We start from the raw sequence: 72089 nt of genomic DNA, 5'->3' as shown, positions 1-72089 counted from the left end.
AGTACCTGGAGAGAACCCACAAACACAATCATGAAAACTCCATGCTGAAAGGCCCCGGCCAGTTGGTGGATTCAAATTCAGGACTTTCTTGCTGCAAGGACAACAGCGCTAACCACTGCACCACTAAGCCGTCACGCCACACTCTGAAAAAGTAGGAAATCTATGACTACAATGCTTGATACAGATTTTTTTTTTTTTAACTTTTTTGTCCTTGACAGGTTAAACCATAATGAAGCGTGATCATGTGAGCACTTGTTGGCAAAGTTGGGACAACATCTGAGGAGGTAGAGAAATTATTTTGAGAAGACTGACCTGGAGCAGTTTTGTGTCTGAGGTCAAATATCATTTTACTATTTCTATATCATTATATTTTCACTGTTTATTGAAAAAAAATCTGAAAGATTTTGCATGATCTGAAAAAATACACACAAATTTGTTTTCTAGGCCAGTTTGAACTACCGCTTTAAGAATTAGTGAGTACAAAAAAATTTGTTTTTTTTATGTGCTAAATATTTTACGCATCTGGTGTGGAAAGGCCTTAAAACCCAAGAAACCTATACAGGCAAGCACAGTGAGCTACCCAAGCAACCTTTGCACTCCTTCTCTATAGTAACTCAACGTTTGTTTTCTCTATATATTTGAATTTAGGGCAGGGCAATATGGCCAAAAATATTTATCACGATATACATTTGAAAATTTGCGATAACGATATAACTGATGCGAAACAAAATACTTTACAACTCCACAACATTATCAGTGCAAAAAAAATCTCCATCAATTTATTTTCACTTAAACAAGCAGCTGTTTTTTATGTGCATTAAAACTATATAAAAAATTAACAGTGCAAATGCAAATTCCTTGCTGACAGTTTAACCAAAAGGCATTTCCAGTGGAAACTGGCCGACATATCCTCAGCATAACCGTGTATAATATCCACAAAACCTGAAGAGGTTATACACACACAATACGGTAATATTATGTTAAAGCACAGTATGTATTAATCCGCGAGGCTCCAGACTACGGTAGCCGTAATGCTCCGATGATCCATCAAGCGGTGCGGCTTCGTAGCTTAGCAAAGTCGTACTAGAACATTTTGTGACAGATTTTCGAGCGCCGTGTACGACATAAAATTGTTTCAAGGTCAGTAAGCACAACCAGTATTCATACATAAGGCACACGGGATTTTTGTCACTATCCAAACTCCATTGGCATTCGGAGGTTGGAACTGACCTTTGCTGTGACTTAGAATCAAAATGCTAAAATTTCTTTGGGACCAGGTGAAAGTCCTTTTCTTTTTGACAACCACCATGTGTGCCAATACCTGTCTCCTCCTTCGCTGGCATCTGCGAATAGGTTCGTGAGTTGTGCCTACAACAGGTGCCAGTAAATTTTTAACCATGGCTAAGATAAGATGCTTTATTTCAGGAGGGTTTTGGATAGTTTGTCATAGATTTCATGTTTCTAACAGTGATATGTGAGACCTGAGTGCTTGGCCTTAACTAACACTTTGTTTCCTCTCTGGTTTTCTGTCTTTTTGCAAAACGCACCTTCACTAATTCATGTGAAGTGTTAGCAGTGGTAAAGGTAAATAATAAGTAAAGTGCATGAAGTAAACAACACACCTGCAGCAAGAAATCTGTCACAGTCACTTCTGAATTATCACTGATCAGACTGCCAAGTTTATAAGAGCAAACTTTGCACACACCTGCTTTCATAAATATGGCAGAACACTAAGTGGAGAAATTGCTAATGAGTCTTCAGGTGATAATATAACATCCAAAACGATAGCGTAGAATACATTTTTAAATGTATTCTACGCCCCCCCCCTACCCCCCCAGCGTTGCCATGCTTACTCAAAGAGAGAATAGCCCATGGTTTTCTGCCTTACCGTGTAACATGTCCTGAGATTAATATTGCTGTGAATTGGTGTTTGAGTTGAACTGAACTCATTTTAATTGAACTGAACTGTTTTTTAGTTACCAGCATAAGCAATTTGCTCTATATCTGACAAAACATAGGGGATATAGTGGGTTTTCTCAATTTTTGAATAATGTCATGACACACAGTCATATGTGGGCTTGCTAAGGCACAGGTAAGGTTTTGCATCAATGTTTGCAGGCTACAGTGATATAGAAAAATACACTTTTTTGCCCCCTTCCTGATTTATTATTTTCTGCATATTTGTCACACAAGCGTTTGCTGTAACTGGCAATGAGTCTTTCACACTGCTCTGGAGAAATTTTGGCCAACTCTTTTTTGCCACATTGCGGGTTTTTGAGCATGAATGGCCTGTTTACGTTCATGCCAAAGCATCTAAATCAGATTTAAGTCCAGATTTTGACTAGGGCCCTCCAAAGCCTTCTTTTTTGAGCAATTCAGAGGTGTACTTTGAGGGTATACCTGAGGGTACACGGGTGTGTTTTGAAACATTGTCCACGTGTGTGCTTGAGCTTCGGAGCACAAACTGATGGCTGGACGCTGTCCCTATAGATTTTCTCATAGAGAGCAGAATTCATGTTTCCGGAAAGTCATCCAGGTCCTGATGGAGCAAAGCAGAATATGATACATCCCTAAAAGTCTTGAGGATCATCAAGATGTTTTTTGGATTACTTACAGGTACAGGCTTGTGGGGATAGGTTAATTGATTAATCCAAATTGTCACTAGGTGTGAATGTGCGAGTGAATGTGAGTGTGAATGGTTGTCTGTCCCTATGTGTTGGCCCTGCGACAGACTGGCGACCTGTCCAGGGTGTACCCCGCCTTTCGCCCTATGACAGCTGGGATAGGCTCCAGCACCCCCCGCGACCCTGAAAAGGATAAGCGGAAGCGAATGGATGGATGGACTTACAGGTATGTTTTGATATCCCTTTTTCCTTAATAAATGAAATCATCATTTAAAAATGTATACATTGAGTTTTGTATCTGCTTGCTTATATCTGTCCCAATTAAAATTGGTTGATGAGCTGAAACATGTAATTATGCCAAATATCCCCAAAAAATAAGGGATAAAGAAAGGGGGCAAATACTTCATAGCACTGCAGCTCAGAAAAACATGTGCTACTTCTACATCCAACATAACTCTTGAAAATGGGTTTAAAGGCTTTAGCTAACAGTGGTTACACTATAGCAGTTGAGGTGATGATGGTGGGTGTGTGTGTGTGTGTGTGTGGGAGGGGGGGGGGGGGGGGGGGTTGGGGGGTTGGGGGCTGGAGCAAACCAAGGCAGGAAAATCTCAGGATAGAAGGGTGGACATCGATGACGGTCAGTTGTTTCCCCACTGGTCCACAGCTAGCTGACCCAAAACCAGAAACTCCCTGCTGTCTGCCTCCCAAGTCCTCCATTGCACTGACCTGATTTAGACTGATTCATCATTTTCCAAGTGATCAAATGTGACCCCTTAGCCACGTTTCTCTACTATAGAGTTATATATTTGGAAACTCTTTTTTATGTTGATGTTTTTAATTGGTGACTTTAACTGTTTACACATCTATCAGACTACTGTCTATTCGTTGCAATATTGCTTTTCCACTGAGAACTTTTATGACAGTGAGAAAGTAGTTTAATATTGAAAGACGAGGACAAAAAGGAGAACAGCGGTGTTTAGAAAACTCTCTGTAAGATTGGGTAGCGTTACTGTTTAACAAGGTTAATATTCTCAAAAGAGGGACTTTGTGTCTGGAATTGCTGTTATAGCTTGAATTCGTGCCATAACATGGACAGAATTTGCCTGGTAGTTTCACTTCAAGGTTTGATGAAAAAACTCAAAGTCCGAAATTAACTTATTATATTTTCTCTCTTCTTGCACAGGCTCTAGTTAAATAATGATATCTGAGTACAGTATTACATTATCCTTGCACAAGTATTTGGAGTTCCCTCTTCCTCAGGTACATATACGGTTCATCAGGTGCAAATGCCTGTCAAAAAAGATTTGTTGCTAATTGCACACTGATAAATGAGTACTGCAGGTGCAGAAGAAGCAACACTTAGCAGTAAAAATAAAATGTTTTACTGCTTATATATAAATTGTATATCTTTTTTTCACTACTTAACATCACTGTCATTAGTATTATCATCATCAATCCCATCATTGTTCTCATTTTAAGCAGGAGCTGCCACAGCTGCATCGTCATTATCATCAGAGTCACTAATGGCATCATAGTTCTCGTGATCAGGTCAGTAAACAGCTCTGATTGCTTGCCATCGCCCAGTGTAAATTCTGTGTCTAGATCAGAAACATAGAAGACAACTCCATCCATCCAACCAGCCTGTAGAAAAGAAAAGGCAAAGAAAAGAGAGCAGAGGGAAGGACTCACTGGAGGCCTCAGAGCAGCCTATGTGCTCCCACATTATCCTCTCCTGTCCAAGCAGCAGCAGCTCACTGAGTTAGACTGAGTGGCCCTGCTCCAGCTTGTTGAATAATGAATTAGAGGCTGATATCCTGTGACGGAGACTGGGAGAGAGCACTTCCTCTCTGGGCCAGAGTGGGGCTTGAATACCCGTGAATAATACATGGCCAAAAAGTGGGTCTGTTGAAATGACTCAATACTGGGAGTCAAGTGCAAGATTATCTTTCCACGGTTATGAAAATATTGCAGCCTTCGTAAAACAATACGAGAGGTGGGAAGATGATCGTATGAAGCAGGACAACTGTTACTTTCCATGTGAAAATTTTGATAACACGTTGTACTGGATAACTGAGCCGTATCAGAATTGAAAGGCTTGCACAAAGGCATCTGTGTTTGGATACTATTTCAAAATACGAGTTAAAGAGACAATAATAAAAAGGCTATGTGTGTTGCATACCTACAAAGAAAGAAGAACTGTATCAATATTTCTACTATTTTACTCTTGCTTTTTATTGGCTATTGCCCCCCCCCCCCCCCCCCCCCTCCCCCCAAACGTCCCCTCTTTTCTTTTTTTAATTAAACCTGAAGAAAGAAATTGTGGCACATTCTCATCCTCATACAGTTGTTAATTTAGACATTTAGAAAAGGATTTTGGCTTCCCATAAGACTAACCAGGGCTCCCGTTTTTTCACTAGGCCAAGGCAGACCCTCCAAAGAAGCTGGAAACCTCAGGCTCTCTCAGCCCCAGTTCCCCCAGCTAACCACTAATCCATGTGTTTGATATATTAGACTCTCGGCTTGGCTTTGTTCTGCAGGGATGGGTTGTCCCTCCTCCTGCCAAGTCTCCCTCTTTCCCTCAACTATCTCTTTTGCTCGTGCTCCCTCTTGCTCCCACTACAGACCAGAGGATTAGACCAGACTCCATGGGATTTATCTAATTGTGTTTAATTAGGGCTAGGTCAGGCCAGAGTCACAAAGCTCAGTCCTGTGGATTCATGGAAGAATGTATTGTGAAGTGACCCCTCCAGATCTGAGACGTGCAGGTGGGCTTTAGTGAAGTGAGACAAAAAAGAAAGTGTGTATAAATAAATAGATTGAGAGTGAGGACAAAGAGAGAGCGATAGAGGGCAGAGAGAGGTGGAAGACAGGAATCATAAGGTGGCGACAGTGTCTGTGTTTGATTCCCCCAAGGAGAAATCAATTGCCACGTGCCTCGCTGTTCCCCAGACCTCTCCTACCCCATGCTTTTCTCTGTGACACCATGCTTTGGGGAGCCGTAACTCACTGTGCCCTTGGTCTGGGCTAAAGCGGATTGTGGGTCAGGAAGTCTTCCCTTTGGCATGATGTACTGTATCCTAGCTAAAATAAATTCTCCATTGAAGAGCATTAACAGTCAGTGGTGTCTTGCTCTTGTCTGATGAGGACTACCAAGGGCTTGGAGGAAGAGAAAGACACAGGGGGGTGCAAAAGGAAAGAGCAGTTTTCTTTGATTTCACATCTACTAAGTACATCCAAGTCTGTTGAGACCATTTAACACTGACTATATCCGGCCTACTTGTGTTCAGTTTTTCACATTAGTTGTATCATTTTATGCATACTGTGTGCAGTATATACTGTGTCCACTATGGAAATAGATGTCACCTTTTAATGGAGCCACTACATCACCTGATGTCAGACTAGTCCAAATTTTAGCCATAGTAAATGAACCGAAGTGCTTACAAACTATCATTTCTCATCATAGGTGAGGCATATAATTTAAGTGAATTTTTCCATTCAGTAGTTAAATGAAACAGAACTAGCAGAAGTTACAAATAAAATAAAAAATCAGCAATGCGCCAGAGTAAAATGTTTATTCTTGTAAAGGAGCTGTCATGTTAAATCTCTCAAGAATTTTCTCCTGTTACAGTCAAAATGAATCTGGTCGCCTGGTAATGAGCACTTATTATGGCATCGTGTTTATGTTTGGTGAAACAAATTGTTATTCCTGTGGGGAGGGCTGGAAAAAAATACATATGTAATGTGTGCACCACAGTATTGTCATCAGGAGTTACTGTAAAAGCGGACAGCCTCTGAAATGTGAGCTGTTGGCACACACACATGAACAAAAGTATGCAATAGTAAAGCCACAAAAAAGGAGTTATGGGGCCCATAAAGGCACGTTGATGGAGCAGCAGTTGCAAATGAAATGTAATGAAATGCTACTGCTTGGTGTTGTCTTAAAGCACTTCATCACTTTGTGATATAAGGCACACTCCTCGACTGGGAGAGATATAAAGTGGAGGCGGGGAGGGGGTCTCCTTTCACTGAGTATGTATACAGGACTGAGAGGGAGTGAGTTTTCCAGTGTTTCAGTTGAGTTTCTTCCTTTAGTATTCTTTAGTGTCCTACACTAGAAGTATTTACTTGTACAGTGAGAGAAGTTCAATAGTATAAGTCCATTTGGAATACAGTAGCAACAATTGAATTAAAATGTTTCACTGGCTGCTACTTTCGATAACCATTTTCAGCTTCACCACTTAGTGAATCCCACAGTGAGGGGAGGACAAATTAACATAGGTAAATGCCAAAATACACAACATCATGCTTAAACCCTCATAAAATAAATCTGCTGTAGTTATCTAGCTAGCGCTGTCATCATCATCTGCATCAATGTACATGTCTCCTCCTGGCTATAAATATGGTTCCTCCCTTTCCCAAGATAGCAACCATTCAGGATGCACAATGTTTAGTGGTTCACTCTCAGGTTTTTGACCCATTATGAGCGGAGTCGGTTTAGGCTGTGATTTCCCTTCCTCTGATCTACATGTCCCTGCTTGTTCATTTTAGTGCTGCATCTTCAACACCAGTCAATACACAAGTATTCAATTCAGGAATGGACTTTCAGCTCTCATGATCCGACAACAATAAAGATGACAATAAGAGGGAGGTAAAACGGTGGACTGCCCAATCAGAAGCTACGCTACAGGACGCACTCAACGACATAGACTGGGACATGTTCAGAGCATGCGCAGTCGACATCAACGAGTTTACGGAAGTAGCAGTATGCTTCGTCAATATGCTAGCGGAGGAGATTATCCCCACTGCGAGAGTCACCACATTCCCAAACCAGAAACCGTGGATGGACAGATCGATCCGCACTGCAGTAAACGCCAGGACCGCCTCCTACAACGCGGGTCTCGCCACTGGCGATATGAGCGCCTACAAAGCGGCCTCATACGGCGTGCGGCGCGCGGTGAGAGATGCCAAACGCCGGTACCGGGAACGTGTGGAGTCCCGCTTCCACCAGGGCGACACACGGAGTATGTGGCACGGACTACGCACCATTACGGACTACAAAGCCAGGGACACTGCGCCGATCAACGCCGACTCTGCATTCACCAACGAGCTGAATTGGTTCTACGCCCGTTTCGAGGTTAGCCAGGCGGCTAATGCTATCTACCGCCTGACTACCGAGGACAGTGACGTCATCAGCGAGAGACCGGTGACCAGCATCGCGGAGCATGACGTCCGAGCGGCACTGAGGAGAGTGAACACAAGGAAAGCGGCGGGGCCAGACGGCATCACCGGCCGTCTGCTGCGCTGCTGTGCTGACCAGCTAGCAGGTGTGTTCACTTACATCTTCAACGAGTCCCTGGCGAAGTCTGTGGTCCCCACATGCTTCAAAAGATCCACCATCATCCCTGTGCCCAAGAACAGCAAACCCTCATCCCTGAACGATTACCGGCCAGTTGCACTGACCTCGGTAGTAATGAAGGTGTTTGAGAGGCTGCTGAAGAACATCATCTCCTCCTCCATCCCAGACACCACAGATCCGCTGCAGTTCGCCTACAGATCCAACAGATCCACAGAGGATGCCATCGCCCACGTCCTACACACCACTCTCAGCCACGTGGACAAGAAACAGGGTAACTATGTGCGAATGCTGTTTGTTGATTACAGTTCAGCGTTTAACACAATAGTGCCCTGCAGACTGTTCACAAAGCTGAGGGATCTGGGACTTAACAGCCGTCTGTGTGCATGGGTGTTGGACTTCCTCACTGGTGCTTCTCCAACAGCATCACCATCAACACAGGAGCACCTCAGGGATGTGTCCTCTCGCCACTGCTCTACTCCCTCTACACTTCAGACTGTGTGGCCACCCATGGCTCCAACACCATTGTGAAGTTTGCTGACGACACAGTGGTGTTGGGTGCCATCTCCAACAACGATGAGGCGGCCTACATGGATGAAGTGAAGAATCTGGCATCGTGGTGCCAGGACAACCACCTCCAGCTGAACGTCAGCAAGACCAAGGAGCTGGTGGTGGACTTCAGAAGGGGTCAGCACAGAGACTACAAGCCCATCATCATCAATGGAGCTCCAGTGGAGAGGGTGCAGTCCTTCAAGTATCTTGGTGTCCACATCTCCTCAGACCTGACATGGGCTGCCCACATTCAGGTCCAGACCAAAAAGGCTAGGCAGCGCCTGTATCACCTACGACAACTGAGGAAGTTCAGGGTCTCTCCAAAGATCCTCAGGATTTTCTATACAGGCGCTGTGGAGAGCATCCTCACACAGAACATGACATCGTGGTTTGGGAACAGCTGTGTGAAGGACCAAAAAGCTCTCCAGAGAGTGATCCGTACAGCGGAACGCTGCTGCAGGATTGCTCTCCCCCCGCTTCAGGACACCTACACCAGGAGATGCCGGACTAGAGCAGCGCAAATACTGAAGGACCCGTCCCATCCAGGCAACAAACTGTTCCAACTTCTGCAATCTGGTAGAAGGTTCCGCATCTTCCGGGCAAGGACAGAGAGACTCAAGAGGAGCTTCTATCCCCAAGCCATCCGTGCCCTAAACACACACACCCGCCCTCTCACATCATCTATAATTGACTGAGACAGGACTCTCTTCCAGACACTCTAAACCAAGGCACAATGTACATTTCAAATTCCATCCATCCATCCATCCATTCGCTTCCGCTTATCCTTTTCAGGGTCGCGGGGGGCGCTGGAGCCTATCCCAGCTGTCATAGGGCGAAAGGCGGGGTACACCCTGGACAGGTCGCCAGTCTGTCGCAGGGCTAACACATAGGGACAGACAACCATTCACACTCACTCGCACATTCACACCTAGTGGCAATTTGGATTATCCAATTAACCTATCCCCACAAGCTGCATGTCTTTGGACGGTGGGAGGAAGCCGGAGTACCCGGAGAGAACCCACGCAAACACGGGGAGAACATGCAAACTCCACACAGAAAGACCCCGGCCTGATGGTGGAATTGAACTCAGGACCTTCTTGCTGTGAGGCAACAGTGCTAACCACCGTGCCACCGTGCTGCCTCCATTTCAAATTCCTTTAATTTTAAATATGTTTATATTGTCTATCCTGTAAAATAGTCAGATGTCTATTCATATTAATGTACAGAATTCACCTGCTTGCTGCTACTACTGCACATTCACCCAGTGTATATACTATATGTATGTATATATATATATATAATGTTCTTCCTCTACACCCCCCCCAATTTTTGCACATGTCGAGGAGCGTGTCAGGCTACATTTCACTGTGTGTTATACTTGTATAACTATGCATGTGACAAATAAAGAACCTTGAACCTTGAACCTTGACACTATTCAGGGAGTAAGATATAATCCTCTTCCTTTCCAACTTTTCTTTAAGCTATCAGTCACCCAAGTTTCAGTGTCAAAACTACTGCTATCTAAATAAAAGAGAAATGAAAAGCATTAAGAGGGTCAAATTTTACTGGAGACTCAAAAAAAAAAATCCCAGAAATATTCCTAATGAATTCCAAACACACTCAATACGCCTGATCATCTACATCAGAATTTCCTACAAAAGCCAAAAGTTGTGGAACTTCTTATTTCAACTTGTTGAAATGCATCTATTCACTGGGGATGCTGTCTCACATCCCACAGTTAGAAACCCACGCTATCAAGGCTCTCTCAAGAAATATTAAGCACACATTTTGTTAGCTTTGCAGCTGATGGTGAAGCTGTTGTGATGGCTCAGAGGGGGGCAACCACACTCCTGTTTGAAATGCTCGGCCATAGCTAAGCTAGAACAAGACAGAACTTGCAGTCCAGGATGCTGTAAAACACATTACAGAGTAGATTCTTTTCACACATTTATTGACACAGCTGGACAAATAGCACCAAGTGGAAGGGGTATTTGTATTTTTTGATAGGTTAACTGGATAACCTGCAACTGAAAGGGAAAATATAAAACTTACAATACTGCGCATATTGATTTAATTGAAAAATACGTCTATACAGCTATGGCTATATTTTAAGTTTTGAAGCTGTTTAGATTATTATTATCATTCTATAAATGTATACATATTAATAATATAGCATGTTTTTCATTTGCTTTGCACTCAATAATAAATAATCATCCATTTTCAGGTTTAGAGTTTTAAAGGCTGTTTGTGGATTTATTAGAAAAGTATACAAGTGTAAGAGTAGCCATGAAATATAAACCAGTAATTCTATCATACATTTCATAACCAATGTGTTGATTCAGCAATATACACAGATATCCAATGACAGCCATTGCTATCAACCCCAATTGACTCCAAAAGCTCCCACAATTACTCACTACCTCATAATCACAATGACCCCTAACAATATCCAAAGCACTCCACTGAGTCCAGAAATGGTTCATTGTACAATTATTCAAATCACAGCTGAACAAGAGCAATGGTTGGAAGTGCTGGAATTGAGTAATTATAGAGGTAGCCAGCAGTGACTCCAAATGCCACAAGCTGAGCAATTAAGTAATGGCTTTGAATCCACAGTAACCTTTTAAAGGAAATAATATCCATATTATGACCCCATCTGATCAGAAGCATACAGAGAAGATTCCACCATTGTTGTGACCAGTAACACATTACAAGGTTATTTTTGTACCACTTAGGTCAATATTTATTTTTAATACAGTCAAGCTGTTAATTTGTGTTTAGAATAATGATGCACTGTTTCCAGGGAGCCTGTATGTCTGTTCAGTCAGTTTTAATTTGGTTTTTGACTTGAGCCTCTAACCTTGCCTTATGGAAGGCCTTCATAATGGTAAATGGTAAATGGCCTGTATTTATATAGCGCTTTACTAGTCCCTAAGGACCCCAAAGCACTTTACATATCCAGTCATCCACCCATTCACACACACATTCACACACTGGTGATGGCAAGCTACATTGTAGCCACAGCCACCCTGGGGCGCACTGACAGAAAAGATGATTTAAATGCAGGCTGTCCTTACAGCAATGTTGTTGATATCCAGGAAATAGCTATCACCACTGCTTTGAACAGTCCCCATATTTTGGACTTCTCTGACACCTGCACGTATACTATCATAAAGAAGAAATGAAGGGAAGTCAGTCTGAGGTTTCATTGCATGGAACGAGAGATGGAGAAAATGAATAAAACTTTATTATTCATCACATGGTGGGCACGGCAAACTACTGAACACAATATATCCATTTGCATCACCCTAACAACTCAGTCCCCTGTCATCTGCAGCATTAAGAATTGAGCTCTATATGTGATCCTTGGTCAACACCTTTCAAGCCTTTGCTTCCACAGGACAATGACCTTCATTTGATCCGCTGTATAATGTTTAGCTGTTTAGCTGCTTAGCTGTTCTATTTGCATATTAGTATTTGTACATATTTAGGGATTTCTTTGAATCTGAGTTTAAAGTTGGACACCAAATTGAAAGATGATTTAAATACCTCCTGATATTTAAATGTAAATAGATTTTACTCATTTGATGATGTTCAAACTCAGTAAGGTGTGACAGTGAGAATAGCGTTCAAACCTTCATATAAATCCCAATAACACAAATAGCAGGATTAATAGACAAAAAAGAATACTGGGTAGCCTTATAACAGCAGCAAGTGAAGAAGGGAGGAGGATGTTTTGTTTTCTTAGTGCAAGTTACTCAATGAAATATAGTTGCAATGTCCTGACTGCATGAGGTAAAAGTGGGACACAGCCGGACTTAAATTAGAGAGAAGCACAGCAGTTGCATGTGTGCACATAACATTGAGGCCGGTTGCCTAGTCACAGCGGAACACTGTGCTGCATCCTGGTCCCAGAGAGTAAACTACAGATGCTGACTCAGCCAAATCCCTCAGCTGCAGGCTGGAATTGGCCCCCAGGAGCACGATGTCTGACCCATATAACTCAACACTAGGTTCCACACAGTATCAGCATACATTAAATTTCATAGAACTTTACTTTACCAGCACTTCTGGTAACATCATGTCCTAACATGATAGCTGTGATACACTTGTATTCGGCCGTAGTTAAATATTGCACAAACACGTGCTTCTGAAGCAGCTAGTGAATAAATTGCCTGTCCTTACATGACCCGTGAACTCGCGAGGTCTCTTTGTTTATGCAGCTACTTTGTAATTTGTGAAATATACTGCAGCTTTCCTCATTTTAGTGAGCTCTTTTGTCCCTAAAGGAGATTTAAATTCCACATTGGCAATATACTGGTCAATTACACATACCCAGGAACACACACACACACAAACACAAAGGGTAGTCAAAAGTGCGATGGCCCGAGGCTTACTTGCCTGCAGCAACAGACCGCATGACCATCACTTCCCATTAACCTTCTCCAAAGAGAAGGGAGAGCACTGCAAAAAGACAAGACCTCAAGACTTTATATTTAGAGGTGTGCTGCTGAGACTGCTACATATCTGTTCTGTCTTTGTTCCACCTTGAGAGGAAGAGATTGCAGGCTAGCAGTAACCTGGCAACAGGTTAGGTAGTCTTCACTTATTGTGTGCTTTTTTAAACACACACACATATGTATATATATATATATATATTTTTTTTTTTTTTTATTTGACTGTATAACACAGTTGAGAAAGTTAGGTGAGCTCACTCACTCTGGCAAAATTGCTGCCCAGATTTGCTTTGGTCACTGGAGGTTAAAGACCTTTTCAAAGGTTTAACCTTTACTACATCTATGCCTAAAGTGCACTCATCTCCAGCATTCCCAAGACCTGCCCAACACCGATTTTTGGAAATCCTTTGGATCCAGTTTGTGTTTTTTAAAAATATGTGATTGTGCTTTAATATGAGACATGAAATGTTGTCAAGTGGAGTCAAAATTAAGCCAAAACAGTATAGTTACAGATATTATAATAATTGTATTCAGTGCCACTTTACCACAAAGATCTGGTAACATGTTACTGTCATTCAGAATTCCTGTTGATCATCAGACCAGGCAAAGAAATTATTTTTAAAAATCCTAGTCTTTTTGTTAGTGCTTTTCACCAACTAATGCTCACTAAAGATCAGAAAAATGGGTTTTCACACATCAAATGTTTCATGTTGTTTTAAAAATTCGGCCTAGATGAGCACGTCACATGTTTTATTTAGTTTTTTTTCCCTTTTTTTCAAATATGTTGGATGCTCATGTTCCCTTTATCTGGTTGATGAAAATAAATATTATTTCAACATCATTCAAGCTTGTAAAAGAGCATGTTTTTGTCTTTTTTTAAAGCAGCACAATGGTTCAATCAATCAAATCTTTATTGCAAACTAATGTTAATACAAATAAAAAACATAAACACAAAATCATTGAAAGCCATATTCACATGGAAACATATTAAGAAAATGTTGACCATTTCCCTTTTGAAAAGCAGTATGAAGAAGCAAGTATTTGTTAATATGTACCCCTGTATAGCTCAGTTTTTATATCTGTTTTGATGATACAATCTGAAATATATGTATCTGCTATAAGTATAGAGCCTAAGCATGAGCTCCTTTTTCCAAATCTCACACATGAAACTGGACATTTTGTTTATTTTTCTATTATTTATTAATTAATAGTTTTATAAAAAGGTGTATTTTTTCAGATTTGATTTTCCTGTAATTGCGTACGGCGATCAATATTCCACAGGTGACTAATTAGATCTGGAGCTGTGTGAATTGATGGCACAAGCTTTTAAAATCTGCTTTCACAGCGAGGGCACTTAAGTGTTGCAGTTAGAGTTTTGCCCGCGCCCGTAACGTTCTGTAAGGCACTGCTTGGGTAATATTGTTCTGAAGGGCTTCTTCCATGCTTCCAATCAATAATTCAAGGTGTTGCTTGAGCAGTGAGCAAACAGTAGATGGATCCTGAGCTATTTAGATAACATGACCTCCATTACATGATCACGAAGACATAAAGGTCATTGATTGGTGGGGAAACGTTAGTTACTGCCACAAGCTGGTTCTTCTGCAACCCCATCTTAGGCAATGAAGGGATACTGAATAGAGATTAGCGTCTACAGTTTCAGTTAATCAATGCAGGCCACTGCCACCAAAGATCAGTTACCACAAATGAAAAAGACAAATAAAATTAGTTAATACAAAAACACTGACTGGACATCCTAAGTGCACGTGACACTTAGCAGACATCACAGAACAGATGTATGGTGGTTTAATGTAAAAGCCTGTGTGTGTGCATCTTTCCATGCCAACTTTGATCAGAGCCCTGAAGGAAACAGTCATCTGGACACTGTAAGGGAAAGTTTGTGTTAATTGTTAAAACTAACACTGCGCAACCTGTACTGTGTTCTCCTGAGGTCTCTGTGGGCACAGTGGCAGCTGGCTCTATTTTGTTGTCAAATACAGGAAGGCAGGGAGGAGAAAAACACCATAAACTTGTATCAGTGGAGAGAGAGGACACTTGGTATTATTAATAGTAACAGACCCATGACAGTGAACAGAGAGTAGTCTGTGCGAGCTGCCTTTTATTTCAGCCACCCTCCCAAATACCCCACAACCTCCAACTTCTCTCCAACCCAGCATCTTATGAAATATGTACAACGCAAACAGAGGTGGGGCTGATGCGCGGACCTTCCTCCTCTATGACTAACCACTACACGTCCAGTACCATTACTTATTTATAAGGCATGGCGTGTAAGTGCCACAGTGGCCTCGCTCGCTTCCCCCACGCCATAAGGGCACTTTCATAACACCCTGTTTACATTTCAACCACCAAGAGAGGAGTGATAACAAAAAAGGATCTCCAATTAGTTACAGTGTCCAGAGCATGGCGAGACGCTGGCAGCGGTGAATGCTCTGATAAATATTTGTAATAAGTCATAGAGTCCTTTGGTTTGTACTGGGAATCATCCAAAGTTATTGAAGGAGATGAGTTGGAATACTTCTCTGTAAAATCTCAGCTTAATTTTAAATTACGGTAAGGAAACTGCAAAAACAGCAGGGATTAGATCTAAAAGCATGAATGTATATTGCAGCTACAATAAGGGAACAAACTATGTAAGCGCAATTATGTTATTTCTTTTTCTTTGCCTTTTTTCAGGCTACGTCTTCTTCAAAATAGAAACAGATTGACATTTTTATGTTACAAACCAATACTACTACCAGGATTCAGTGCCATTACTACTATTCATGGCTTAAAATCATTTGGCAATGGCATTCATTTCAGTCTGTGTAATGGTTTAAAAGAGATGCACTACACACTGAAAGGAATTACAGATATTCAATAGCGGGATTCTCCTGATACACATGGATTGAATCGTAATTAAAAATCAATTCTGACAACATTATTATAGAAAATCCAATCAACACAGCATTCTTTTTAGCACAGAAACCACAAATGTGGGAGAAACTTGGTTTCTGAAGTAAAAAACAACAACAAAAAAACATTCACACTCAGTTGCATAGAGGCAGGTGGGAGGATTCATTGTCAGCAAGTAAACAAAGCGGTGTGACATGCCAGTACCCCTCCCCTCTGTTTCTGAAACACAATAAAGAATCAGATCAAATGCAGATTAAGAATGAGATACTTGTGGCATTTCATACACGCCCTAAAACTGTATGGATTAAAGGTTTTGCTAGCCTACGTGCTAGAGGACACCATTTGGTATACCTATATTCTTTTAGACTGTATTGTGGGCAATATGTAAGATATCAGGTCATTATAATGGATTACCAATCCAACAAGTTGATAGTACTTATCAAACAGGTTAAAGCAACAACTCTGCAGAAAAAAAAAATTCTATAGGGCTCAACTATATGTTAGTCAAGTATATGTTAAAATAAATAAGCGAGGTATTTATGAGATAATATCTGAGCAAAAACTGAACATGTTGTGCATTTGTATACTGTACACATCAGTATGCAGGGTGCTTCTGTGTGCATTGTGAAAGCTAAGAATTCTCTTCTCCCTTATGGCAATGTAGGTCATATTTTCCTCCAACTCGGCCTCTTGTGTGCCTCAGCATGAGGCTAGCCCTGCTCCATCTCTGGATGCCACCAAACACAGAGTTGGCATAAACTCACGGGACACACACACATATGCAAGGCCACACAAACACCCTCCCACACACACACACGCACATTCTGACAGATGTGATGCCAGGCAGAGCTCAGACATGTTACCATACTGCACCGCTGTCTGGGACTTCCATTGCCACTGTATCCCCAAACCACTATCCTGCGCCATGCCTCATACATTCAGCCTTAGGCCAGGCCGGCCCTGCCCAGCTGTGTGTGATTCAGCGCGGACCTGGCTAACACAAGTCCATCCTCTATCCACACCAAGCACTTTATCCTTCTCCACATCTACCACACCCTGATCTCATCACTTGTCTCTGGATGAATGGGGGCTTGGGATTGACGGCAGGCTAGCCGCCTCCGTCCTTGCCACCGCCATCTGCTTGGTGAGCCCAAGGAAAGTGAGAGGAACGCTTGCGTGTGTTTGCCAGCCAGCCAGCTAGCCTTGCCGAGGGCTGTTGTGTCCAAAAACGCTGCGCCGTGCCATAGAACCTTAACTCACTGTCACAAGGCCGTCCAATGTGATTGATCTGGTCCATTTAGTCAGAGCAGCCAAATCTGGGGGAGGCCTGGTGCTCCTGTAGCCTCTTCAGCCCGCTTCATCCCACAATAGCCCTGACATCCCAACTAGCACAACACAAACACTAGAGCCCTGCCAGCTGGCCCACAGGCTGGACATGCTCTGCCTGCTTATCAGTTAACACACCACAGGCCTAAAACCAGGCTTACATGGGCGTCTACGGCTCAATTCTTCTGGCTGTCCTATTGAGGGGTAATTGAACTGAAATGAATCATAGTAAATGTTCATATTGCAATATGTTTTCAATCCATGATAATGACATTTTGTTGGAAATGGTATTTCATTTGATGTCAGAAGATCGGTGGCTCAGGAGGTTAAATGCAGTTTCATTTATTAGAAGCAGTCCAGTGCACTAACAGATTAATGCTCAAAGAGAAGCTTTTATCAGCTCTATAAAAAAAGACTGATTCACAAAGCACACTGTCGTTTATATTTCAACAAATGCATCTCCCAGAACATCCTTGATACATTTATTAAAGGCGGATGAAATTGAGTTCAGAGTGAATTAAAGAGGTCAGGAGTACAGGTCTCTGTGTGTATGTGTGTGTGGAGGGGGGTTGTTTTTTTTTGGAGGTTTTTTTTTTCATTTTACAAACCTAATATTATTTCCTGTCCTGCATATTTGCCTATCCTTATCCCTTTTATTAGATGGCTGGTACTCTGGATTTATTCACTCCAGGGAAGACATTACATTGGTGTTTAGTTACTATGAAAATGAGCTCCCTAGACACATAGGTCATGGCCACAGCCCTTCATCTAGTTGCTATTTGTGCTGTGTGTGTGTATTACATCACTTTGAAATGGGGCTAGCACAGAGCTCTCAGTGCTCCTTTTTTAACAGACTGTGAGCGTTATTTTTTGGGATCTACCCGCAGTTACAGTTGTCCTCGAAGTTCCAGCCACATAATGTGGTGTTATTTCTTTTTAGATGTCTGACTGCTTCGGAGGAATCTCTTCTCAAACTGCTGAACAGTACTCACTAAACAGAAAACGACTGTAGACTTACTGCGAACATCATGTGCGGTTTACTTGATTTGTGACATTAAGCTGAAACAAACAAAGCTTTAAGCTTTAATTGTGAGCGCTGAAGTGAGGCAAAGACACAGAGCTTTTAGATTCCAGAGGACTCGGAGGAGAAATGGATTCTATGTACTGCAAGCGCACTAAGTGAGTTTAAGAAACTCTGGGAAGTTGTTAGGAATATTGCATGTCCTCTCACCTTAATATTTAACAAGCGGAGAGCTTTTTCTCTGAAACTTTTCAGGATCCTTTGGTTCGCTGTGTATTTTTCTCATCTCACCAGATAACTGTTTCTGCCTCTCCCTCACTCTCTTACGTTCTTTCTTTGCTATTTCTGTGTTGCATTTACAGCAGCAGAAGGTATTCTTTGCATCAGACCTGGGGTAAAAAGGCCAAAAGAGAAAGGTTTGTCCATGTGGCACTGCCTGGTCATGAAGATGTGATGTATATATACATATATTTTTTAACAGAGTGAATTCATTTGATCCTGGACAGTATTTTACGGTAATTCTCATTGTCTGTGATACTTACACTGAATTTGAAGGCACACTGTGGTGAAACAACCTAAGCAAACTCCTTATCTGACTGAGGCATTTGGCACAGAAGTCTGTGAGCTGTCCAAAGACCACCATGGGAACTTTACTGATGGGGGGGGTGGGGTTGGCTGGAAAGATTGTGGGAGTGTAGTGACAGTTGGGGGACTTTTCTCGTGTGAAATGAGCCCAGCCATTTCATAGAAAAACACACCACTACAAACAAAGAGCATCCATGGCCTGATAATAAGGCAATCTGAAGTAGATCGTTTAAAAGTAGTCTATATACACCCTCCTGCCCCCAACCCACCCCTTTTTTGTGCATGCCTCCATTCGTAATTGTAGCCAAGATAATTAAAGAATTCTTTCCTTAATTCCCCAGAATATAATCATGACAGTTTCACAACCGGCAAGGTAATATGATCTCATATTTTTGTTTAGTGGTGCTAACCGTGTTGCAAAGTAGTTTTAACCGTGTCTCCAATGGTGACATCTCATCATGGCACAGTATGAAATGGTCCTGAAGTTGAATAAGACTCAAACAAAAGCGTGAGGGAATTAGTATTTGCGAGGCACATTTCCAGAAAGTGTTTATGTTCTTCTTACAGCCTTTCTCTGGCAGAAGCGATTACATGAACGTCTCCTACTTATTTGTTTTCATCTGAACATTTGGCTGAGGGGTTTATCCATCTTGACAAGCACATAATATGGCTTTTGGTGCTGTGAGGAAGAAGACGGCAGAGAACGGAGGAGAGAGAGGGGAGAAAATGTGGAAGTTAAAACAGAGGCTCTGTGATGGGGTTTTTATCACTTTCCTTGCTTTTCCCTTCCTCTCTTTAACAACATGCTTAACTCCCCAAAGATGTGTTGAAAGATCACAATAATCCCCTCGAAATGACATTAGTCCTCACTCTCCTCTTTGAGTAGGTGGAATGTATCTGAGCCAAATTACTGAAGACACTCTAGGGTGTTGGGAACGATGTGATAAACATATAAAGTTCCCAATGTAATTTGATTAAGTCTAAAAAGTATAAATATGGTATCTGCTCAACATTTCCATGCTAAGCCTATTAGAAGCTCTACAGTAAATAAAATTTAGTCCACATGATAGCTGACTTGACTTGAAGTAAAAACGTATCCTATCAAATAGTTAAGATTTCTTAAACTTTTCATTATCCACTGCTGGTCGCTCTATTTTTATAGGAAAATCTCCAGCAGAAAAAAAAGGTTGTCATTATTACACAGGGGGAAAAAACTGCCAAAGGTAAATTCTTTGATCACACTAAATGAAGACTTTATCAAAGTGCTGTTCCTGTTCTTTGTTGCGTTCTATAGGCTGCCCCCCACACCCACCTCCCCACTACCAGCCACAGGAGATCACAAATCAAAATATTACCGGCTGAAAAAAGGAAAACATGTGATTGTCTGGCTGGATTGTCCTCGCACACTATCTTAAGCCCTTTGACACGACTTGAAGCAAACTTCAAAATGGAACATTACAGAATATGGACCTCTCCCTGCACCAGTGCTGCATTTTGAACATTGCAGAAAGAGCACCAAAGTGCTTATTTCTGCTCCATCAACTTGGGAGCCTGGAAGGCTGGAATGGAGTGCTCAGCTCCAAAAATTGCTGCCAAGATACGCCACTGACTTTTCAACCAGCTTTCACTCATAACAGCCTAATACAGGACTGGAAAGGAGGGGCTATTTTATGACCAAAATATTGTGGTTCAAACTCTACCTTCCCCTTATATTATTTATTTACTTATTTCTCTCTCTCTCTTTCTCTCTCTCTAACTATCTATCTATCTATCTATCTATCTATAACTTTTTTTTATGTCCTATTGGTGTGTGCATACAGTGTTTGCAGCCTGTGTGTAGCTGTCTGTTTGCTGATTCCCTGTGTGAAGTGTTGGATAATTAGCTGGCTTATCAGCCAGGGACATGGGCAGTCTCTTCACCAATGACAGTTCATGGAGCCCAGCACCTGAAGGAGGCTGGAGAAAAGGAGAAGGTGGGATGATAAGGCCGCAGGAGGAGAGACAAGGAGGGGAGAGAGACAGAGAAAGAGAGAGAGAGCGCAAGAGAGGGAAGGAGTAAAAAGGAGAGTGAGAACAGGGCAGAGGAAGGTGTGGGGGGTAGAGAAGCAGACAAAACCTGAAAGAGAGAAATGAGATGAGGAGCCAGACAGAGGAGTAGACAGAGAGATGGAGCAGTTAAAAAGGGGGAGACAGTTAGGCCCCGCAAGGACAGAGCAGCTGCTCCGGCCTATCAGCTCTTCCACGAGACCTCGGCGCTCATTAGCATAAATTCAAATGACAAATGTGGCCCGCTTTGGCAAAGACTAATTAATTCACGGAGGGGGGAAACTCACCAGAGTAAGAATTCAAATCACTCAATGCCACGGGCCTGTACAAGTGTTAAGAGGGAGTGTGTTGAGCTCCATTGTGTTTTGAAATTACTACAGTTCCTCGCATGTCCTGAAAAGGTTACAGATTTAATGTCAGTGTTTTGCCTGCGCCTGACGATTTAAAAAAAAATTTTTTTATTTATTTAGGTTGGGCACTAACATTTCGGAAAAGTTTAAGTTTTTTAAGGAGCAATGCTGCTTTTTGTAAATATTCCATATTTATATGGCATGTGTGGGTGGGTGTGATTTGGTTGATTAGACTGACTGGTCTTTTCACACACACACACACACACACACACACACACACACACACACACACACACACACACAAACACTCAGTAGTTCCTGATTTATAGCAGGGAACAATGGACTGGAAAAGATTGCTTGTACTGAAGTGAGGGCAGGCTGTGTGGCCTGGAAAAGATGGGGAAAGAATAAGTGCTCCCCCTTGTGTTCAGCACATATATTTCTACTTTTACTCCTGCCTCACTCTGTGGGACAGTGCAACACTCCCAGTCCCATTAGTAAAAAATATAGAGTTTGCACTCAGTCATTATGGATACCTGCACAAAGTTTCGTTAACAAGCTTATCATTCTCAAGGTATGTGTGCAAATTAAATCAATCCAATATGCCGGCATGTGTTCTAAATGATGTGTTTCAATGACCGTGCAGATACAGGCCCCAGCTTCTGTTATCTTTCAATCTGCTTTGTTTTCCATTTTACAGAAGGCTTAACTGTCCTGAACATCTGGCTCTCATCAAGTCCAGGTGTTCCTGTAACCGTGTGAATGTGTGTAAGTGTGTGCGCGTGTGTTTGTGTGTTTGCCTCTTCATATTTTGCGTTTCAGTTTCTCTACCTGCTTACACCTCTGTCTTTTCCTTTCTTTTCCTTCATACTCTGAAAACACACTGAGCTCAGCCAGGTGCAACCGTTTTTCTCACCAAATGCCTTGTTAAAGACCCCACAACGGTTGCCCAAGAGCGCTCTCTGCTAAACCAGACTCTTCCTGCACCATAATTACATCAAAACAGAACATGTTGTGCAGTGTGGGGACTATTTATACATCTACATTTAGAGCCAGTTTTCGCTCTTTCTGCTTCCAAGGAACATCCTTTCAGTGACTACAGTGTCTACACACCGTGTGTGTGTGTGTGTGTGTGTGTGTGTGTGTGTGAGAGAGAGAGAGAAAGAGAGAGAGAGAGAGAGAGAGAGAGAGAGACTGTGTGTGTGCTAAGGGGTGTAAATGGGTGGTGGTTGGCAGGGTTGATGTTATTCTCCAGGTGGCACACAGAGGCCCCAGTTGCTGCTGCCCATTACAAATTACTCCAAGATTCATACACCTGTAAAAAACATCACATCTTGACCAAAACACTGAAAGTATGCAGTACTCTTTTTGCTTGACAGTGGCAGACAGCTAGAACTATTTCAAGCCAATGCTATAACCAACTGTTCATTCAAAAGCAATCATTCAGGCAAAACCACAACTATTATGGGCCTACTATTCATATCTTTGTATGAGGCCATCACAATTTCCATGCTAGCTTCATATGTACTATGATTGCTCTCTGGTTTAAACTACAGAATGGTCTTTGTTGGAGAGATCTCCTAACCGTGCAATATTCCAGCCTCTAATGGGCAATTACACTGTAGGCCTAGTCATTTATTTATTTAATACTATCGTTGCCATGACGATAATGTTTGCCCCATTCATGCGAGCGCGCTTTCATTGAGAATTTACGTTCACTTCCAAAATCTCCAGAATCGCAGAGAAAAATTACTTTAGTTTTTGTCATAGGAAGACATCACCTACAAAGCAAATTCAAATATCGTTTTTCAAGCATGTTTTCGTTCACCCAAAGAAGAAAAAGAAATTATAATTATAATGGATTATACTGCAAAATAATTGCTGTATTCCTTATAAAATCACATATAATAAGTTCTGGCCCAGACATTGCCCAGCAGGGCTCTACACGAGAGCTTAAATGTCCTACTTACAAGCAGCACTCTTGCCTAAACCAATTTTAAGATTTTCAGTAGCGAGAATGTATATGCTTATTTTCGATGCAATACCCAAGTGAGGTCAACTGTGAATAAGGTCCACAGGTCATTTCGTGACGTAATCCGGAGTTGAGTCAAACTAAAAATGAAAGTGTCAAAGCACATGTAAGGTAACTCAAATACCCTCAAAATAGCCACAGTAAAACTGTCATCTTACAGAACTAACCAAAGAAAAGAAAAATATTATAAGAAAGCAGTATCTGTATGACAGAGTTGCAGTAAGGTGTATCAGCAGGTTGTGGAGCTTTACAAAGGAATGTAACTAGGAAAGTGGTTTTTTGAAAGAATATAAAATATGGACATATTTAATAGCCACATATGTACATTTCACTGTCTGTGTGTTGCAGGAAGTTGTTAAATACATGCATTCGTCAGATTAATTTTTTGGGATATATTGCATCCAAGAAGACCAAGGCTTACACATTCAACCTGTCAGCTTTGAAGAGTCATGGACGTTAACTTTGATAGGTCATCCACTGACCCACTCTCACATCACTGATAATTCTTCAATTCCCTTCAGCTACAGAGTGTGAGAGAGAGAGAGCTAATAAGCCCCACCAAAACTCACATCTATTATTATTAATCACACTTAAAAGTCTGAAATTCACCCATGATGACTAATTTTATGAGAGCAAATGTGTCACAGTCATTTTTGACTGGCAAGATATTGTTATTTGGTTATGCAACATATTAATTGGCATGGGTCACCAAACGTTATGCAGACATTAATGTAAGCTTCATGTACTGTCACGATTCATTAAATCGATTTTCGATGACGATTTCGATATTAACTGTCCCTCGCACCCTGATTCCACAGTGTGTGTGTCTAAGCTCAAGACTAACATATGACTAATGCACCTTGCCATACCTTGCTGACGCACATAGAGCAGAGAGGAAGGGAGTAGAGGAGTCACGGGAGGAAATGGTTTCATGGCTGAGCTGCCTGTTTGTATTAGTGTATCTGAAACGGGGATCGTCTACTAGCAGTCTGACATGGTGTTGCTCTCGCCTTTGGCATGCATCCATCCCTTCAGACTGACACACATGCACACACAACCCCGAGTCACACATAAAATCACACACAGGCACGGACGCGCACAGTGACATGCGGAAACGCACATCGTGCATTTAGCTTGCCTTCCTCCGACCTCCCCGCTGTGCCTGACACAGCACCCATGATCCTTTGCCTCGCGGGTTGTGAGCTGTCAGAGTGACAGGGCATGAGGAGTCTGACATGTGACGCCGTGAGACAGGATCAAATGTGTCATCATCTCCTCAAACAGAAAAAAACAACAAAAAACCAAAAAAAACAAAGAGATGAGAAACTCTTTTCTGCAACATAAGCTTATTTTTGTCAGTAATATCACAGCCAGCTCTGGGTTTTTTTTTTATCTAGTTTAATTCTTTCATCTATGCTGAAGATTTAAGTTCTTTTTCTTCTCTGGGGTCAGGCAGAGGGAGGGCACACTTTCCAGTAACAAAGAAATGTCAAACGAGCACTGTTTTGGACAAGGCACAGAGTTATGTAACAATAATTTAAGTTGCAGTATTAAAAAGAAATGAAATCAGTGAAAACACCACATATTTGATGAGAAAAGTAGCTCAATAAATATGCAGAGTGAGCAGACTGAGTTGTTAATATTTGACAAGCGCACACACACACACACACACACATGGTTTCACTAGCTCAGTCCAGTCTGTCCTAGGCCGTCCAGGTCTCTGCTGTGTCGGTAGACCACACATCCACATCAGCCCTTTATTGTTCCTTCCACTGTGGTAATGGAAACCAAGTCAATGTGGCACGAAGCAGTAGGAAGTGGTGGCCAGAGGACGTGGGCCCCGGGCCTTGCATGGCCCCTTCATGGTTGGCATCTCTCTATATATACACACACACACACACACACACACACACACACACACACACACACACACACACACACATTTTCACATACACATTACTGCACACATTTTTCACACCACATTTCCAGCCTTCCCGGGATTTGACACACTCATATATGAGGGAGATAGTCAAGCCACACCATAGTGAAAACACACGCCGTACCCACCTCTGCATCCTTTCAAATGGTAGGAAATCCTGGACATGCCGAGCACATTTAGAAAAATGCTTGTGGTTTGGGAGAAATTGGAATCACTTCATTCCCAAAGTAACGTGATGCTGGTTATATTAAAAAATGAAGGGGGTTCCATATGGAAGCCATCACGGACCTCGTGCATGCACATACAAATGAAAAGAACCCCATCCCAGCTGCTAATGAGGGTGACTGTGACGTTTTTATGTTGTTATCCTTCTGTGTGGCTAAAGTAATGGCTATATGGATGGGATGTTTCATCCACACTTGCATGGGGGGTCTAGGCATTTTTGCTACAGCCTAAACACATTTTTTTAGTCATTTTAGCCTTGGAATAACAGTATCACCTCTACATTTGACAGGTAGGCTTTTTGTGGTTGGTTAGCAAGTTGGATTTATTTACTTTAAAAGACTTGCAGGAGGAGCCGAATTAATATAACGTGGCTGGTGTTTACAGTGAGGAGCAAACAGCAGTGGTTCATCTGAGGAATGCGTAATAGAATAGGAGACGGGCTTTCATTTCCATGTTGCAGAGGTCTAGTAAAATCAAAACAGCGTGATGAGAATGCTGTTTTTTTTTTATCTTGGCGATCCTTTAGTGTGGCCTTAATTGATCTGTCTGTGAACAAAGAGATGTTAGATGTTATGGCAATGATTGTGTGAGTTCTGGTTGGAGTTAGTATGCACGTGACAGACGCAGTGCATGTCTATTTGTGCATCTGTGCATGTACTTGCATGCTCCGGTGCTATCAGTCTTCGTCAGGACCCTGCCCGGGTGTGTGAAGGTTTGTCTCCCAGTGTTGTTGCAGCCTGTGTAATCATGGTATTAATTATTAGCTGTTTGCTCTCCATCATCTACCTCCCTTGGGGCGGGCACCGTGCCTGGGCTGCCAAGGGCTGGCACTGGATGTCTCTTCCACTATAAATCTGCACGGTTAACATCACAGTCAGTGGAACAGCAAAGTGTTCTATATACGTTGTATAGACATTATGCAGAGTGAAATAATTGGAAGTGGATGGATTAATATTGTTTAAAAGTTAATCAAACATTATGTTTTTGTAGTCCTTTGTCACTGGTACTTTTCTTGGTTGAATCATGCAGTTCAGCCAGGAAATAAACACTGCGTCCCTTTGGGACTAGCCTAAATGGTGTGAGAAAAGATGTCTCACATTATCCTGCCTGGTGTCCTTAGGCCAGGTTGTGAATTAGTCTCTATCTGATCTCATATGTGTCCTTTTCTCTCACTGCCACCGGCATAACTCCATCACTTGTTAAAACACACACACACGCGCGCGTGTATGTACATTTGTCTCTTTCAAAACCTACCATCGGCATTGCTCTTTCAGAGATACTTGTGAAATGAATTGTCTGAAAGAAAGTCACAGCATCTGGCAGCGATTGTGGTGCCAAAGGCAATGTGTCTGAAACCCAGAGTGGATATGTGTGTGCGCGTGTCAGCCACCAAAGGGACAGGGATTTTCACCCCTGTTAGTCTTTAGGGTAAGAGACAGCTCACCCCGTCATTGACCTCCAGGATCTTGCCCGCACTTTTATGTCTACCGATTACAATTTAGTCCCCAGTTTAAGGTCATAATTCTTATTGATAACAATTCTTTATTCTTCAACCAACTGCCAACACTACTCTGGATATGACTGTGTGCACAATCACAAATTATCCTTAAACCACTCATTCCATGGATTTAAAGCGATTTAGAAAATCTGAAGTTATCACTTAACTTTGCCAGTTTTGCTTTAGTTGCCTTTCATGTGTAGTGTTTCGCCTTTCCCTTTAAAAACAGTGATAGCCATAAAGACCACAAAAGATCATTTTAGAAAAACACATTTTATGTCAGTTTATTGAATGGAAACATAAATGATCAGGAAGAATAAAGACCCAATAAATCTAGACCAGAGAAAGAAAGATTTCTTCTGGAACCAAAGCACAGTTATTAAAAAAATACTTATGGTTTTCAGAGAAACAACAGCTTCTCATTGTTCAGGGTAACAGCTTGAAGATGAGGTAAGAGATTTAGACGTGCCTGTTGCTAGATTCAAAGCATGTTTTTCCTCTTTTGAATCAGTAAAATAAAGCATTTGTAGATTCTGTTGCATTAATTAACAACTACCAATGTTCCCCTGTGGTTTCCATCCACTTTGAAGATTCCTTCACAATAGACTGAGAGATTTAACCATTTATAAACTGAAGAGGGGGGAAAAAATCTCTGTGATTGGATCACAATGCCACATGTTGGCTGATTGCAAGCGCAGGAATTGTATCGTAAAAGCAAAAACCGCCTCTCGGGAATCACGTCAGGAAAAATCCTGATGTGGAAATGCTGCCAACTAGTTTTCACCAATGATTGTTAAAAAGAGATTTTGTTTTTCTTTAAATCCATTTCTGCAATTTTTTTGCTTCAAGACTGAGAGATGTTCTAATCCTCTGTTCATTGTTAGGGTTGTGTGGGACTGGCCGAGGAAAATAGCTTTTGATGGCAATGGAAGGGATACGGAGCTTTGCCAAAGAGGGCTTCAGAAGTTAATGGGCCGGTTTCTATGCTGACAGTAAAATCTTGGCTGGAGCCATCATTAGCTTCCGAGGCGTTATCTACTTCAGCGGTTTTGAAGATTATCTTTAAAGGGAAAACAGAAAATGACAATGTCAAGAACAAGAGACGAGTTTAAAAGCAAAGGTTTAATCAAGACTTAAGCCAGATGGAATTATCACCAAGCTAAAGCTGATTTATGTTGGATAACAGTTTGGAGAAATTCTTCCTAGATAACTGCTGTAGCCTTGAAACTGTCTCAAAAGCAAACTGCATCAGTTGGATTCACGTCTTCTTCTCTTTTTTTGATACACCACCATGCTAGCTATCTATTCCCAATGTGTAATGTTTGATCCACTCATATAAAATGTTGCTTACACTGATTGTTTGACCTAAAGAACAAAGAACCACAAAGAAAGTGAAACCCATTTTCTCAGTGAGGGCTCATGCATGCTTGCACCTACAAATACTGATCTTTATTTCAGCAAGGGACGAGGAAAACCAGGAGCTTCTTAAGTATTTTAAGAATAAAACTGCATGCCTGAGCTCCGCTAAAACCTTTACCAAAGCAGAGGACAATAGGGACTGTTTGCTTCACAGCACTTTGGAGAAGGGAAGATCTGAACATGCAGTTTTCTTACCCAAAGACTGTTAAGGTAACTTGAAGCCTCGAGGAGAGAGGGGGTGACCCCATCCTTTACGCTTCCTACTGCAGAAAACTCAGCCAAAAAGAAAAAGAAAGTCACCCAGGTGTTTACAGTTAGGATGAAGAAGGTAGGATGGAGGGTTTTTTTGTCTCATGTTAACTGACACCACTTTCAAACATAATTAATTACAAAAAGTTGAAGATAACAGTGGTGAGGGCTACGGGCTCGCCTCCGAAATCTGAACTAAAAGCAGTGAACGCGCACATTTTTTGTAAACGTATGCGTACCCACGCTTATGCGCCTCCATCGCTGTGCGCGTGTGCTCGCTATCCTCCCCTTACAAGTAACTCAGGGGTCGCCAGAATCAGCTTCGGAACAGAAACACAACCAACAGGCCACGAGCCATCAGCAGCCAGGTCAGATTAGGTTTCTGTCGTTGGCAATGTGCTGATAACGCTACAGTGAGTGGCACTTCCCTACCGCCATTTCACCTCAGCCGTCCCACACTCGTCAGTCCTCGACCGGTCAGATAGGGTCTGTCAGTTAAATAACAGATAAAGGAAAGGGAATGTAGGGGTGGTGGGGATTGGAGGGGGGGTGCTTTAGCACCTTACTCAAAGGGGTTTTGTTAGTGATGAGGGTCACAGAAGGAAGGAACAGCCTAAAGACAAAGGGGAAGGGAAAGTTTGACTGGCACATTAGCCGGTGTCTCCCTATCAATCTCCTTAATCTTAAGAGACAAGGGATATCTTGAGTTGTGGGGATGACCATGAGAACAGGGATCTGGCAACACGAGAGAATTGGGGGCGCAACTGTCTCAATTGATTTGCTCTTACATTCTCTGCGCACAGATGCCCTCTCGCTCTGAGTTTATCTCCCACTCTGTGCCTGTTTATCTCTCTCATGCATATGACTGTAAAATTATATACATTGGCATTACACTATGTATCCATTTTTACTCATTTTACTGCAGCTTTAAAACTTTTACTTTTTTTTCTGTCTCACGGTTTTGCTCATTTCAGGTTTTCATGGTTTTGTCCTTGTAAACCAATTAGTATTTCATAAGAGGCTCATCACCCTTTCACACATATCACTGATGATTAGCCTTCTGGGATAACTTCAGCAGAATAGTCTCCTGGATAGATTTAGTCAGTCTGTCAACAGGCATCAGTTCAAGCAGGATGAGACCCATGTCAAACATTACCTCTCTATTTCAGAACAGAGGCACATCTGCCAAACGCTGTTATTGAACTGGCACTACAAGACCGTAACCTAGCCCCCCATAAATATTAAAGGTGTATGGTTAAAAAATATTAATGTCAAATTCAATCAATCATTATTACCCTAGGGGAAAATCCTGTTTAAGGTGTAGAAGCATTAGCAATTTTTAGCTTTGGAAACATCAGGATATCCCACTTCTAAACTGTGTGTAACAATGAGCCCCCTCTCTGCCTGTCAAAATATTTTGCCTTTTGTCCTGAGGAATCTGTTCATTTCACTGAGCTCTCTTTCAAAAATGCTGTCACTGACAAATTGGAAAAGGCAATGTCTCCACCTATAGGTGCAAATATAGCACTGCTACAACCATTTTTTGTTGTTGTTCTTTAATAATCAGGGCACAGTATGTGTGATGGAAATACTTGCATATTAAAATATCCCCAACACTAAATGCTTAAAGAAATAAAAACTTTTTAAAAAAATTGCAATTTTCATGAAGTTCTGCTGTTACAATTTGCTATTTAGATATTAATGTGTTCTTACATGAGAATGAATGTGATTTTTGCAAGACTGATGTTGGTGTCAAGTTGTTTTGGCTGCAAGTATACCGTATGATGGCCAGTAAACTGTGTGTTATTGTTGTGTTTATACAATGTCGAGGCATTTTTTAAAATCCTTTTTTAAGAAAAGTGCTTGAATTCTGAAAAAGAATAACTACATTTTCCCGATACTTAAAAAAGGCTTTAGCTGTAAAATATTATCAATGCTGCATATTAATATTATTTAAAGAAAGAGACAGTTAACAATAAAGAGAGTAACCACTGTATTTTGATTGTTTGAAACAGTAAAAGTGAAGAAATAAGCAGGAGACAAACTTTTAAAGATAGTTTTGTTTGAAGATGCTATGTAAGTTTGGAGTAAATACAAAATAAAAGAGCATTAAACAAGCATACAACATACAAACATATAAACAAGGATAGAAAAAGGACTTTTTTTACATTATTATATACAGTGTAGAGTATAATGATATTAAAGAGGATTAAACCTGGAAGATGTTTCAGATCATCTTTGTGTTGGTATAACGCAATAATTTGTTAATATCTAGGCAAATAAAAGACAAGCTATAATCACAAAAAGCATGGGAGGAGATCACCATATGAACAAAATATAGCCCAATTTAAAATATAGTTATTATTTTTTTATCGTTTGCTATACCTCAGTTCTGGTTTGGGTAATTTAACTGTGCGCTGAGACTTTCAGAAACAAACGCCATGCTACAAAATAACTCAGGGAATACAGGAGGATGATTATAAGACGATGTCTGATACATGTATACAAATGGCGAGCAGAGTGAAATGCTTGTTATATGCGTGGATCAAAAAGGAGACTATACACTATAAAAATCTGTTTGTGTTTCTTTGACAAAAAAAAAAAAGTTTGTGATCATTTGTCATTGTGATCTGATCTCTCCCACCAACATTTCTACTGCATCTCAAAAGGAAATAAGTTATTTTGGTGTAAGAGAAGGTCTTCTCTATTTTATCCGAGAAAATGAGGCTGGGTAATTTCTGCACACTTGTGAGAATTTTTGTTTTCCTCAAAAACATCAAAATCGTGAGTTACACTTTTCTTTTTTGCTCCCTACAAAACAGGGATCCTCGTGTTTCTTTATTCTTCCAACAAAATAGAGAGTACAAAGTTTCAGTGGGAGGATTAAGTTAAAAAAAACACGCATTAACGTGAGGGAAGATGGCGTCCCTGAGTGTGTGTCTATGTGTGTCTGTATCTTTGTCCTAGCGTGTGTCTGCCTGACTATATGGTCTCCACATAATTGGCAGGAAATAAGCCCTGACGTCCGTCTTTGCTCCATCCCCTCCACCAGGCTTTGTCCACCGTCTCCACGTCCGTGATGATGTCACCCGGTTCAAAGGAGATCTCAGATTCGTCCTCTGTGAAGAACAACAAAATAACACAGTGAAGATCTGATAATCACAGTGTAATTATCGTGAATGGAGGCACTTTATGTTCCCATGCATGCCGATTATCCTCTGAAAGGCAGCTTACCTGCCTGGTAGTCGTAAAGAGCTCGGACGCATATCTGTTGCTCGGCTAAAACCTGAAGTGGAAAGGAAAACGGAGCAGAGGAAGACTATAATCAGAAAATATATTTCATGTTTAACTACAATTCAGAAGATTGAATAAAGCAAAAAAAAAAGAAAATCATGAACTTTCATGAAAACTTTCTCATATGAACTTTCATTTAATATGTTTTTTTTTCTTTTTTACTTGTTTTTAACAATTCAAATGAAAAGGTCAAAATCATCTGTGGGTCTGCGCTACTAGCAAGTATTGGATGATAAATAACATACCTCAACTTCAAAAACTATAAAAAAACCATCACTGAACAGCTTCCATGTTATTTTACTATGATTTTCCCTTTCTTATTTTTATTACGTTATTATTATTATTTCCCAAAAAATGCACAAACGTCCTCCTGTTGAAGTAATGCTTGTTCTAAACTGTACCACCCATATGGCGTCCCATACAATTTACACAGTAGACTTGTTCTTTTGTGGCATTCAGTGACACAATTAAAACAGTCCTCATCACTTGTAGAGATGACATCATACAATATAGTTTGAATTTAAAAAAAAAATTAATTACATAAACAGGTTTTGTGGGCTTTGCATTAGCAATATTATTGTCTGCGTGTCTGTGGACAAAACACCTCTTTTCCATTTTCTGAGATCTCTTGCTTCTCATCTTCATTGATGTCGTCCTCCTCTGCAGTGCCGTGGAGACTGTAGCACGTAGTCACCTCTGAAGTGCTGAATTCAGCTTCAGATGGATTCACACATTGCACTGAGGAAGATCAGTGTGAAAATCACTCGTTATTTCAACTGGTGCGCTCATGTGATATCAAAAAAAACAAAAGCATTGTTTGAACCGTCACTGGTTGCCCGACCTATGCCATTATGCTCCGCTGTGTCATCTCCCAGTCCGATCCCGTTGCTCGACAGTGTTACGGTCTCATGTTCGATTCCTTGACAAACTGGTTCGGCATCTAAAAGATTGGTTTGTTAATGTTAAAGTATCATTTTCAGAAAACTGCAGCATTGCATTTAGAAATAATGACACTGTAACAATCCACTTTAAAAAAGGTTTCTGTAAGAAGCTGAGGGCTACCTGCAACTGCTGAGTCTTCCTGTTTCTCTGAAAGCTCAGCAGTGGGCTGACTGTCTTCTGACTGATTATTCTTCTCTCCATTTTCCTTTGTCTCCTCTTCATCCGTTTCTATCTCAGCTGGTTCCTCGATTGATGCTGGCTCAGTTTCCTCTTTTAATTCTTCCATCACCTCCTCCTCCTTGTCCTCCTTCTCATGGTCCTCCTGTTCTTCCTGTTCTTCCTCCTCTTTTTCTTTTTCTTCTCCTTCTTCTTCTTCTTCTTCCTCCTCTATTTCTATCAGGGCTGGTTCTGTGGTGACAGCAAAAGGCTCTGGTTTTGTTTCAGGATTATCTTCCTCCTGCTCCTCCATATCCTCTTCCTCATCCTCCTCCACCAGCACAGCCTGTACTTTGTAGCCAGTGTCTGAGACCAGCTCAGTGTGCACATGACTGGCTGTGTTGAGGTCTGTGGATTAGAAAATTATAAAGCTATAAATGCACACAAAAAAACAAAACAACATCAGTGTATTAATAAGCATGCATGTTTGTAAAGTGCACATTGAGGGTATGTGTAATCATCATTTCTGTTTCACAAGCCATTGGTTAACAGTCCCTGGGCTGATTTACAGCAGTATGTGGAGTAGCTTTTGCAATAAGTACCAATGAAAGTTTCCTGCACGCTAAACCATTAATGACTTTGAAGGACATGTTTTAAACAGATAAATATGTTTCTTCTTAATTTTGCATCTTCCTAAATATTCTTCTTGCTTGTCAGTATTTTCCTCCAGAAAAGGTATGGTACAAAGAAAGTGAAATATATCTGACTGCATCATGTTTCACCCTACCACTGTTTGGCTGTGGAGTCTCATTAAGAGGAGCTCCTGGAGCCTCTGAATTCAGAAGAGGCTTGGAGTGCAAAGCTGATTCGTCAGGCTGGGTGTCTGGCTGTGCCTCACAGGGGTTGACATTTGCTAAAGTGGGGGGCAAATAAGTCAAGAGACTAGGTGATGCTGGAGGTGCAGAAGGTTCTGTTGGAGATGTAGTTTTGGGTTCATCTGCAGCCTGGTTATTAGTTTGTGGAATGCTAGGAAGAGGTGAAACTGGAGGGACAGGACGAAGAGGAGACAGGGGCGGTGACGTGGGCGCTCTGGGCTTCTGCGGAGCTGCAGCGAGGCAGAAATTAGGGCTTATGGGGGGGGAGACGGCACGGTAAATGGGGGAAGGAGGAGCCCGGTAAAAGGGGGAGACCAGGGGAGAACTGCGAGGGGAGGATGCTGCACTCTCTTCTGCTTTTGAGAAGATGAAGGCTGTGTCTGTCAGGCTCCGCTGGTATCGTCTGAACGGTCTGCCTGGGTAGAAAGAAAAAAAAAACTGGTGTTAGAAGGTAAAACATGAAAAACACGTTTTATAACAAACAAAACTTGAAAGTGGATGCACTGAAATCTAGGGCTTATTCTTGTGTTTGTATAACCATGTCTGCTACTTCGGGCGAATACGTGATAGAATCGCTTTCTTTTGAAGCTCTTACCAGTGCGGGAGGATCCAGGGCTGGTGGGACTTTGTGACGATGATGATGACAGCTGCCGAAAGAACTCCCTGGGGTTCATGGAGCGTTGGGATACTAGCGCTGCTGCCTCCTGCCATTCAAGTAAAATACAGTAAGCATTTTCAATATCTTAACCATTTCCTTTGACTTTTTCCAATCCAGCGGTGTAGTGCCAACATGTACACATGTGTGCACTTAGTTGGGTTAGTGCTACTTCAGCGCAAGATTTAGTAGAGCTACGTGCATCTTTATATTAGTACAAGAATCACTTACTGCTGCTTTCTCTATAGATTCACTCCGTCTGAGACGAGCCCTCATGTCTTCCTCGTGCTCCCTCTGCTGCTGCTCCTGTCAGTGCAAAAACACACATGCAATCATGTTTACGTGCTTGCTGTAAGGGCCAGCTTATGGGCTGCAGCATAAAATAGAGGCTGGAGGCGCTTGAGTTTGCAAAAGTGAGAATTTCATGTAAATAACTAAGTGACAGTGAGTATGAGCTCCAGCAGCAAAAGAGTGGAAGGTGTGCAAACCTCTGCAGGCATGCCTTTTTATCCACACCTTCTCAGTTGCGTACAACTGAAAGACAATCAAGCACTTAGACTTCAAGGCCAGTAGGGGTTGCAGAGAGGCAAAACATCAAATAAGCATTTCAAAGCTTTTATCTCTTTATGAAGGTACGACTAATAAAAAAAAAAAGAGTAACAGGAAGGCGGAACACTGTTGTTGTGTCAGACAATGTGAAACTTAGATTGTGAGCTATCATTAACGCCCAGCCAGAAATCATCACTACTCTCTCTTCTTACTTTATATTGTGCTTTATATTGCGAGATAATGACCATACAATAATAGAGACAGCCCCAAAAATCGGGTGACCCCCCTACGAGTGGCAGTGGAAAGGAAAAACTCCCTTTTAACAGGAAGAAACCTGCAGAACCAGCCTCAAAGCGGAGCAGGCATCTTCTCCGAATAACTGGGCATGAGGGGAGCTAAATAGTTTAAAATAAACACTGTGGAAGAGAGCCAGAGATGACTAATAACTCATGATTAAATGCAGAGCCGTGTATAAACAGAGTGAGTGAAGAAGAAACAAATAGCCCGTCATGGGAAGCCCCCAGCAGCCGAGGCCTATTGCAGTGCAACTAAGGGAGGGTTCAGGGTCCAGTTCCTGATCCAGCACTAATTATGTGCTTTGTCAAAAGGGAAACTTTTAAGCCTAATCTTAAAAATTTTGTAAGCAGCCTAAACTCGCACATCCTCAAATAAAGACCAAAGGGAGACTCTGTACTCTCTTTCAGTATTGCACAGGGCCATTTTCAGTTACAGTAGCATTGCTAAGATGCAATTTGAAAACTTCATATTCATAGGAGCCACGAGTCTATCTTGTCTTGCTGTTTCAAGTGAATTTTGGCAAGACTTTTTCACGCACCCATTTTGATTTCTCCTCTCTGCGCAGCTCTTCTTCTTGCTCTGCCTGTTTCCTTCTGGAAGACATTAAAAAAACAAAAGGAAATCAGCACCATATTAATGTCATCAAGTAAAGATCGTCAAATACAATACAATTATCATCTAATCTACTTTACCACATTGTTTTTTGGTTTTTTTTAATCTGTGCAAAACATGGACTAAAAGGCACTACTGACAGGAAAACGACATTATTTCAACCTCTGCTCCTCAATCATTTGTAGTTTCTCGTTCATTTTTCTGTCCCTCTCCTCTTCATCCCTTCGTTCTTTCAGAATCCTTTCCCTTTCGAGGCGCCGTCTCTCCTCAGCTCCTCTCCTCCTCTCCTCTTCTTTCCTTTGTTCTTCTTCACGCTGATATACACACCAAAAAAGTAAAGGTCACAGTACAAAAACTATTCTGTATTTTCACTTCAGTTTTAACTCAAGCTGTAACTCCCTTTAAAAGGGCCCCTGAAATACATTTAGCCACACCAAAAAGTATAAAGGGTACCTCTGCTCGTGCCCAGAAGGAGTCTCTATTTATCAGTCTCATCTCCATTGCAGCATTAGTTTTTCTGTAGTTGGTACCCTATTAAAAAATTAAAATAAAAGGTTTTGCGTAAATGCAATTCAGTGAATTTTCCACTATATATATACATATATATATACATATATATATATACATACAAAATATATATATATATATATATATATATATATACATACAAAATATATATATATATATATATATATATATATATATATATATATATATATATATATATATATATATATACAAAATAAATAAATATATATATATATATATATATATATATATATATATATATATATATATATATATATTTTTTTTTATTTATTTATTTATTTATTTTTAAATTTATTAATCTATTTGTATTTTTTTGCATGGTTAAGACCTACTCAATTGTTATATTAAAAAACATTGTATGTTTTAATCTTTTCATATTATTGATTACAAAACATAAAGAAGGCTAAAATAACTCCTAAAACACAGAAGTTGCTGGGGTTTTGTATTCGAGGGTCATTATATATATGTTATAGACTTTGTCTCCCTCTGATGGATAGCAGAAGCATTACAGGAGACTTACCACTAATTCCTCCTTTTCTGCAGACTTAGAGCTCCTTCGCACAAAATGTGTGGGAGTATGAGCTGGGGCCTTGCTGAGCTCAGCTCTTATCTTTTCTTCTGTCACATCCTCCACTTTCTCTGCACTAATGAAAGCATGCGCTTCCTGAAACATGGAGGACAGGGAATGAAAAAGGCATGGTGAGATGGTATCGAGTAAGATAGATGAGAGTTTAATCCACTCCTCGGCATGCTGTCCTTTAGCCTCTCTTACTCTCCCTCTCTCTCTCTCTCTCTCTCACACACACACACACACACACACACACACACACGCACGCACGCACGCACACACACACACACACACACACACACAAATTGTGTGACTGCATGTGTTACAAAAAGGCAGAAAAAAAGCAAGACCCTCAACTAACACTCACGGCGGGCTGGAGTGGGTATCCTAATATCCCCTCGGCTTGCTGCCGGTAGGTTGGGGTTTTTCCCGGTGGACGAGAGGGTTTGTTCCCTGCGCCTTAGGGTCGGGGAACGGGTCCTGACTGTCATCTGCGCTTATGCGCCGAGTGGCAGTTCAGAGTACCCAGCCTTCTTAGAGTCCCTGGGGGGGGTGCTGGAGGGTGCTCCACCTGGAGACTCTGTTGTCCTGCTGGGAGACTTCAATGCTCACGTGGGTAACGACAGCGAGACCTGGAGGGGCGTGATTGGGAGGAACGGCCTCCCTGATCTGAACCCGAGCGGTGCTCTGTTATTGGACTTCTGTGCTAACCACAGTTTGGCCATAACGAACACCCTGTTCGAACATAAGAGTGTCCATAAGTGCACGTGGCACCAGGACACTCTAGGCCGTAGGTCGATGATCGATTTTGTAATCGTATCAGCAGACCTGCGACCATATGTTCTGGACGCTCGGGTAAAGAGAGGGGCTGAGCTGTCAACTGATCACCACCTGGTGGTGAGTTGGATCAGGTGGCGGGGGAGGACGCTGGACAGACCTGGTGCACCTAAACGCGTAGTGAGGGTGTGCTGGGAACTTCTAGCAGAGGCCCCAGTCCGCGAGATCTTCAACGCACACCTCCGGCAGAGCTTCAACAGCATTCCGAGGGAGACCGGGGACATTGAGTCCGAATGGACCATGTTCAGCGTCTCCATTGCCGAAGCTGCTGCATTGAGCTGCGGCCGCAAGGTGGTGGGTGCCTGCCGTGGTGGTAATCCCCGAACCAAATGCTGGACACCAGAGGTGAAGGGAGCCACCAGGCTGAAGAAGGAGTCCTATCGGGCTTGGTTAGCCTGTGGGACTCCGGAGGCAGCCGACAGGTATCGACAGGCCAAGCGGAATGCGGCTCGGGCAGTGGCTGAAGCAAAAACTCGGGTGTGGGAGGAGTTCGGAGAGGCCATGGAAAAAGACTTTCGGACTGCCTCGAAGAGATTCTGGCAAACCGTCAGACGTCTCAGGAGGGGAAAGCGGTGCTCTACCTGCACTGTGTATAGTGCTGGCGGAGCGCTGCTGACGTCGACTGACAAAATTGTCAGGCGGTGGAAGGAATACTTCAAGGACCTCCTTAATCCCACTGACACGTCTTCCGAGGAGGAAGCAGAGTCTGGGGATGAGGGGAATGACCCGCCAATTTCCGGGGGCGAGGTCACTGAGGCAGTTAAACAACTCCTTGGTGGCAGAGCCCCTGGTGTTGATGAGGTCCGCCCCGAGTTCCTGAAGGCTCTGGACGTTGTAGGGCTGTCCTGGTTGACACGCCTCTGCAATGTTGCGTGGAGATCAGGGGCAGTACCTGTGGACTGGCAGACCGGGGTGGTGGTCCCCATCTTTAAGAAAGGGGACCGGAGGGTGTGTTCCAACTACAGGGGGATCACACTCCTCAGCCTCCCTGGGAAAGTCTATGCCAGGGTGCTGGAAAGGAGAGTTCGTCCGTTAGTCGAACCTCGGATACAGGAGGAACAATGCGGTTTTCGTCCTGGTCGCGGAACACTGGACCAGCTCTTTATCCTCTCCAGGATACTTGAGGGTGCATGGGAGTTTGCCCAACCAGTCTACATGTGTTTTGTGGACTTGGAGAAGGCATTCGACCGTGTCCCTCGGGGTGTCCTGTGGGAGGTGTTGCGGGAATATGGGGTGTCTGGCCCATTGCTACGGGCCATTCGATCCCTATACAACCGTTGCAAGAGCTTGGTTCGCATTGCCGGCAATAAGTCGGACTCGTTCCCGGTGGGTGATGGGCTTCGCCAGGGCTGCCCTTTGTCTCCGGTTCTGTTCATAATTTTTATGGACAGGATTTCTAGGTGCAGCCAAGTGGCGGAGGGCTTTCGCTTTGGTGGCCTCAGAATCTCATTTCTGATTTTTGCAGATGATGTGGTTCTGTTGGCTTCATCGGGTGAAGGCCTCCAGCTCGCACTGGAACGGTTCGCAGTCGAGTGTGAAGCAGCGGGAATGAGGATCAGCACCTCCAAATCTGAGGCCATGGTTCTCAGCCGGAAAAGGGTGGAGTGCCCACTCCGGGTCGGGGATGAGTTCCTGCCCCAAGTGGAGGAGTTCAAGTATCTCGGGGTCTTGTTCGCGAGTGATGGGAGAAGGGAGCCGGAGATCGACAGACGGATTGGGGCTGCAGCTGCAGTAATGCGGACGCTGCACCGGTCCGTCGTGGTGAAGAGGGAGCTGAGTGTAAAAGCGAAGCTCTCAATTTACCGGTCGATCTACGTCCCTACCCTCACCTATGGCCACGAGCTGTGGGTAGTGACCGAAAGAACGAGATCGCGGATACAAGCGGCAGAAATGAGCTTCCTCCGAAGGGTGGCTGGCCTCTCCCTTAGAGATAGGGTGAGAAGTTCGGCCATCCGGGAGGGGCTCAGAGTAGAGCAGCTGCTGCTCCACATCGAAAGGAGCCAGCTGAGGTGGTTCGGGCATCTGACAAGGATGCCCCCTGGGCGCCTCCTGGGTGAGGTGTTCCAGGCATGTCCCACCGGGAGGAGGCCCCGGGGCAGACCCAGGACACACTGGAGAGATTATATCTCTCGGCTGGCCTGGGAACGCCTTGGTATTCCCCCGGACAAGCTGGAGGAGGTGGCTGGGGAGAGGGAGGTCTGGGCCTCTTTGCTTAGGCTGCTGCCCCCGCGACCCAACCCCGGACAAAGCGGATGACGATGGATGGATGGATGGATGGATGTATATTGACAGCAAAACTTACAAGACATACACTGTATCACTCTGTGTTGCACATTGTCTTCACAATAAGTTCAAAACAGCAAAATGAATTAAAGCCTTTAGTTTCAAGAGAAAGAAAAAAACTGTGCCTGCATTTCATGTTTACTGGAGAATGGACAAAAAACAAAACAAAGAACTATATTTTACTTTGTTAAACATGGACTTAACTCATGTCTGTGTGTGCATACAAGCATTTGTATGTGGCCAGGACCTCGGTATAATTTCCATGGAGAGTAAATCTAGGCTTGTTGATGGAGGGCCTGGTCTGTCAGCCTCCAACAGGAAACCACAGATTTATCCAAGTGACAACACTGACACTGACACTGAGCAGAGAATTCAGTGCGCCCTGTAATACATGTCAGTACAGTCCATAATCCATATCACTCTGGCTGCCACTGCCAACTACACACAGAGTTGGCACAGAGACCAGAGAAGTAGTCCACAGTGCTGCCAGCCGCACTGGGAAAATCATGGAAACAAATCAAGGTCTACGGGAACACTTCTCAGTAGCACAGCCCAGTATTCTCTTATGAATGTGCAAGTGCAAAACATTACAGACAGTCTGCATTTAATCAAGTACAGGACGAAAGTGTTCATCAAAACAACTCACACTCAAAGCAAATGCCCTTGTAGTGCTGAATAATATAAAGCAAAATAGGTATTACCATGCTTGTAATTTTAAGAGACTTAAAAGTGTTAAAAATGCACTGGGAAAATGCAAGGGTTTTTCCTTCCCAGTGTCGCCAAGTGCTTGCTAACAGGATGCCCTGTGATTGTTTTGGTTGTCTCTCTATTATTGCAGGATCTTCAGGTGACATCTGGTGCTATTTAAATAAGATTGAATTCAATTAAACTGAAATAACAGTTTTAGGAAAAATGAAACTATCTGTATCTTATTAAAATGTATAGAAATCACCTCTAATTCTATTCAGACCATTTCTATAACTCATATGTGAGCATGTTCATGTCATTTTACATCATTCGGATTTCATAATGGTCATATGTTAGGACAAAACCTTCCTTTTTAATCTTTGTAACTGTAAGCTCTTGAAGCCCATACCATACTGTGTTATGTTCCAATCTAACATCCATCCCACAGTGTTTCAACCACATGGCATTTGACTTGCTAACAATGCAATGACCTTCATTGGTTATCAGAAAGCTTTAAATTTGTACCCAGATTCAGATAATAACATACTCTAGCAAAACAATATAAATGCAAAGCTTCAAAAACTCCAAAACGTTCTATATGAGCTCAAAGTACTGCCTTAATAGTCAACCTCTCTATTCAGAATAACGTGTCTTGGCCTAGTTATTTCCATGGGAAAATTTCATAAAGTGGGATGTTGAAACAGTCTTTTTGGGACTTGTGACACTGATGACCTTGGCATTGAAAACTTACTATAGGTATAACGATATAACCTGCCAGGGAGGGAAAGTAGCCCAAGGTGATGTGACAGGTTGAGAGACTTTTTAGCTGTAATTGGGCTCAAACTCCACACAAACTGTCTCTCTGCTCTGGAACCAGAGTGCTTCATAGTCTCTTTCCAACTAAGGAGTTGCTCAGAGTAATAGGCAGTAGGTGGATTCGGGGCAACTCAAGTTTCCCCAGTTAAAGTTTGTCCCACTTGACTGATGGGTTACTTATAATAGAAGTTAGTGTTGGCCAGCGCTTGTGGCCGAATTATTAGTATTGCAAACATTTATTCTTCTTAAAAAAATGCAAGTTGTTCACGAAGAATAACACCAATAAAACTGTGAATTGACAAGATTGCTATAATATTTGGGTTGTCAGTTATTATGACAGACAACATGTGTGATTTGAAGTGCTTCAAGATACCTTGACCCAAACATCTTCAATTATTCCTTATTTACAAGCCTAATGTTTTTTTGAGACCTAATCTCCTGTTCCACCTTAAAAAAAACATTTGGCCTTAAATAACAAAGGCATAATGTGACCGAATAAATGTATCTACTTGTTAAGTATGACATCACTAGCCATCCCGAGATCTAAAGTCTAAAAATCGAACTCAGGACCACTGAAAGAAAGAAAAACAGGACAAACTCTTTCAGCTTCCCCAGCTGTTACAATAAGGTTTAACGTTCAGATATCAAGAGGTTCACAAAGTTTAGCAGAGTTAGAAGTTGCCGGGAAGTTAGGAATCCAGTTTTCACCTAAAGATCAGATACCATGTTTTGACTGAAGTACTTCTAAAAAACTAAAACACAGTGCTCTGGTGTACCTTTGAAAGTAGACTAAATAGCAATGGTGGTTGGAGGGTCAGTGAAGATGGGCTAGCTGACATATCATAAATTGCCTGGTAGCTAGCATACAGGAGGAAGAAGATCCTGAAAAAAAGAGTTAAAAATGGGCCCATTCACAACACAAGGTTAGTCATAACACATTGGTGCCTGGTTTTGACTAATTCCTAAAATGTCAACACTGAACTTTTATTCAGCCAGAGAGATTCAAATATTTGACATTCGAGCCCATGGACTGCAGTTTTTAAAAACTTAAAGATATGTATAGTCGGCTGGCTGACCATGATCCCTAATGACTTTTGGGGGGCTTGTTTCTATTAAATATAACAAAAACATTACAACGTGTTAAAAAGGTGACAGTGTCATTTGTAACAGTAGACCCACAGTAGAAAGGAGACCCAGAAACAGGACTGATACATTATCATTTAACCAGCAGATACTTATTGTATGTTTGATGAACCAAATGCACATTTTATAAATATCAGGATTGGAAAAGATGTGCCTTTGTGAGATGTCCCCACTCAGTTGAGTATGCATCAGAGCATCCAGGTTCTCTGCTCTCTACAATGCTCCAATTTGTGTCTTAATTCAAAATGTCTTGAGTCTAACTAACTTCTTTGTTTAGAATTTGACACTACTGTTTCTAATCTTATGCACTTGGACTCACACACACACACACACACACACACACACACACACACACACACACACACACACACACACACACACAAACACAATGCTCTTCTGTCAAAACTTAATTCAGTTATTTGTTTTTTGGTAGAAATTAACAATGGAAACACCTGCACCCTATTCATAATTTAGTTTTCATAACTTAATGCCACATTAACTTCAGTTTATAACACACCCAAACCAGACTCGCCTCGACAAAACCCCCTCACTGCCAGCTGGGACATGCAGCATAGCGAGCCAGAAAAAACAGAAACAAAGTGGAGGGAAAAGAGAAAAAAAAGAAAGATAAGTAAAAAACTTATGGCTTACTTAGGGTAAAAACAGCCATGATTTTAAAAAAGAACAAGCTATTGCATCCCCAGATGTTATCACCCATCCAATCTGTATATATTTATAGATCATTTCCATGGTTTTGTTTTTCACGTCACTGCAAGGTCAAGTACGGCTCAGAAATAAGAGAGCTGTTTAGATTATAGCATCTGGTTAATGTAGGCATTTAGCAGGTGAGGGAGTGACTTTTTGTGTATCAATATTTCAGCTACTGATTTGTTAAAATAAAACAATTCTCAAAGACCAATATCAGGTAGCCTTTGAGTCTCCAGTATATTGCATAATCATAATTACGCATCGAATCAGTTTTATTGGACATGGAACAGAACAGCGCCTGTGATAGATACTGGGGTCATTTGTGATCCTTAAACGATTTGTCTCCACAAACATATGAGCTGTTAATAATATTAAATCATCGACTGTATTGTACATTGGCTATGCAATTCTACAAATAAAGACAGCTTAAGTCTGAATATAAATACTTTGACAGATAATTTTTAAGGTTCACTACACACCAACTCCAATACAACACAAGCCGGAAACACACCAGTGTGTTTGACGTTTTTTCGTAAGCTGTCTTGATACTAGTGAGATCATCACCTGTACTGTAAATTATGCCATAAGTGAGCATTTTAGTATTTGTGGGAAAACTGATTAAAGACGTTTGCATGAACAAAAGACAGTTTTGCATAGTCATGTATGATCACCGCGTACTTCTACAAATGACATCCATGCGTCTATTGTATAAGGTCAAATTAGAATAAATTGTTTCTCTTCCTTTTTGCATTTTACATTAGCAGTAGTGACCACCGGGTACTTAAACAGTCCTGCTTATTAATGAGCATGTTTGTGTGTGTTGGCTAAGTTTAGAAGCCTCTTTTGTCCCACAGCTCACCTAAGGAGAAGTGATTTTCTTCATTCCCCTTAACGTCCACCATGAAATCATGTTTCTATGATTATGAAATCCCACAAGAAATTCTGATCAAAGAAGCCTCACACAAGACTCAGAGAGGGGATAGTGGGCTTTCAACTGGTTTCTTATAAAATCCCAGAGCCCACATTCATTGTTTTAAAAAAAGAGACAAAAAAAACAACAAACATTCCACAGATGCTCCTACAGTCGACTGGGTGATGCCTTTGTATGGAAAGTGGTAAACCTAGGGGTCGGTTCAATCCTTTCTACTCACTGACACACAAAATAAATACTGTTTGAGGGGCACAGACAGGGGAATCGTCAGCAGTGATGGACAGTTTTTGTCATATGCTGTAAACACACCTGAATCCTAAAAATATGCACATGCAGCTGAATCATAGAAATTACACAGTTCTCTTTTCTCTGGTCCATCTGCTTCCTGTCTATCTTACCACTACTTGACTTTGGCATGGGACTTGTGGGTTGTACCACCAACAACAGAATTTTAAACAAAACTTAGCAATCTCACCCTGAACCAACAAACCAGTAGGGCAGGAAGGGGTCTGAGGACAGGAAACTCTCAAAACAATACTAAGCAAACTACAAAGTGTAAATATAGAGTTTGAGGGTAAACGGTCTAGAATTCAGGGACAAAGATTATAGGAAAGTATAAAACACATTTTTCACTATTATTTTGGAATTTCACAGGAAATTAAACAGAATCTAAATGAACAGAAAGAGTAACAGAAACTGCAAGTGTTTTTTGCACAGCACTACCTCCGGGTCTAAACGGTCCTTGCACAGATGGAATTATTTCCTCTTAAATGAAGCCAAACAAAAACACAAATGACTGGATTTACTTTAGCAAACCCGAAGGCCATTGTCAAGTTCACATTCTTATGCACTGCACCTTAAAGAAGTTCTTGAGGGCTGGAATGTGGGTGGCACATTCTGTTCTCCTGTAGTCATCGACATTTTGGCCAACCTGCATACAAACAGGATGTAGACACTTAGACTGATATCACAGATCTCTCTTAGAAGACTAAAAAAAGACATGAAGGAAACAGGCTGGGAAACAACAGGATTCAAACGATGTCATGAGGCATCTGAAGACTGATCATCTTGAGAAGTGTTTAGTGTCGTCATGCCAATAAGTTCTCAAAGGGATTTAAAAAAACCAACTTGTCAATAAGTGCGTGTCTGAAAGAACAGGATTTCTCCAAATTATTTGAATTGAATTATTCCATTGTGAGGAAAACTATCAACAATTGTGTATATTTGTGTATTTAGTGACTATTTGTGTAGAACTAGAAATCTAAGCAAAGTCAGTCTAAATTTAAAACAACGGTCTCTAAAAAGACCCAAAATTTGAACCCAGGATCTCCAGGTAGCCTGAGCTGCATGTGTTTACAGTGCACAAATTTGATCCACATGGGAAGTGTACCAGAATAAACTAAAGTTTGTAGATGAACATAAAATCAAAGAGTAGGCCTTTTGGAATGAAGTGCTCCTGACAGCTGGAAAGACAAATCAAAGACAGTAACAGTGGACATGTTTGGAGCAGAACAAAGGCAGCGTTTCTTTAGGGAAGAGCTATATACTACCATACCACTTCAAGCACCAGATACAACGGTGGTGAAAATATTATGGTTACAGGTTGCGTCTTTGACACTTAGGTCCTCTGCTCGCCTTGTAATTCACTCATTTTTCCACTGCACTGAGACATTTTCAAAGCTTTTCTTCCAAATTTCATGTAAGCCTCTGAAAACAAGAGTGCTGAATGAAAATAAGCCAGGAATATTTCGGGTTTCTCCAGAATACTTTATAAGTTAATAAGGGCGTACGCTTCTGTATCTGACCACAACAACATGTGAAACCCCTTATCTCAGAGCTGCAAAATGACCCAGCTGCCTCCAAATTAATTTAAGTCTGTGAGTCCTTGTGTTTGAAGCGTACCTGCTGTTTTCATGGCAAAGAATGCATGTGTGTTTGAGTAATTCGAGCTGGTATTTGTGTTATGATAGGGGAATGCTTACACAAGTTAAGCCCCATGAGCCCGTCTGCTACTCACCCAGCTGATCAGCACGATCCGGGGGGCTCCTGTCTCTACACTTCCGACTTTGCACAGTCCATATTGAGGCTTTGAGATGTGAAACTTAGCTGCCAGCTCTGCCACACCACCCGCTGTTAGGAAAGAGACAGATGCAGGGTGAGGGAACAAAGGGATATTGATGTGCAAATACGCTGCACTTTCTTTTCATATATCAACTTCTTTCAAGCCCAAGCAGAGGAGCAAACAAGCTTTTTTGTGGTCTTATGAAGGTAAATGATAAAAATAAGAGTCCACTTTACCTCCTGAGTCAGCCAGTTTGAGGTTGTTTGTGACTCCATCATATGCAAATAATGCCCTGTGAACATACAAACACACACAGGTCAAGATGCAAACAATAGCATGATTTCTGTGTATGCAAGCCCAAAGCCAAATGTTTTCCTGCGCATACCAGTGCTTTGTCTGAAAAACAACAAGCTTCCTTGCTGTGCAGAAGCACTATTACACCGACAAAAATAAATTCTTTTCAACTGTGACACACGTGCTCGCTCACTTTGTTCTGTCTCCCTTCCTGCTCTTGTTCACCAAAGACCCTTACAGCACAGAGATAAAACAGCACGGCACATTGTAACACAATAAGCTGCATTCACAGCATTTTCCTCATCGATGGGCAACTCCTGATTGTGAAATAAACAGTGTGCACACCGATGGGGCTTTTATTTTTTGTTAAGTGTTTTGCAGGTGAAAACCTGCCCCACCGCACCCTTCAGTGAGAAGACTGTTGCTGTGGCAACTCGACAAACTGATGATGTGTTTTCATGAGACCACTGAAAAACAACGGCTCAATTAAGAGCTTGGTGACTGATTTAAGATTGATACACACAATAAAAGGGCTTATATGTGGTTTGCTGCAAGAGGGAAATGTGTGACTTCATAAGAACCAAAACAAAGAAATAAACCTTAAGGCAAGTTCATTTTGTCTGTACTGGATCTGAACCCCAAATGACACCATTATGCTATTTGAGAAGATGTGTTTCCTAAATAATCTCGATGCTTTTGCATGTTTGAAGCACATCTGTGTAAATGTGTACGTTAGAGTCTGTTGCTTAACAAGGCGGCCTGCAGAGAGAGAAACTGTCAAATCTTTAAAGGGCCGCATGTGCCCGTCTGTGTGCACAAGTATGTGTCTGACTGTGGGCCTGTGTAAAGGTTTCACTGTAGGACTCCTGGAGTTCAGAGAATAACATCTGGAGCTGGATTGCAAAAGGGCACAAGCAACGATTACAAAGGACCAAAGGTGAATGGCCTGTGTGTGTGTGTGTGTGTGTTTCTGTTCTGTGTCCTGTGTCCTGTTTGTTTGTATATGTGTCTTTCTGGCTGCTGTTACAACCAAATTTCCCCCTGTGGGCCAATTAAAGGATTATTCTATTCGATTCTAAAAGCATCAGTATCGGTTTAAAATGTTCCGGTTGACTGTACAAAAGAGTACAAAACAGCTGTTTGGTATATGGGTTGACAATGGTGCCAAATAACTCAGTTAGCATTTCTCATTCACTGTTATTTTTCCTGATACAACAAGTCTGCCTTTGTTCTTTCTCCCAGAAGAACAAAAAGCTTCAGTCAAAAGTCAGTCAGTATGCGTGTGCGCTGAGGACACAATAACCATACTGTGCAACCTACTGAGCAAGTTGCAAGCTGGCCGAGCATGTGAGGAGACATGTTGCTGCTGCGCTTTCATTTTTGGGTTTTTTTTTTTATTGTTTTTGTAATGTTGGCAAATGTTTGTTTAGTATCTATGATATCACCCTGCAAGTATTTGAAATCAGATTGCATAAGAATATAATGCAACTTATGGGAACATTCTCCCCCAGCTCCCCGGCACGAGCTCTGCATCACCTCAAGCACTTACTTACGTGTTTCGGGATTAGATTAGCCACAAAAACTGCAGCAACAACAATGCTGCTCTCTTTTATTAGTTTTAACAAGTCACCAAACCACATCCGTGGTCTTCTAACATTCCAAGGTTGCCATTCCCAAGCTGTCAAGGTCAAAAGTCAATGTGACTGTGAAGGAGTCTTAATTGCATGTGCAAATTTTCCACCCACACAGAACAAGCTTGCTCACGAGGTACGCTGAGCTGAGGGACACTCTTTGTTCTGCCACAGCTTTCACTAAGATGGACTTTGCAAAGATCCTATTTTTCAGCAGCTTTCTCCCCAAATCTTTACCTAATCTCAATTTAGTGAAGCAGTATTACAAAATCAAACACAATAAGTAAAGACCATCTTTTGTATCTATCCATCTATTGATACAGTTTTTGAGAAAGGCACAAATTACAGTTAGAAACTGATCACATAGGGTCTTCTTTGAGCAAGGAGACAGCAAATGTTCTACTGACTCAAAACAAATGATTTAGCATCAAAGGAAAACCTCGGTGAGGCCTACATATAGCTGTCATGTCGAAATCTTACACATTAAACCACTAAATGACTGCATGGACATATCAGTAGTTTTATGTAGTGAGCATGTTTTTTCCCAAACACAAGCTGAAGTCTTTTATCCTGTCTATCCTGGAAAGTTGTCCTCGACAATAAGACCAAAGTCGCTTTGGAGTCTTGCTTCATACCTGAGCCAAGCTGTGCAATATTACATCATATGAAATTAAGATTCCGTCTATATGCCCATTTTTGTCTGCATCACTTGATTGGGTATTTTAATGTAGTAATAGAAGTTTCAAAAGCGGTAAAGTTGTTCCCCTAATTAATAAAGCACACCCCTACCCCCTCACCAACTCGGCACACACGCACTGACTGACTGAATGATGAGAAAAACAGACGCTCTTATGTCTGTACTCCAGCCCACTTCCAAACCAAGCCAGCTATGACCTCAGAGGAAGAGAAGAGAAGAGAAGAGAAGAGAAGAGAAGAGAAGAGAAGAGAAGAGAAGAGAAGAGAAGAGAAGAGAAGAGAAGAGACACGTGAAAGGGCGGGAAAGGGGCCATCATGAAGGGCAATGGGGCGCAAAGTGGGAGAGAGTGAGAACAAGAAAAGAAAAGCCTAGAGCAATGATGTCATAATCTGAAACATCAACTCTTTAAAGTAATTAACAGTGGGAAATGAAATCTCAGCATCGTAGCCACAGCCAGTAACTCAACAAATAAACATCTGTATTTAAAGAAATGGCAGTCTGGAAACACAGGCACATGCACACAATGTACTGTAAGCCTGAGCCAGTAACAATAGAGAAGGTTTGTCTTGGCCTGCCAGCGCCCCTGTAATACCTCCAAACATGCTAAGCTCTACCATTTCAAGATCAACATCACAGAAGCAGATGATTGCGTATCCATGCTCTCCCCTCACCAGGCTAAACTCTGCAACAGCAGAGTGCTGCATTACACAGGAAACACTTGAACACAGCATACACGTTTCTCCTGTGCTGTAGATTCTGAAGAGATATTCTTTGATGGTTTTTTCTTCTATTTATTTTTTTATTTAATTTTTTAAAGGAATGCATATTATTGTGCTAGTCCTTTATTATAAAATAAAGAAGTAAAGAAGTAAATCTATGAGAATATATTTATGGGGCCCAGAATCACCGATCATTTTTCACATTTTTTATTAACTTTGCCATCCGTCCTCACTCTATATATTCAGTTGATGTGTAACAATCTTTACCACTTTAAATTCATTATTCTGACCTTCACCTCTAGCAACTCTGCTTTATTCCTCCTATTTTAAATCTTGTAGTAAAACACACCTCGTTCACAAACTGAAGCAATATCTCATCTTCATTTTTCTCCCTCTGTGTCTCTCTGACAGCGGGTTCTTGTGAGCTCATAGGTCATTTATTCCTTCCATCTTTGCCAGTCGCTGAGATATGAGAGGGTTTTTTATTTTATTTTGCACACTGCTGATAAACTGGGTATGAAGAATAAGATATAAAAAAACAGATGAAATGCTGGGAGGATTCACAAGGATTAAGCTCTCCATCAACCATTACTTTGTGCCCCTTTCTCTCCCCAATGTATGGCACACATACACCAGCAACTCCCAGGTAAAGCTTATCGACAAATTTATAACTACTTAAGTCAAGTCTTGTATTTGCCTGTCTACTGTACCTAGGATTTAAATGGCTACTTTATGGATAATGTCTTTTTATTTCACATGACATATACTTCTTCTGCTCCTCTCAGCTTCACAATTCCTTACTTTTGGCTCAAAGATGACCTGGCCTTCCAGTTCTATTTTTACCTTGTCTCCCAGTCTACCACTACGTTTGCACTAGACTGGGGAGCTTGGAGACGTCCCTGCAGCACACGGCGCTCATTTCCTCTCTCCAAACATGGGCATAATAAGTCTAGTCAGACGTGATACTCATATAGTGACCACACAGCGACCCCAGTGGTGCACACATTCTTCCGTCTGCACTGCAGAGACACATGGAGGTTTATGGGAAGGGTTTCAGGAAATCTGACTAAGAGAGAGGAAGTAACGGAATAAAGCCAAGTATTTGTCTGGCTTGTAAGAGTCCTACAGACTGGTATGGTGTGACCTAAGTGATGTATCCTGAGTAAAAAATGTTGCATGCTAAGCCAAAGAGGCACAGAGAGCACACATACTTTCAATTAAGTTGTACAAGTGTGTGCATATGTCAATGAAAACAGCTTCATCAGAAGCTCCACTACTTTACGCACAGTCTAGAGTACCTAGTTTCGCAGCAGTCCCTTATTAATAACATGCATAAAACAATGTTGCTGAGTCATGGTTTTATATGAACTCTTCTAAGCACTTAAATCTCCAGATGACCCAGATTCATTCAGAAAAAAAGTATCAGAAAGAATGAAGGCGAACGAGATGAAAATTTAGTGCATTTTGAAAAAGAGGTAAGATACAAATGAATGTTGCAAAGGAAATGAGACGGGAAAAGTCTTGGTCCTCATATTTATGGATTCGGGCAGCCTACAGAGAATTACTGTAATCCTTTCAAAGCAAGCAGCAAGGTCCTTTAATTGGAGCTGTTTAACAGTAGAGGACTGAAACATGTCACTAAAGACTAACCCCCTAAAATACACCTGCTTTGTGTCTGTGTAATCTGATGTCTCCAATGCTATTTTGTCCCTCATACAGTTTAAATGAGCATTTCAGATAAAAGTGTGTAGTCTGGATGAGGTCTTTTATTTTGAATGTTGACCGGATTCTCTTTGCTGTTCCCGTGCCTAACGTCCTGCCCTCCTTACCTACTCTGTAAAAAAAGTTACAATTAAACTGGAGTAATGATCATGATAAGACAAATTTAATACAGATATTTGAATGTGCAGTACTTTGTAGAAGTCTTGAGTCACACTTCTTTTTATAGTTTGCTTAAAAAAAAAAGGAAATAGGAGCAATTTATTGACATGTTCAAACATACAACATAGTTTATCAATCAAAAACATTTGTACAAGTCTAATGAGCTTTAAGTAGTCTTCAGGAATAGACCTCCAGGCTTCTCGAAGGACATTCAAAGCTCTTCTTTGGATGTTGGCTGCTTTTTGTACTCTTCTCTGTCAAACTGATCCAGCACTGCTTCAACAGTGTTGTGGTCCGGGCTCCGGAGAGGCCAGTTCATGTCTAATATTGTTGTTGTGAGCTATTCTGGGTTTTTTTCACCAGGTATGGTTTAACTGCTTCGTTGTCATTCTGAAAACTGAAGCTGTTGCCAGCCTGATGTTTTCCAGATGATATTTTATGGTGGATCCAAATCTGATGGTACTTTTCTACATTCATAATTTAATCAATTGTAACAAGATGCCCAACGCTAACAACTGAAATGAAGCCCGAAACTACGACAGAGCTTCCACTGTGTCACTGTGTGTGTTTTAAAGATGGCTGCAGACACTCACTGTTGAACCTGTTAAACAGTGACAGCTTTTAAACTGCAAACTTCAAATTTCATCACTCTATAAGATCTGCTGCTACTAATTTTCCATCTTTTCTTGTGTAATTTGGCACGCCTCAACCAGCCTTTGACAAAGAACATTTCTGATGAGGCTTCAGTGAACAGTATATGGATCAACTGAAACACTAGATGTATTTCTCAGTTGCTGTATCAGGTATTTACAGATTTTTTTTCATGTTTTTTAAGGATATGATTTTCAGATACTGTTCATCTCCTTTTTTGGTCCTTCATTTGTCAGTTTCCTAATTTTTTGAATGAGATCATACACATACCAGAATATGCCAGGTTTTCAGCTAATAGCTCTTTGGAAATCACCTTAGTGGTACAAAATTATTATTTTATGTTTGTCAAACTGTGTTATCTTTGGCATTTTCATAGCTTCAACTAAGAGAAAAGACAAACCACTGCCTCTTTTTCCCCGCAGGTCAGTGATTTAACAAACAAAACACTCTTGTGAAAACTGTCAGGTACAATGCTTCGCTGAAAATGAGTGGAAAAGCAGCCAAACAAAATTTCCAAAGAAAAACTCTGAAAGACCTTCAGAAAACCTGGAGAACTGTTGCTCAGGGCCACTTTAAAAATTACAAGGAAGTCTGGTTCCTTGGAAGAGACATACAAAGAAATCAAGTGTGGCTCATGATTTTTGCACAGCCATCTATTGTTCATTGCAACATAATGTTGATACGTTGATGAAGCCAAGAGGCAAAAAATCTGAAAATAACCACAAAAAAAGGTTTTTGCAATGATGGGGGTGAAATCTTATTTCAACAAGCCAGGTACCCTCTAGCAGTTCTGTGGTTTATTAAGTAGGGTGTAATATCCTGCTGCTGTCATTTCTGATGAAGTTAATACTTAACTATACCTTTCCAAATGAGATCAGACTGAAGTACTGCCAAATACAAAGAGAAGTGTATAGCTATGTGTGAGAGTAACTGAAACCATACTGTCATCATAAAACATATGTTGTCAGACTTTAGACCAGCATATAATGTCTGGTCTATTACCAGTATACTACTGTGTCAGACGTAAAGCTGGCTCTGAAGAGGCCCAGCTATGACGTGATGGTGATGTCTTGCCAAGACTTTTGACCTAATAATAAAACCATGCCCAAGTCCCAATCAGCAGCATGTTTTTATCCTAGTCAAGCAGACCAGATGCCATAGTGGATATACAGTCAGACAATACTTCACATACAGTGAAAAAAAAATACCTTTCTAGGATGTCCTGTGAAGCAAAAAGTCTTTAATGTTTTAGCATAAAACCCTTTTTCACTGGCATTTTCCAGTTAAACAATGAAAACTATACAAGCTACTGAAACAATGCACAAAATTAATGATAATGAACTAATTAGTGATAAACTGCAAACAAAAGATGAATTCAGCTGCCTGCAATAATCCTACCATATTGACAGTAAATAGAAGCAAATGTTGCCTTTTGCTCTACCAATTCTGTTTAATGTGAAGCTGTGAAATATACCGTATCATAAACCATCATTAATGCTGAATTTATGAAATTAAACAACTGTCCCACAGGAAGCATTTCTTCAAAGCATGAGGTCAAGAGCAAACATGAAAAATAAATGGAAAATCTTGACCTCTGCAATGAGCACATCCAGTGGTTTTGTTGTGTCATGTGGTGCATTTTATTAGCATGGAATGGGTTAATAATAAAATCAATGCAAAGTTTTCTTTCTCAGTGATTACAAATCTTTATCCTGTAATGATTGCTCTCTTCTGGGATACGCAGCGCCCCAAATTAAAATGAGACAAAGAGTCACTAAATGTTTGATGATCATTAACTTCCAATGTTTTTTTTTTTCATTTTCTGCTTGTTGAAAATATTTTAAAGGTCTCACTGAAAGCTACCAATAAACCTGCACGACTCCAGAGCTAATTGCTGCAAAGACCACTGTTCACTTAGACTGGTTGAAATACTTAAAAAACCTTGTCAGTTTGGCTACATAGAGGACAAGGTCACATTTTCATGCTTGCATCTTCTTTTCTTAAATATTGTGATTTCTTCATGCAGGCACTGCTTAGGCAGCACAAAGAAGCCTGTAGTTTTTCCACCATAAGCAAATATCACTTACATTGTTTTGCATTTCTGGTAGGGTAATGCTCACACTAAAGATGCCTCGTGTTTCCTCCCCTTTCAAGGACAGCTGTGCAATTTTGAAGCGTAAACACTCGCCTGTATGACCCATAAGAGTTTCTCAGATCCACCCTGTGAGCAACGCTGACTGATCTGTATAATACTTGACAGGGTGGAGAAAATATCAGACTCCCCTGGAGACTATTACAGACCACAAAAGCTATTTGGCCTAGAGAATATGGTAAATCCAAGAGAAATGACAGAGGCGACGGATGGCAAAATTATAAGAAAGGACTGCAAGTGTAGCTAAATATAATGTAAAATCTTTGGCGAACAAACAACAGATTGCATACAATATCAGGCAGAGGGGGTGAGGGAGAGACTGAATGGAATGCTGCAAGGAGGAGGGGAGGGGGTTTAAAAAATCTGCTCTCAGCAAAACACGGAGCCAGAGAAGTTTAGAAAACGACAAACTAAACAAATAAGTAATTAAATCACTGCCAAGGACCAGTGAGAAAAAAAGAAAAAGCAGCCCTCCCTGTCGTAAATGGAAAATATCGGGGGGACAGACAAAGAGACCAAGATAGACAAATATTATGCTGCCGTGTAGTAAGTGTCAATCAAGGTCCTGAGACAGCAATCTTGCAACAAATGCAGACAAAACACAAGATTAACGCTAAGACTACAAAATGACACAGGCGGCCAGCAGCGCGCACTATAAGATCAAGCGATCAACACCTGGTTTCACGTTACAGCCTTCAGTTAATCTACAGATAGCATTAACCAGTTATGTTGCAAGCAGAGGCTGCACACATTGCAATTAACTGTAATGTGTAATACAACCCAAGCTTTAAAGAAAAGGTAGCTTAGTTGTGCAGGCAACTGTTCCAGTAGAATATGAGAACAAAATTTACTACCATCACGCGATAGTGCACGTCGCACTAGCAAAGAACGCAACCCGCAAAACACGGTAGCTTTTCCCAAAGCCAAACAGCATGCATTGATTCAGCAGGGAGGAAACTGTCTCGAGCGGAAACAAACAAAAACTATTTTAAGTTATATTACCGTTTGAATAAAACTTAATATAACCCCCTCTATACTTTTATTTTTACTCAACAACACAGCAGCACTTAAGCTAAAAACAATAGAAGATGGATACAAGAAATTCAGTGTCGTGACGGTGGGAGCTTAAAGAGAGACGGGGCCACACGGTGGAGAGTTATATTCTGGTTGGAGAAGAGACACTCAGAGATGGGTTCACACTGGGGAAAACGATGAAAAGCACTAGGGGATACACAAAAGTGTAAATGGGTAGGTTAAGAAGGGCGCCTTCAACAATGGCGCACAATGGGAAGCAGTCAAAGTGTATTGGAGGTTTCCAAGGGGGCAGTTGGAGTATGTGGTTAATGGAGGGAAGAGTTTTGATGAAAGTAATACTGTGAGTTGTTGCGAGTCTATATGGGGTAAATCGTTATGACTCTGGAAGGTATATAGTTTATCTGGAGAGGAGAAGAGAGGAGAGCAAAAAATCTTCTAAAATCACGGTCCACTGGGATCACTCTGGCATTTCCTGCCAAAACTGTCCAACAGCACCACACAGGCACACACGTACACAACACACACACACACACACACATGTAAGCATCCTCCCTTCTCTACATTACAGTTATTACAGGCTCATTGAAAACACGATGGCATCTCATCTTCAAGCATTTCCTTCAGTTAAACAAAGCAAACTCTCAAGTATTAAATACCCACTTGGAGCTCATTTAGCCCGTCCTCTCTGTATCTTCTCTTAATGCTTTGATCTTATTCTCATTGCTCTTCACCCCTCCACCTGTCCTCTTTTCTTTTCTCCACTCTATTGCCTCTTTAAGTTTTATAATTTGATGGCTCTGCTTTTCAAAAGACTTTCATCCGGACCACCCTTCAGGGCTGATCTTCCATCTGCTGCAACTCTTGGTCCTTCCTCTCACATACTGTCCTTTATTTTCTTTTAACTTTACCTCATTCATTTGCAGTCCCTTCCCATCCTGCTTAGTCCCTCTTCACTCACCTCCCTCAATTCATTCACTCTCAGCAAACAACCTAGCTTTCCCACCAGGGTCGTCAGGACAACAGAGCCCCCCCCCCCAACTTTCCACAAGGACGCACAGCTCAATCTCACCGCCAGCAAGTGAACAAACAGGGCAGGAGAAGGGAAAATAGAGTTCCCAGTCAAAGTCTTGCATTCTGTGTTGCTGCGAAATGCTAACATTTAACCCACACAATGCCATCACTATAAACAAGGAGCGCTTTTGTAACTGTGGTAAAGTAGGAGCAGTTGCTTGAACAAGTCGGCAAGCACAGCTCATGAAACCTGACAGTGTGACTGTAGGAATGAGAGCCCAGTGTGTCTTCATTAAACCTGTTTAATGTTGTTCTGTGTGTATATGCATTTGCATGTGTCAGAGAAGTAATCCTGAAGGAAAAAAGAATGAAGCTTTACTCCTTGATGTGGCATAAAAAGCCTAGCTACTATTGGAGTTACTACTAATGAATGAATAGTTACAGTTCTGTGCCTCTCAGTGTTGTGCGTAAAGTTAGAAAACAGTTCATAAAGAAGTTCAATTTAGAGATAATCATGAACGAATCACTATCTAATTACTCGATAATATAGTATCTCCTATGTGGTTATTTTAATCATCTACTATAAAGTCCTGAATCAAGGTACTAATGAACACCTTTTCCGGATTAGAACCTTACTGGTTTGTTTCTCACCGAATAAAGATTTGTGTGGTAACCAACCTTTAACTAATAACCTGCACAATTTATCGCTATTATTTCCTTTCTCTTCCTTAATAAAGAATGTTTGAATGCAAAATCATGTATTATAGCAGGCATAGCTTAATTTAAAAAATTACAAGGTATAATAAGTAATAATATGTAACTCATTAGAATCAATATGGACCTAGACTTTTATGGCTTTAGACAGTCTAGGCCACACTGGGAAACTTCATAGTTCTCTTCAGACCTGGTGAGGTGAGTAATTTAAGCGCAGAGAGGATATTCCTTGTAAGAAGTTAAGACTCAGGGGTGGAATGGGTTAAGAAGAGGGCATCTGTATACTGTGTAAAGCCAAAAGTCAATACTGACTCATTTTTAGCTTGTACGAAGAACATGCATATACCTGTGCTTATTTGGTAGGTGGTGCTTAGAACAGAAAGGACAAAGAGGAACGCTGCCAGAGGAGGGCTGTCTATTTTGAAATTCTGTTTGTGTGTGTGTGCGTGTACTTGGTAGTTACTTTCTGGGACAGCCACTCTGCAAGCCTGAAGTGAAAATGGATGGATGGATAGATGGATGGATGGATGGATGGATGGATGGATGGATGGATGGTTGGATGGCATACTTAAAAGCAAGGCAGGATAACATCAAAAACAATCACAGATAATAAGAGCCTGTCAGTAACAAAACCATGTGGACGGTTGCCCTTCTACAATTGTTTTTGCAATAATTTAGACCCAAAATTATGGGAAGAGAGGCGCCAGGGTTATTGTTTTAAATAATTCCATTTACAATAGGGACTTTGTAACCGTCTGACACTGCTTGTCGTGTTATGCTTGGCACACTCAAGTCAATGAGCCACAGGAACATGACAAATTGTCTCTCTGTGCACTTTTTTTTTGCAAGATCCAAAGCAATGAACTTTAAAACACATTCTTACTTTTTAAAGAAGAACTGTTCTTTTTAGATATTACTTCCGATCATACAAACGGGATAATTTTCTTTTTGCTTTTTATTTCTCCAATAAGGCTCTGCAGGGGTGAATTTTTCTTTGCCTTCTTGCTTAGACCATCCTTAGTAGTTGAGGAAAACCATGTGGAAGCCCATCAGTTCTTTCAGCACTTCTCAATATAAGCATTGCAACATTATAATAGTTAGGTTACTCACATATCTTTAATTTTACTATATGACTGTGATTATACTTGTGAGTTGTGGTATATCACATCATTGCTTACACATACCCCTAAAAGTCCATCGGTTGGCTTAGGACACACACGCCACACTCTGTATTCATTCTCATCCCAATGTTTGAAGAAACACTATGTCTTTAGACAGCTATCAGACACGCCCTTGAAAATAATACCCTGGCTATGTGCGAGGCCCATTAGCTGAACAGGCAGTCCTCCCTGATGTTGCTTCCATTTATCATAACATGTGCATGAAAAGAAATCATACTTCCACAAAGTTTTTCAGCAGAGTCCTGAAGACTTATATAAAACAATAAGTCATTTGTTGCCCCCACTGCTGTAGGCACAGAAAAGGACAGAGCTCCACTGGAAACAATGGGTGAAATGATGTGAGACACTTGAATGAACAAAAGGAGAATTTGAAAGAAAGGTCAGTTGTAAAGTAGGATTGACAAAATACTTCGAGAGCTTTGTTTACCATGATCTTAATGCCAAACCTTTGCTGCAATGGAAAGAAAATCTGTGGGATACAATTTCTTTTATTAAGGTGAGAGCTCTTTACATTGTTCACAACTGACACCTGAAACCAAAATGAATGGCACGACAGTACCTTGAAACATTAATTACCAACATTTTCCATTTTCTGTGTGGCAGCTATGAGTCGCACTTCCAAACAAACAACAGTTTGCACACTTAGAGACCCAAACATGTGAGGCCAAACAGGTAGAATACACACATCCAGTGTCACGGTGTGTAGTCATGTCTCACCATGGCTAAACCCTACCATTACCCTGCAGCTTTGTCTCAGACCCTAGATGACTCTAAACAACATTTAAGGGAGAAGAAAGCAGTTGTTTAGTGATAACTGCTCAAATCATCCCCTAAGTTCATCTAAACAGGGATACATACAACAGCCATTATAGCTATCATTGTCATCATCTTCAAACATGCCACCCACAAACTTGCTCACACAAGCAAGCGACACAAGCTGAGGGTACTGCTCTGCAGAAGCTTCAGCCTACACAGTGCAGTGGAATTGTTTGTTTTTCTAACAAGACAGGAAATTCTGTTGGAATAACGTTAAACAAAAAGCTGATAGGTATGTGCCCCAACAGATCACTTGTGTGTATGATCTTTGTCCTAATGTCACACAAAAAGCACTTCACCGGCTCCAGTTGTGCTCTGATCAGCTTATGTTAGTGTTCAAGTGTCGCCCCCATGGAACCCACCGGATTGGGCCAAGTTGTAGTCTTAGTGTTAAAGGAAAAATAAGTGACAGGATGTGGGTTTCTTTTGATAAGATTCATGCCTCTATGTCACAAACAAAGCTACTCCAAGGTACGGTACAGGTCGCTGTGACAAAGATTATACTGTCACGGTCCAGTGTACTCACCTCTGATGTCCTATTTACAGTACGCTGCTATTTATATTTTAGATCAATGTGTCTTGTGTCAGTGAGCCTGGAAGCAACTGTGCAACCTTTGAAGCCTCATCCTGAACAGTGAAAGGAAAGGGAACCAATCAGACTGCTTGGGTTCCTTCTGTGGGATTTTACAGTAAGGTGACCAGCAGGTATTGTTTCAACATAGAAGGACGTGAGGTAACGTTGCACAATGGCATGTGTGTATGAAAAGCTTGAACTGCTGTGTTTTAGGGGGGTTTTGACAGGTGGGTCACTGTGGATAATTCAGGAACTGAACAAAAAGCAGAACGTGTACAAGGAAGTTTAAGCAGGGATTAGCTTCCTGATAACAGTGTTAACTGTACTTTATTACTATTTACAGGCAGAAGAACCGAAGTGTGCACGTTCACACACATGCAGCCCTGCAACACAGGTGTACTTCATCTAAAAAGTAACTTTAGACTCAGGGACTGTTTAGGTGTCAGTTAATCATACATGAGCCTGTGGAACTTTTGAAGCAACGCAAAAAGCCTATGTTGCAATAAAGGTAGTCCAAGTTATCATCAATAGGAGAATCCCTTCACAGGAGATTAGAGGCCTGGGGAGGAGGGATAATGTGTTGCTAAATGTAAATGGCTGATGCTGATTTCCTACATTTCCCACTGACTTTTGAAATCTTATTAAAGAAATGGTAAATGGACTGCTACTTATACAGCACTTTTTTTTCTAATCCATTTGAACGCTCAAAGCGCTTTCTTGCTACAATGCTCATTCACTTATTCACACTTTTTCTATGCTTACGAGCTTTTAACCTGACATCCACATAATCATACTCCAGATGATGCATCAGGGGCGACTCAGGGTTCAGTATCTTGCCTGAGGATAGCTTGACATGTAATCACAGGCTAGAGGAGCTAGGCATTATTAGAGTACTATCCTACTACTACACACTGCCCCAAAGTAGCAATACAAAGAAAATGATTAATGTAACAATAAGTAATATTCATTTAACAATTTACAAGCAGCAAAAACAGCACGCCAATTACAATTTGGGCAGTTTTCCTGACGAAACTGGATGCCTTTAAATAATAAACGTCACTGGTGGCAAATTTCTATTTCAAAGCAACAATGCTGAAACCTAACACCTGTAATTCTGTGACCATTAACATTTGATGACAGATCGCCTGGCTGTTACACTTCTGCCAAAAAACAGATCACAAATGAAGGTATTACATCACTCAACAATAAGTCATTTCAAACCAAAGAGGGAATTTTTTTTAGCAGCTTAGGAACAATTCCATACCACCTTAATGACAAATATCTCTTTAATGAATGTAAATATTGGATTATCTATAACTAGAAAAACAATCAAGAATCAGCCAAGATTGACTGCTGAATGCTCTAAGCACAATGACTCAGTTACTATGTCACTCTCAATGCTATTTATGCAGCACATTTAACTACATGAAAATTCAATGTATTTTCCATAACAGATAAAAACATAAAAAACAACTACTATAATGAACTCAGGTGTTTACTTTATGTGTCACTACCTAGCTGCAGTCATCCCCTGCAAGAGAATTAAGTGTGATCTGCAAGAATAATGTTGATAAAAAAAACAACAACAATGTGTTAATCTTGCCCAGGGCCACAGATGTCTAGATATAGCCCACACTTTTTCTGATGAAAACACTCCACAACTTCATATGAATTCCTATCTTATATGATTTGCGTGGCTGAAACAAAAGCATAAACATTATTTTACCTCCTGCTTGCATTCCGAGGTGCTAGAACAACAACTTTGTGTTGTACAACATGAAAAGCAAAGGTTAGTTATGTAAATTATGACTTCTTACAATTCATAAGATTGCACTGTTGTATTGTAAAAATAGATCTGAACTATTTTCTTTTATTTCTTCCTTTTAAAAGGCATGCAAACACAGCTTCTGAGTAACACAATTGGTAGTCTTGAGTGGTCCAGGAGACTAAGCACAGACCTCCAAGGCTGTCTGTTGAACAGAGAAGTCTGAATGATGGATGCATTGAAATTGCCCGTCTTTCCTTCAGAGTCTCGCCCACAAAGGGTCTGTTTCCCATTCAGGACACAAGGTCATTAGATAATACACACGAGGATCGCAAGGCCACACAGTGGGGCGGGATCATTCAGCACAACAAGCCTCCGCAAAAACTTCTTGACGCCTTAACTCAAGTAGTCTCTGCAGGAAGTATATGCCCATCCAGAAACAAATATACTGATGTGAAAGCTCACATACACATTGAAATTTCACAGATGGTTACACATGCACAAGGATGGGCTGAATAGTTTGACAGTGGGAATCATGACATCATCATGTTCCCCTCCCACCTCGCTATTCAGTCACAGCAGAATTATTTATCCTTTGAAAGCGGGTTAAATGAATGCTTAGGAATGCCCTTTTCTTTCTTTCTTTTTTCTATTTTTCCTCTGTTGTAATCACAGGCATATGCATCCACACATGTTTGTAGATTTGTTTTAGGCACCTGGTTGGCAGAGACCCAATCAAGATTTTGTTATTCAGCGAAGCTGTGGGGGAAATGCCCTCAAATGAGGAACTGCTGGTTCAGTGAAGTGTCAGCATGTCAGGACAAAAAGTTATTCTGAACATGGAAACTTTGAGAGGTTTGCCAAAATTAAGAAAGAGTGGAAACTGAGCAAGTTATGCTCTGGATGTGGAAAAGTGTTTCCACTCCATTCGTGAAGCTGTCAGATTTCAGCTTGTCATGGTTAACTCAAAGCGCTCTGAAACTCATTTCCTGAGTGGCGTTGTTAGTTCCAAATTGAAGCCAGGAAGAATGTAGGAAGAAAGTGGGCGGGGGAGAGAGGTTTGAGGCAGAGGGAGATGAAGCAGGGATGGACCAAGTCTGTCCTCTACTTCCACTTGGGCACATGCTCGAGCTGGGGTCTTGGATTTTTTTTTCTTCGTCAAAGTGAGTGGATGTAAAGCAAGAGAGGGGTAAATTTGCATGTATTTAATTTTAACTTTACTGAGTATAGCCTGCAACAACATGCTCATATCAGAGGATTACAAAATGCACAAGCACACACACAATGTGCATGAAATTTAAAAAAAAAAAAAAAAAAAGAGGAAGGGGAGTACACAATAAGACTGACACTGTTTGTAAAAGAAGGGTAGATCACCATAGTGACAGATCAGCCAAACCCTATGGCAAAAACATGAGTCAATGAGTCAAGTGTCAGATGCTCAGGTTACATGGGCATGATCTCAGTCCAGCATTCTTAGAACCTAATAAATGTATTTCTTTCTCTTTTCATTAGTCTGTTAAATAATCTGAAAACTAGATCTGACATTAAAAACAACTGATTAAATGAAACTTGCCTAAACTGTGAATTTAGGTTGAATATTGGTTCTTCATCTAGCTACACCCCCCGGCCAGTAAGATTTCTCCTAAAACTTTGTTAGTCATCTTCGCTATTGCTCTACATTAATAAGTCTCGTTGCTCATGTGGAGTTACTCATGCATGCAGTGCTGCCTTTCAAATTAAGAGGCCTCTGCCTGAAAGACAGCCCATGTCATGGATCAGCACATCTGCAGAAAGACGATCCGGCAAAGCCTCACAATTCCTGGGGGAGAATAGCAAAGTCACGGAGATCCAGGTGCCGCGCACCGAGCCACACCAGCAGCCTGGCGTGCGTAATAAAGCAATTAAAAGTGAGTGCATCCCTTTGGCAATAAACCACCCTGCGTGCACAGGACTTGCAAATACATAGCAGGCTGTGAGCTATCTCTGTGTTGGCCACCTCCATATCCGTCACTGGATTAGCTTAAATCTGCCCTCTTCTTACGCAAGAGGCTGTTTTCCATCTTAAGCGCATGGAAAACAAGATGGAGAGCATGAAAGTTTGACTAAAGTTGCGAACTTTACTTGAATTTCTGACCGCGTTATAAAAAATATAAACGCTAACAGAACAACAAAGTCGGAGCTCGGTCTGCTCTTATGAAAAAGGATAAACTCAGGTGTGGCTGGCAGATGCAGATTTGTGTAAAAGCAATATGTGTTACCAGCTCGTGGAAGAACGGGGGTTGAGGATGTCCTCTTTGGCCGTGAACAGCGACAGGCTGTAGGTATCAAGGTTGACCGTTCGCTTGCTCATTGTGGCAAAAGTTTCCAGACCACTCCCGCAGCTTCTCTGTTCACGGGTCCCGATGCGTCTCGGGGTGGGGATTAGAGTATTTTCTGGAGAACAGTCGCAGCAGAAAACTGGGGTTCGGCCGAGACAAAACTGCAGCAAATGTGTCCACGTTCATTCAATGTGGCCCTTTTAGGTCCAAAAGGAGCGATCCGTGCAGCCGCTGCGCACTCACAGCGCGGAGGAGACTGGGACTGCACACGGTCTTTGTGCAGCTGGTTAAGAATACGTTTTTATGGGGAGCGCCCCACCTCCTGTTAAGAGAGTGGAAAGCCTAATGACTTCACTAGCTGGTCACTTGGAAGAAAAAGTGTGCAGCAGAGGAACACGACCACTGAGCTGCACTGTTCGCGAAACAAAGAGACGTTTTCATTTCCCAAGTTAATAACTGGGCAACTTGACGAAATTTATTACTTAACTGATGGACCACAACTTGAGGCAATTCAATAAATATAATTATTTTGTTCTAATTGTCTTTTCTCCCTCACTATAATGTTTTTGATAGCAAAAATGGGAACAAAAACGAAACACAATGGGAATTTCTGATGTTTAGAGGGGCTATGGGAGAGTGCAGCAGCCTTGGATCTGTCACTCTCTCTTTGTCTCTGATTCTTGTGAATCGGACACCTCTGGTCCTTGGCAAACTCCGCAGAAGCATTTTACAGTGAAGGCAATCTCTCAATAAGCCAAAGAAGGAACAATTTCATGGGAGCCAAGTGTGAAGCAGGCTGTGGATTACACACACACAAAAAAGCAGAGGAGACTGTTTAAGTATTTAGCTGCTGGGGGCCTGTTCAGCTGCAGCTCAAGCAGGGACGCACACACTCACATACGCACATAAACTGTCCACGAGCTCGTAAATACACACACTGCCATGCATTCATGCACAGGCTCCCACATGCACACTTACACAAGCTGTGAACTCTAAGGCACTCCCTCTTAACATGCAAACACACAAATGGATGTGCACGCACACACATTCACACAGTGGTATTTGCCTTTGGGTCAGTGGCACAGGAGTTTAAGATCTTGGATTATGGGAATGTTCCTGAGCTCTTTAATTTACTTAGCAGTCATTCTTAAGTAATCCAGGACAGATGCAGAGGATAAAAGTCACAGGTTTTTATGTTCTGATGTGTCAGGCTCAGGTTAGGTATGACCACATAAATTTCAACTTTGTGTCATGTTTCCCCCCCTAACATTTAATATGCTTTGCAGTGTTATTCACTGCTAAGGTTAGACCTGGAATGGCTGAGTAATCCTTTTGAGAATACTGACACAGTCACTGCTATCACTGATGAAAAAACTTCCCTGTAAGGCAAAATGTTTCCAGTTTCATCTCTTGGGGTATAAACTTTGCTTTACAGTCAGAGAAGCAGTTAATAGGTCTATAACATTAAGCATATAGATGAGAGACAACTGCACACGTGTTTGATAGAGAATAGCTTTGTGATGTTGCCATCATTTGAATAAACGCTGAAGTACTGATACACAATAGATATGATACTTTTTAACTGTGAAATGTCACTCTGTCACTTTTTTTGAAATGATCTCCCTACAAACCCTGCGTCTGGTAAGCCCACAGCAAGCAGCACACTCAAACTCAGCTTTTTTGGCTAGAATTTGCATGACACAAGGACAGGGGCCGTGACATCGCTATACCACTATTATTGTTACAACTTCCTGCTATTAGAGGCTCTCCTGCCCGTCCAGCCTTTCAACTCTTCAGTGTGGATGTGAACTGCAATGCTGTTATGCTCCAGTTCAGAAAACCTTGGCATTTCCTCTGCTTGGGTGCGGAGGCAGCTGTTGTTGGAGATGATTCTATGTCCAGTGGGGATTTGCATGTGTGTGTGTGTGTGTGTGTGTGTGTGTGTGTGTGTGTGTGTGTGTGTGTGTGTGTGTAACAGCTAATGGGGATTTTCTCTTCTTTTACTGAAACTTCTTATCCAGTTGTGACAGACCTTTTGTTCAGTTTCCTGCTTTCCTGACAAAGTTTAAACCCACTGGTTTCCTTAAACTAATAGTTTAAGTGTGAGTGACAAAGTGCTGAGTGGCCCAGTCAGAAAAACATCCTCTATGAGTTTCTTACATTAGTCTTTAATTCAGAATCCACTCATAGATGTGTCTCTTTCTTTTGTGAAATCAGTGATTCTTCCACTAGCTTATAATTGCATAACACAGAAAGCAAAACTAATTTCTGCCACGAAAAAGCAGAGTTTATTACACGTAGTCATGGATAGCTTCAAATCTCTCCTGGAGTGCATCAATGCTTGCGTGGCAGGTTTATGCGTCCTTCGACCCGATGGACGGTGTGAAAAGGTCAGAGATGCATTTAGAGTTAAGGGGTCACAGCTTGAGCTTTTTTCCACCCGTTTTTTTCTACACTTCAGGAGTAACATGTTTCGCATTAGTGGTGACGGAAGACTTTTAGAGGTAAGGACCTGCATGCCCACTCATGTGCGATAGCGTGCTGCCAGATTATTAGTGTCTGTACACTTGCAATGATTTTAAATCGTCTGTTCATGTCATAAATACAGCCTTGTGTTGTAAATTTACTTTTATACAATAAGAGCTGCAGGCATGTCTCCAACCTTTTAACTTCCCTATTGCACTATATTTCATACAAGTCAGACCTTGCTGAATATGATCCTATTTTCTATGCAAATCATTAAGTGTATTAAGCTTATCCATGCAAAGTTGTTTAAGAAGTTCGTCTTCTTCTCTGACAAATGCTTCACATCTTCAAAGGATGTCTGATAAGTGTTCATCAGGTACTCGAATGTGCTTGAATTACTGCATTAATAGGTTATCATGTATTCTTATGCTTATTCCAATTCTACTTATTATTTTATTATTACAGCGGATCCACGACAATTTAGAATCTCTGTCTCACCTCTTCTTGCAATAGCAATGATCATTTCAGTATTTCGTTTCAGTTTTGCTCATTTTTGATACTGAGGTGAACATAGGTGAGGCTCACGAATTGCAGTGATGAGTGGAACTGAGTAAAAGTTACACAGGTCATACTAAGTGATATGTCAGTGAGGCACATGCATATATCTAAAAGCTGAACTCCAACATGGTGTAACATGAAAAGATAAGTGAGGTTGATTCAGGTTCCTGGCGAGTTTTACGAGCTAAGTAAATGACTGAGCCAGGTAGAAGTTGGAAACAAAAGAAAAGATGGAGTGTTTTCAGCAAATGCACTTGTTGTTTGTCTGAGAAGAAGCGAGAATAGTAGAGCCAGAGCTCGGCACGTGTTCTGTGAATCTGGATGTCTTCTCTTTGGGCTTCAAGCTGAGGTCACTACTCAACTATGCGCCTTCACAACAACCTTGAGATATCTTTCCCCTGGGCTTCAGTGTGAACACAAATGTGTGCATGAATCTAAATGTCCATGCACGTGTTTTGTTCAGTTCTAAATCACATTGTCACTTTTGCAAAGGCTTAAAACAAGCGATTTTCCATATTGACCTGCTATTTTCTCTTTACTTTGTCTCATTAGGAATAAGAGTCAGACTTCTTCGTCGGTTCAACATTACCTTACCTAACTGAAATACAGCACTGTGCAAAAATCATGTACCACAGCTTATTTCTTTTAATTTTGCAATGCAGCAATTTAATAAAACGTGTCTATGCATACATAAAAATATGGTATATATGAAGAAAAACAGAACTGATACAATTCTAACAAACTTGAAAGTCAATGTTTGATATGACCACTTTTATTTTTCACTTGAACTCTGAGCTCTCGTGTAGTTTCTTTGAGACGTGTTTGGGAATAGTTCTCCAGGCTGATGTTAATGAAGAATGGCTTCCTCAAAAATCCCCAAGAATGGCTTCTTGACACACGTCCTTCCAGCGAGACCATTTCACTGACCATACTTCAGTGAACAGCAGATGATTGAACTGAAGGGTTAGATGCAACTGTCTACTGCGGAAACTGTTCATCTGCTGTACATATATATATTTATTAGGGCTGCTACTTCTTCTGTTGTCCTCATTTACCAAGATAGCCCAAATTTCTGGATAATAGGTCTTTGTGAATCACCCTGTTAGTGCAAAAATGCGATTTTATTTCTCTGAAGCTGAGGTGTCTTTGTGTCAAGTTGCTACAAACAAAATGCCCAAAGATACAATTTCACAGTGGTTGTTTGCTAAGTTGTCTGCTATCCGTGGACACAGAACTGGTTCATCCCTTGAGTCAGGTGTCTTTTCTCACTTTGGATGAATCATAGATCATCAAAACAAACATTTTGGGACCAAAATCTAAAGAATCAACAGTGGCTTATGACTTTTGGACAGTACTGTATGTCAAGCCTAAACAAATGACAGGGCTTTGCAGGACTATATAGAGAACATACATTTGTGTTTAAAATTGATTTCCATGACTGCTTGCCGAAATAAAATAGCTCTTAAGTTTGTCGACAGTGTGAGAATGATATAGGTTTCATGAAATTTGCTTTGAGAGGCCCTGATTTGAAGATGTGTTTAGGAATTTGGGAGGGGGTGGGAGTTTTGTCTGAGAAGCAGACCTTGGGGAGAACTAGACAAACATCATATAAATGAAACATACTCTGAGGAGGGCAAAATAAGGAATGTGCCATCACTCAATCATTGTAAGTAAATTAAGTACATTTGGTAGTAAAGGTTTTCTGCATTAAAAAAAATAAAATCGTAATATAATGTAAGTGAGATAATAATGTAAGTGTGTCATTGAATATTTAAAAGCTTAAAAGCCCCAACACCCACATTTGATTCACAATAGAACATAAAAACATATCAAATGTTTCCACTGATGCATTTGACTTTTTCGTGAACCATATTAGCAGCAACATGTCTCAAAGAAGTTGACAAGGGGTCAACAAAAGACTGAAAAAGTGAAGTAACTTGTCTGCAAACTTTAGACACAGTTTGCATATGCATATGATCAGTTTATAAAAGTGGGTTTTAACCTTTGGTCCACTAGCAGTTGAGGTGAAGACCCAAGTCAATCAGTTTGTGCTCTTCTCCGCTGAACAACAAGGCATTGTGCTTTAAATACATCTCATCTTATCTGCTGCAAGAGAAGCCAAGGAAATGAGAGCCAGATGTGGTGATGTCAGCACACGTCTGTGACTCTAAAGTAGTGCTCAGTGATGCTGTGGTGCAAAAGCAGGGGCAAAGTTTGTGGGAAATATGAACACAGCCCACAACTGACACGGCATTAAAGGTCTGTAATCAGTGTTCAGATTGATGCTGGTGACCGTGGAGGTTGAGGTTGCTGCTACAAAAAGCTCATAAGTTCCTTCGTTTTATAAGAAGATGAAAGGAGAACTGATACACGTCATTGGCTGTTAAAATTTGTTGGTAGACAGCTTGACTGGTGAGTTTTAAAAGGCTGTGATTGTGACTTGCACGCACTCACGCAGGCACAGATCAGGAGTGCAAATGGATGTGGAAATTTCGCTCCCTGCAATCACCGCGTCGTCTTGTCACGAAAGTTAAAGATCATCAGCCAAATCGCTAAACGCGTTTCTGTGGCAGCCTCGAGTTTCTGTGGCTTACTGTGATCCCTAACCAGACGTTATTAAAAACCTCAGCTCGCATCATCTTGATCTTGATGATGCTTGTTCAGGGGTTCGCTTAATGACAACTGCTGATTCAGTCTTTCTTTCATAGAACACTTTAAAGACACAAAAAGACTTAAGATAATGATTGGATGTTGGACAGAATTTCAGGTATTTATTGGACTAAATTTAGCCGTGACATCATGAAGGTCTTGCTTCAGAAAGAGCTGGGATCAGCCGACACATGGAAGATTGTGCCAGAAACTCCAGACAGCAGCCACATCTTTTTTTCTTGATTATAAAGTTTACGGCTCATTCGAGACACAAAACTATTTTATTGCTTTTCGGTTGACTTCTTTTTAACACATACCTATTTCTTTTCGAGGTATTGTGTCTTCTTCTAATAAACCTGTGCATTTATTTCTTTCCACTAGGTGGCACATGTGCACCAAACTGACGTTCAAACAAAGCCAAAGATAATATAGAAAAGGTGAGAGAACGGCTTAAGGTTTGTTTTGTTTTGCTTTTTCAAATTTAATAATGCAAAATTCCTAGAATTTACTCTAGTGGTCATTTATCTATATCATAGCGCATTGGTTTTAAAATACAGGCAGGAAAGGTCTGAACACTTGGAAACAGAATACTGGAACTCTGCTTCCTCAAAATAAAGCTTTACAGTGGGAACATCACATCACAGAAAAGCGGAAAACCGTGTTACTCCAGCCCCAGCACTATTTATGTATTTAATAATACACTGGGCATCAGATTAGTTAATACTATGAGCACTATGACGTATTCCTCCTTGAAACAGATGATTGTAAAAATTTAAAAGAAATGGCCATCAGCTTGTTTTCAAATGATGTTTTTTTTATCACTCATTCTCATTTGAGGACAACTCTCACTGTTTAAATAAAGGCTTCAGTTATAGTGGTACCAGCCAGTTTATTTTTACTTTGTTGGTTCGGAGCTGAACCTCCATTTGCGGCATAGATTCAAAAAGTGTTGGAAACACGCAAACGGTTTGTGTGCAGCTTGTCGCGCTGTGTGTCTGCTAGCTGAAGGTCCAGCTGCTGTCCTGAATGTCATAGCAGAAACTGAAACTCACACCAGGCAACATTTTTATAAACTGCTATGAGCAGGTGCAAACTGTGGCAGCTCTTAGCTGAAAGGATTGACACTGGGTGTGGGCTTCTGCTGCCATAGCCCATCATATGTTTTGTGTTCAGAGATGCTCTCCTGTGTAACTTGGTTATAATTAGTGGTAATTTCAAAAATTACACTTTCCTTCCTATCAGTTCAAAGCAGCCTGTCCATTGTCCTCTGACTTCTGACATAAAGAGTTATGGGTGACAAATTAGTTTTTACCTAGAGAACTGCCACTGACTGGATATTTTCTCTTTCCGGGACAATTCTCTGAAGATATGGTTTTTGGGAAAATCCCAATACACTATCTTTCTGTCAGTCTTGTTATTACAGACTCTTAATAGAAAAGAAATCCTCTTTATGTTGGAAATCCACTGAGGAGCTTTATCATGAGAACAAACAAACTAAAAAAAGAAAGACCCGCAATGACGTCCATTCCAGGAAACAGCAAAAGATTAATAGTTTTAATAAAATTCATGTCAAACATTAAAATACTGAAATGGCAAAAAAGAAAAAAAAACCTTTTCTCTACATTTCTTTTTGAATTTATTTTTTATACAAATCACAGTGGTTCAAAAATATTACAAAATTTTCATTTCAAAACATTTTTTGCAAAAGCAGCAAAACATTCTGATTGTTGTAAAAAAAATTTGAAAGCCCTTAATAGTTTGTGAGTGTGGTGTGCTCTTTCTTTTGCCTTTTATTGTAATAAACACAATAACGTACGCAGTACATGTTATTAAGTCGTTTGAGTCGATGGAAACAAAAGTGCATAACAATACTATACAGTATATATGATCCACAAGTTACAGTATAGACCAGGGGGTTAATTCACACCATGTCTCTCTATATGAACACCTCTCTTTTCTTATACATGAATCTAATGAAGAGATACAGTGTGATGAGTAGTTAGAAGATGACAGGTTATGTCCAGCTGGGACGTGTATTAAATTTACAACACTTTATTGTACTTTGGAGAGTACCTACCTTCATTAAAGCATAATGCAGAATAATACAGATGTCACAGCTAACATCTGCCTTCAATCCAAGCAATCATTCACAGATGCAGTTCCCCAAATAAAAGGATACTGAAATAGTGGAAGCAATAGAGTGCACTACAGAATTTGTCTTAAAGACAAAGATTAAGTAGAGAAATGGAAAATTAAATGATATTTTGATTTGGATCAATAAAAACTGGTGTGTATATATATATGGACAGCATACTCATCAGACACATAATAGTCGGCTACATAATAAAATGTGCAGGCACCTGAAAAGGAAACGTTACTCTAAATTGCTGGTTTGCTGGGTTTCTTGGTTTATTTATGTCATCCGCT

The 72089-nt window shown here is 41.2% G+C and overlaps 2 protein-coding genes across 5 annotated transcripts in view; both read right to left on the bottom strand.

The window, feature by feature from the left end:
* Positions 1-30564: 30564 nt before the first annotated feature.
* On the bottom strand, positions 30565-64305 carry LOC146562409 (uncharacterized). The gene is made up of 16 exons (XM_085294127.1): positions 63930-64305; positions 46787-46842; positions 46506-46618; positions 45345-45419; positions 37036-37179; positions 36420-36497; positions 36129-36280; positions 35893-35947; positions 34740-34814; positions 34449-34557; positions 33766-34269; positions 32943-33386; positions 32722-32820; positions 32485-32618; positions 31821-31872; positions 30565-31705 (listed from the first exon to the last, which is right to left on the bottom strand). Exons 1-16 carry the CDS (start codon positions 64019-64021, stop codon positions 31569-31571), a joined length of 2319 nt encoding a protein of 772 aa, XP_085150253.1. The 5' UTR covers positions 64022-64305; the 3' UTR covers positions 30565-31568.
* A 6897-nt stretch (positions 64306-71202) lies between these two features.
* Positions 71203-72089, bottom strand: part of rhobtb4 (Rho related BTB domain containing 4) — a 39347-nt gene continuing 38460 nt past the window's right edge. For all 4 annotated transcript variants that reach the window (XM_085294123.1, XM_085294125.1, XM_085294126.1 and 1 more), the window contains one exon: positions 71203-72089. This exon is cut by the window's right edge and continues 4573 nt beyond it. The gene's annotated coding sequence lies outside the window, so the exon portion shown is untranslated.

The sequence above is a fragment of the Mchenga conophoros genome, linkage group LG12, assembly GCF_057382185.1.
Source record: "Mchenga conophoros isolate Kocher_MC1m ecotype Shallow Benthic linkage group LG12, M_conophoros_male_GT1.1, whole genome shotgun sequence".
Classification (NCBI taxonomy): Eukaryota; Metazoa; Chordata; class Actinopteri; order Cichliformes; family Cichlidae; genus Mchenga; species Mchenga conophoros.
The sequence above is the reverse complement of the archived record's forward strand: the minus strand, read 5'-3'. Positions and strand labels throughout refer to the sequence as shown.

Bases quoted from the DNA above. Each gene is read 5' to 3' on its own strand.
- LOC146562409 (XM_085294127.1), bottom strand. From the start codon at position 64,021: ATGAGCAAGCGAACGGTCAACCTTGATACCTACAGCCTGTCGCTGTTC. The intron at 37,180-45,344 runs GTGCAGTGCATA...TCCATGTTTCAG, and splicing joins CCCTCAAGAACTTCTTTAAG to GAAGCGCATGCTTTCATTAG. The intron at 32,619-32,721 runs GTCGGGCAACCA...GATCTTCCTCAG, and splicing joins AGCGGAGCATAATGGCATAG to TGCAATGTGTGAATCCATCT.